Source organism: Polypterus senegalus, chromosome 3 (assembly GCF_016835505.1).
Source record: "Polypterus senegalus isolate Bchr_013 chromosome 3, ASM1683550v1, whole genome shotgun sequence".
NCBI lineage: Eukaryota > Metazoa > Chordata > Cladistia > Polypteriformes > Polypteridae > Polypterus > Polypterus senegalus.
The window spans coordinates 112447944-112520032 of NC_053156.1; positions in this window are offsets into that span (position 1 = coordinate 112447944).

The window sequence follows — 72089 nt, forward strand, 5'->3', positions numbered from 1 at the left end:
ACATACCCAGAGACAGAGCACGTCCAAAGCAAAACAAGCCCCAATGCAGCGCTTTAGGGTTAAAAGATAGAGATATCTGTTACCAATATAGTCTTTAAAAAGAAAAAAGAATTTTGCACTTAAAATATATATATAGTCTTCAGCAATTTTAGTGCATTAAGATGATACACCCAGATAATAAACCCGGGTGATGGTGTTAAAGATGTGTCCAAAATAAGCATAACAAGTCTTAATGCAGTAATAGCAATAACAATAAACCAAGGGTATGATATTGAACAGTCTCGTTTAGGGTAGAGATGAAGTAATTAGAAAAAAAAAAAAGGAAAGAAAAAGTAATTAAGCACAATAAAACATAAACAGATAGCCCTAGTAATACTAAGTAATAATGAAATATATGAGAATATATGCTGATAAAACCCGTATTTTAAAACGAATAGATCAGACAGTAGATTATTAATCCTTGCTTTATCATTACCGCCATGACTCACTATTATGTATCAGAATAGTCCCGGGATCAGCTTTCTTAATTCCTTTTCTGCTTCTTCCTTGCTAGCGAAGACATAGAAATGACCTTGCCATTCCACTTTCAGTTTTGCTGGATACAAGAGGCTGTATTTGACGCTGGCTTGCCGTAACCGCTGTTTGATGTTGTAGAAGGCTGCGCGTTTAGTAGCTGTTGCTGGAGAGAAGTCAGGAAAGATACGAATGTGGTTATTTTCAAATGTAATATCTTCCTTGTTTCTGAGGAGTGCCATCACCTCTAGCTTAAATGATAATCGTTCAAAACGAACTATAAAAGACCTTGGTCTGGGTCTAACGGTGTTTGATCCGTGTACGCGGTAAGCTGCTGCTATCTCAGATTCTGCTTTAAAGTCGTCCCGATTATTTTAGAAAAAGTTCAGCAGCGAATTTCACAGGGTTTGAACTTTCTCGATTCTCAGGCAGACCTTCAATTCTGACGTTATACCTTCTACTTCCATCTTCCAAAGCAGCCAGTCTGTCTCCGAGTTTTTGCATTGGAGCTGACATTTTCTGCTTTTTCTTCAGCACTGGTAGCTAAATTTTGGCTAATTCAATCCTAGTCGTGAATGTCTCCTTGAGATCCTCCAATTGATCAGTAAGCGTTTCAATTTTACCCAGCACCTGTCGCATTTCCACTTGCATTTCTTGTCGCAGCCTTTCATTTGCCTGTTGCAGCATCAGCCGTTGCGTTTCGTTTGCTTGCTGCCATTCCTGTTTCAATTCCAGCAACTCTTGTTTCAGCCTCTCATGTGCCTTTGCCCTTGCTTTCTCATTTGCCTTCTCGGTTTTCTTTATATCTTGTATGATCTCAGCGAGCATCACCTCCAGTTTAGACATTTTAATTGTGCTTTCTTGTACCGTAGGTGAAGCGTCAGGCTCTACTGTAGCCGGTGCCCCCGCTATTCCCGGCTCGCGTGGAGTAATTGAGATTGCGGACTGTAAGGCCCTTTCCAGTTTCAGGTGTTCTCCGATCAGCGAGCTATCGAGATCTGCACTCCCGATCGTACATTCGCTCCCCTTTTCACTCTCAGCCGGCGACGATGTAGCGGACCTTGGTACTTTCGCCCAGCTGTTCCAGGTCTCTCTCTGAAAGGCCGTATCTTGAGCTAGGGCTTGCTGATCTTGGCTTGGGTGCAGCTTTAGTTTTCTTTTCTTTCGGACCCCCTTTCTTGCTGGCCATGTTTATATATGCTTACATATATACTGTAGCAGTCTCCTTGGGTTGAATAAATGCAGGATATCTCAGGATAATAAGCAAATAATATGAAAAATAATACCACTGCTAACGGAGCTCCACTTCAGATGTCCATCTCTTGCATCGGACGAGACCATGATCATGTAGTATTGATGGGGGATTTTAATGTACACATTGATGTGGAAACCGACACTTTTAGCAAATGTTTTGCTTATTTGTTAAATTCAGTACAATTTTGTCAGATTGTCAAAGGTCCAACTCATAATCATAACTACACATTAGACTTAATTATAATGTATAAAGTTGAAATTCAAAATTTAAATGTTACTCCATTAAATGAAATTATTTCTGATCACTACTTAATTACATTTCACTTGGTTCTGCCCTTAACAATACAGCATCACTGGAGGAACTATGTTAATTACTGGAGGGAATGACGCTGAGCGCAACAATATTTTGTCATCATTAAACTCGGTTGGAATCACCATTAATTTTACTGAATCAGCCCACAATGAAGGAGCTATATTTGAGTCTAGCATGTCATTTAAAGCGCACATTACAAAGTTGCCTAAATCATGTTTAATTAAGGCATTTTCTAAATAAACTGGATTCTGCATTTATTTCTAGTAGGACTGACTACTGCAATGTGGTGTTAGCTGAATGTTAAAACTTTTCTTTATATGGCTTCCAGTTAATCCAAAATGCTTCTGCAAGGACAAGAAAATACGAACACATAACTCCAGTTCTTAAATCCTTACACTGGCTCCCAGTTAAGTTTAGGTCATATTTCAAAATCCTCCATTTAACATATAAAGCCTTAAATGGCTAAAGTCCGGCTTGTTTGTCTGAACTTATCATGACTTACAAACCAGAACATACTGTATATTAAGATCTCAATATGCTGGTCTGCTTATGATTCTAAGGATTAATAAAATAACAGTGGGAGATCGTTTAGTTACAGAACCCCTAAAATATGGAATGGTCTACCTGATACTAATAGATAAAACATAAGTAATATGAGAGTTATAATTTGTTACTAACCCTCACCTATTCTGTTTCTCTTCTCGGTGCTCAATGTGGCACATGGTGCCATTGCCTTACTGCCAAGTTTCTTTTGCCTGCCTAAGGTAAAGTCCTCTCTGATGGAGGATCACAGGAATCATTGGGTAGAGGGGTTTTTTCATCAGATTGGCTGGCCCAGCACTGACTCAGCTGTGGAATGACCAATAGGGGAGGCAGCTTGATGGCCGAGGTCTCCAGGACCTTGAACAAATCCGAATCATATTATGTGATATCATCTACTGTTGAATTCTGCTCTGTACTTCTAATATTTCTATTACACTAATGTATTGTGATGAGGATTACTTGTGTTCTGTTCTTGTATTGTATTATATTTACTCCCTTTTTTTGACACCCACAAACTATCTGGAAAGAAGTCTCTCTTTGAACTGCCTTTCCCAAGGTTTCTTCCATTTTTTTCCCTAAAAGGTTTTTTTTGGGAGTTTTTCCTTGTCTTCTTAGTGGGGCTGTCAAGAGGGAGGGCCTGTTAAACCCCATTGGGGCACTCCTTGTGTGATTTTGGACTGTACAAAAATTTATTGTATCGTATTGTATTGTAGTTAAAGTAAGTTTAAAAACTGAAGGAATCTCAGCCCAAACTCAATTAACAAATTCACCATTAAAGGTTGAGTGATGTTTTTACTTCACCCTTTCCATGCCCAAATATCTGTACATGGTTACATTCTAGACCAGCAGTTTTGCCAATTACTCCAGACAACCTTGAGACTGTAAAAGATTGCAAAAAAGTTCTTCCATAACAAGGAAACCCCAGAGATGAACTGACACATGCAGTAGAACTCAATGGAATCTTTTCAAGACTGCTCTCCTGCAGCAGAACTAATAAACTCTGTTTATCTTTTGCAATACTCTGAAAACCCCAAAATGCATTAGTGAAAGTTGAACTTATATACGTATATAATGACAGGTGAAACTTGAGGTATAATCAGTAGCAGTACAGTTGAACTGACAAGGCCTGACAAGGATTGAGAAAACCATAGTTAAAGCTTGTATGCTTTCATAAAAAGTTGTCAATTGCTTTTAGACCCTCTGACCATCAACATACTGTAGCTTGTTCAGTTGCCAAAGGTGAAAGGTTACAGTATGGTCCAGGTGGAACAATGCCTGATCAGGTTAGCTGTAATTTAAAGCTTAGTTTACAGTAAGATAAAGCAAAAATTTTACTTCTCTGTGCATTCCATAATGCCATAAATATTGCCAGAAGCAAGGGAGAGGGCAGTCACAATGGATTAGGGGCTCTCCACTGAATTACAACTACATGTAAAGTTTGAAAAGACCAGCAGGGAAGGGGGCCATCTGTCACAATTCCTTCTGACTCATTCCTTACTTGTGTATTTCTGGCTTTGTATTCATTTTATCTTTATTTTACTTTATTTTGCTGCACCATTTGAAAGCATTCTAATTACAGCATGTTGTTTATCACTACAATGCTCATAGCTAGTCATGCACTCGCTGGCATCACAACTTATGGCTTCATGATTGGTAAATTTTTTTTCTAAATAACATTTTTCTGGCTTCTGAATTTCTATCCATATTTTTTTTATTTGGATATTTAACACTTGTTTTGCTGGTTCAGATGCCTGCTATTATTTGTCCTCATACCTTACAGATTTCCAGCTTTTGCTTTTGACAAAATTTCATTACTTAATCCAAGATCTGGTCATCCTTGAGTGACCACACCAGATCATGACTAACATATCAGACAGGTCCCTCTGAAATACCACATCAGATCTGCCCCTCTACTGCTGCTTAAACTGCAGACAGACAAAATTCCTATAATAGTGAGAGAGCTGCAAGGCATAGTCTCCAAGCTGTTAGCCTTAGAGCAGAGTCACCTATCAGCAAGCACCTCCTAGACATTTGATCCTACAGCATTATAATGCCAGGCCACACACAGATGCTGTGGCCATACCTGTAATGATGGCATGCTGGTACTGACTTGGCCTGCCTTCTCTCCAGACCTTAACCCTGCAGAGTGCCTTTAGGGTCCCCTAGATCACAACATCTGAAGATATATCCCTCTTTCTGCCAATGGCCAGCAACTTTGACAGGCATTTTTGCAGGAATGGAATATCAGACCACTACATATTCAAAGGAAAACTGGCTCCATTTGCCAGAAATATCAAGCAGTGGAGGCTACCATTGGATGTCACACAACATACCAAGGCACTAAAAGACAACTGTTGTTATGGTAATGTTTTATTGTTTGGTAATTGTCCTTTTTTGTTGTTGTTACACCAATTAAGTTAGAAATTTCATTTCCACAAAGGGTGCTGCATTCCTTATTCTATTGTCATTATACATGGCCTATAAATCGTTTTCACCCCCTTAGAAGTTAACACATTTTATTGCCATACAACATGACTTACAGTGCATTTAATTTGTATTTTTTTTTATACTGATAAAATGTCACGGGACCCTGGCATACATCAGTGCCCGCTGGCAGTTCAGAGCTGGATGTTGCTAAAGATGCCCCAAAACATAGATATACTGTAGCACATAAAAACCACAGTCATAAATGTTTAGTGTAGGAAGAGTCATAATCAAGTATTTGTTGGTGAGAATAAGAAAAAAAAAAACAATAAAAATTTGCCATAAACAGGTAACATTCCATTAAAAATATGCAGCAATCAAGCAACAACAAATTTGTTGTATCCAAAAAAAGAACAAAATTCAATTAATAATTAGACTTTCATTCTCTGTAGTTACAGTGAAGGGCTCTGAAAATGCAGATAACCCAAAGCTGACAAAAAAAGTAATAATAGAAATAAAAAAAGATCTAAAAATTGATCTAATGGCCCTGTAGCAGCCAAAATCTCTTCACCTCATTACTGAAGCTCTCCCAAAATATAGGAGTCATCTGGCTTAAAAGATTGAAACATATCTTTGAAACAGTCAACAGCACGGAGAAAAATTTTGCAATATGCACAGTAGCAACATCTATCCTCATCACTGACCACCAAACTAATGGCACAGGGGCTTTTTAACCATTTCATTCATACTCACCTCAAAGCAATGAAAAAACGGGGGGTCCATCCTCTTATAATCACTTTACTCTTACACATAAACTAACTTACATACATTTCACACATCCTTGGGGAATACTTCTACATCCTTAAACAACAAAAAACACAAAATCCATGAACAACTACATTAAAAGCCCAGCACAGCTCTCCTCCTTTCCATTTTCGCTGATCTTGTCTTTTAGGAAACCAGCTGCTTGCTGGCTTTTAGCAGGGTAAAGGAAGTAAGTGGAAACTCAACTGCTTCTCAACTGACCACAACAGCAGCAAGTCCGATAAAGAAGAAGACTACGCCAAGGTGGTAAGCAAAGGTATTTTATGAAGTCTAAGCACCTGTTAATACCCTGCCATATTATATTTAGTTAAATAATGGCCACTACTGGTTCTTCCATTTCACCATGGCCCGCAAAGGATGGTTCTATTACCGTCACAATCAACAGAAGAAAACTCTTTTAATGTTAAAGTGAAAAAAGATCTCTACAAAGTTGTCTAAATTAATTACAAATATAAAATACTATATTTAATAATTATTTAATTAATAATTGATTGAGTACTGAACCCCCCATTTAGTTTGACACACCTAAATCATTACTGGAGCCACCAGTTGGTTTTACAAGTCACATGATTAGTTAAATGGAAATCGCCTCTCTGTAGTCAAGGGGTTTTGGTTATTTGTAGTTTAAATGTCCTTGTGTCTATAAGGTCCAACTTGTGGTGAGTCAATATCATGACCTAACTCACACAATGAAGACAAATGAACACTCAAAGCAACTTCATTAAAAGGTAACTTAAAAGCTCAAGTAAGGCGATGGAGACAAGAAAATGTTCAAGTCATTGAATACCCAAAAAAAATGTTTCAAAAGCAATCATTTCTATTGACTTTCATGCTTGGAGGTAGAGGTGGATTCATGGAGGTATATAGTTGGCAAGATGACTGTGTGGACTACTGTAGATCCAAATTTTTATGCAATACAGTTCAGAAAAAGTCCATTCTTCCAAGCTACCAAGCTTTACACCATTTCCCAAGTGTGCTTTCTTTTATGAACTGTCAGTATTTGTTTTCCCTGTCTCCATCACATGTAGACTGAAACAGGTTGCATTAAGAAAGCTTAAACAACTACATTGATGGAGTAAATGATTTGCAAGGTATGTACAATTTACATAGGCAAGACCTTAGAAATTTCAGCCCAATTTTCATTCCGGGTTTGTATTAGAGCAAAGTTTCTGGATTATTCGAATAAAGAAGTGTAAACCATTTGAAGATCACAGTAGCAGAGAAAACCTGCAACATACAAAAAATGTAACATTCAGATCAGAAATCTTGGTTCTCTTTGTTTTATTTCTTATAAAATAACAAACTAAATATATTGATTTAGAATGTTGGAAAGGGATAGCCTAGGGGAATGAATTTGCTTTAAAATGGCACAACACTGGAAAGTACCTTAATACATTGATCTAAAAAAGAGACAGAATTCAAGCTAATAAGTGGCGAGACCCATCACACATTAGTGTATTCAGAGAGGAGCCTTTTGGATGCGGCAACTCTTATAATAGTCAAAGTGTCTCCTGGAGCAAGAGACAGATGGAGTGATCATGGAAGTTTTCTAAATGGTAGAAAAGGCAACTGACTTTAGTTTTTGAGGAGACCAGGACAAAGCTGTTAAGCCAAATCTTAAATCCAAGCCCAAAATTAATCCTATCTTTCACCAAAGCCCAAACGCTGAACAAAAACTGAGGTCTGAAGAATGAAGCTCAGAGGTCTGTTATTCTAGTTCAAACATGAAAGCAGAGCACACAACAACAAGTTAAGTTTGTATCACATATCTCAGATAACCAGGAAGTGAATAGGGCTAACTGTAATTAAAATTAGGTTGAAACTAACAAATACACATCGGAAATTGATTAATTAATTCATTCATTTTCCACCACTTATTTGAAACTATGTCACAGGGACAACAGTCTTAGCAGTGAGGGTGAATAGTCCCTTTCCCCAGCCACACTTGCCAATTCATACTGTGGGATTCCAAAGTGTTCCCAGACCATCTGGGAGATATAAACCTTATTATATAACTACTATAGAAAGACAATGACAAAACATAAAGATTTGGGCTGGATCCGCCCTGTATATTGTAATTTTCACTTGTCACACACGTGCGCTTAGTAGGCTCCAGAGGTGAGCGAGATATCATCAGAGGGGGGGAATGTATTGTGGTAATAACGCCTCTCTCTCTAATCCTATAGAACCAAAGAAGAAAAATAATCATCTACCATCATCAACAAATCATGGAAAACAACTCCACAACAGAATCCACCTCTGGTCCATTATTGATGACGTCACCTCCAGTCCATTATTGATGATGCCACTCCCGGTCCATCTGTGACGATGTCACTTCTGGTCCCTCTGTGATGACGTCACTTCCGACCCCTCTGTGATGACGTCACCTCCTGCCACATCACCTTCAGTTGCCATTTTAACTACTGTATAAATACCAGCCATACTGTAACCATTTTGTCGAATGTCTGATTTTCATTTGAAGACCTTATTTGACCATACCATTGCATGCAAAGCAATATACGGGGCAAATCCCCAACTCTTTATATTTTGTTTGTTGAATAATTTCATCACACACTGCAATAAAAAAGTGAATGTTAGAGGAGTAACCTCATAGCACTGAGTCCAATAGACTCCCACTGGGAAGAATAGGTGGTTCTTTTATAGTCGAGGGAAAGGAAGAGGCAGACCATCTAGACGAGGAGGGAGGAAATTATCTCATCAGGGGTGTGTTCTGTAGCCGGAAGGAAGTGGGTTAGATCTTATTTGTTCCTGCAAGTAAGGAGAGAACGTATTAGTGCACATGATTAGCCCAGCATATCGGCACTTTGGAATTAACCAAACCCTGCTGCTGCCTCTCATGCGTGTGTGTGTGACACTACACTATACATGTTATTCTTAATTCTCAATGCATTGTCAGTTTAAAATTTGCAAATGTCATAGATCTGCCTCAACACTCTCTAATACTTGATGCAAGAATATACTGGAATTCTATCTACTTGATTCTGGAGCATTTTTGGAACAGCATCCTGCAATTCAAGCAGCTATAACCATATTAGAATCGGAACCGAGACTTGATAAGAACCAGAATCAATAAGCAGAATTGGAATCAGATTTGGAATCGATAAAATCTAAACAATACCCAACCTTAGACATGAGCAAATGACTTCATCTGCCTGTGCTCCAATTTAAACCACAAAAGAAATGCAACCAAATGTATCTCAAATGTCTTAAGTCACCTTGGATAAAGGTGTTAGCCAAATAAGAAATAATGATAATTATTCCAGTAGGACACTTGGTAATATTAGTTAAGTGTGTTACTTTAAGGACCACTACTCATCACAACCTTTTTTCGTCTCGAGGTGTTAAGTAAATTGGGGTGAAAGCTCATTTTTCGGGTTCGTCATAACCCAACACTTTTGCAATGATCACACTGTTCAAGATGCAACTTTGATGGTAGTGATTGGAAACCTCTCAATCAAGAAGTAATAAAGAAAAAGTGATGTCACACCCTAGGTCTATATGTGAAAAACAGTTTTTGCCCACAGCATGTAGATGTACTCAGGAGAGCTTGCTTCATCTAACCTACCTTATGGAAGGTGTAATTAGGCACCTACTTATGATATCTGCCTACTCTAAGCTGAAGTCAAAAGTGATACCAGAAATAGAAAAACAAACAGTGAAATTGAAGCATAAAAAGAAACCCTGGCCACTTGCTAAATCAAAGGGCTAGCAAAGACCTGTAGGCAATAAATAAATTCTTTCTTTACACAATCAATTTTATTACACAATTACAGAGTTTTGACAGCTTACCTTGTGGCAATATTTCTTTAGATATCTTGCTACTTCCTAACAGGCGTACACTCTGGGGCCACATGGAGGCTTGTACAGCAACAGGTGATAAGAAAAGGGTAACCAACTGTGATCATACAAATTGAGGAATCGCTTCACAAATTACATTTATGGCTTTCTTTTGTTGCTGCATTTGAGGAAACCTTTTGTGCAGGGGATGCTTTACTGTTTGTTTAAGTCAAATCACCGAGCTATAGTGTTTCTGAGAAGTTCCAGCATAACAATGTGAAGAACAAGAATAACAAGAAAATTAAGAATTCTGAAAATGTTTCCATTATTTAAATAAAAAAAATCTAAACCATTACAGTATTAATTCAAAATTGAAGCAATATCAAAATAATTCAGAAAACGCAAAAGGCTGTGCATTGGCAGAATCATCGGGCCATGTAAGCTATGAAAGTATGCAAATTGTGCAATGCAGCACAATGCTGGTGGTATGCCCAGATCATATAGGCATGGACCTCAGTCATTTTCCATAATGGAAAAAGATCTGTAAAACAGAAAATATGTAAATAGGTACAATGCCAATGATAATAACAGAGAATTTCATCCGTAGCACTTTCTGCATGTTACCTGAACAGATGACTCATGGATTGCTGCAAAAACACTGAATACCTACATTCTTAAACTCGCTTACTCCACTTTGGAGATGTGGGGGGTCAGTGCCTATCTCTGCAAGGTGGGAAGCAGCCTCACACAGGGTGTCCATCACACCCATGTGGATTTGCCAGTTAACCTTAGATAGACATCTTTGAAGATGTGGGAGGAAAGCACAAGCAGACATGGGGAGAATGTGCTGACTCTCCACAGACAATGGCTGGATCAGGGATTTAAACTGGATCTGTGGCACTAGCCATGTAAGCTTCCATGGGGAGGAATGGAGATCTTGAACTTAACTGTTCCGATGCTTGGGTTTTGCTTACTAAACTAGCACCCAAAATTTGTTGTGCTTTTTCAGCCTTCAGATTACCACACTAACCTCTAATCCTGAACTCACATAAAATGTAACACCCCAGTGCAATTTAAGCACTCATCCATCACACTGACAGTAAGTGTTACAAGCAGGAATAAAAACAGCATTTTACATCGGTTGTTGTACAATCTTTTGGTGTCTTTTCTTAACGTGCGAATATACAGTACATTATGTTATGGAGTATGGTGCATTACTAGCAATTTTATTTTTGTTCTGAATCAGATATGTTGGTTTAGTAAGTGAACTGAGCTTTCTCAGAGGACATTTCTTATACAGTGTGATTACTTTGTATTAATATTTATAAATAAGGTACCTTAAACATTTATGAATCTGCTAAGGTAGGTAAATATTGGAACAAGTTAAAAATCCAACCATATTATGTTTTGTGCAAGCATAGGTTATTAAAAAAAGTAATTATTATCAATCAATTACATAGAGTATGACTTGCTTTATGATACCACACCTTTATGTAAAGTATTTTTTGTAACTTCGCTCTTTATCTATACTAATAAAAGGCAAAGCCCTCACTCACTCACTGACTGACTGACTCACTCATCACTAATTCTCCAACTTCCTGTGTGGGTGGAAGGCTGAAATTTGGCAGGCTCATTCCTTACAGCTCACTTATAAAAGTTGGGCAGGTTTTATTTCGAAATTCTACATGTAATGGTCATAACTGGAATCTATTTTTCTCCATATACTGTAATGGAGTTGAGCTCGATGGCCGTGGGGGATGGAGTTTCGTGTGACATCATCACGCCTCCCATGTAATCACGTGAACTGACTGTCAACGCAGTACATAGAAAACAAGGAAGAGCTCCAAAAAGCGCTGAAGAAAACATGCATTATATAATTGAGAAGGCAGCAAAACAATAAGAAGTGAGCGAGTGACACACACAAGCATATTCATGAGTGCAGCTACTTTGGAAACAAAGCACGGTGTAAACCTAAAGTTTAAATTAAGTTCATAGACAGGCTGCCGCTGGCGTTTGTAATGCTCACGGCTAATGCGGGATACAAGTTTAATGAGAGCATGCAGGGTATAAACAAGAGTTTTGATCACTTTGTAACTAAGTTAAAATTGCTGGTGAAGGGCTGTGCTTATGCAAATTCCGAGAGACTGTCTTTGTGGGGGGATTGACAGTTAAGGCGGGTGGGGGAGTCACGTCATCATCTCCTCTCCCATTCACCTCATTTCGCTCTGAGCTGAGCCCCGCGGCTAACGCAGTCTTGCAAAGCAACTTCGTCACGCTGCCACCAAATACTCACAGAAACATCCACAAGTTAATACACATGCTGTCTCTAGAGTTTCTCCACACTCAATGTATTCCTCGCATCCCCTTTTTACCCTCTGATCTCCCATTTCAATTCAGATGCCTCCAATTTCCAGTAAGGCACTGCTGCGCGATGACAAGTAATAAGTCTCAGGGACAGACCCTACAAAACGATGCCATTGATTTCAGGCAAGATTGCTTTTCTCCTGGACAACTATACTTGCATTCTCAAGAGTAAGCTCGCGCAGCTTCGTCATATTACAACCGAAGTGCAGCCAGAAACTTTTAAGTGCCGGGTCTTAGCTAACTTTAAATTAAGCCGGGGACATCGCAACATCACATAAGACAGGAGCTCACGTGAACTTACTGAACGCAGTACGAGTGATCACTTCCATGCATCAAACCTGTTCAAAAAGCGTATTACACAATTGACAAGGTGAGGGCTTTATATGTCGTTCGTTTATAAAAGAGCGGAGAAGCTGTGTAAAGGCTGTTTCACAAAAAACCAACGGAGCGTCTTATATGAGTAGGCAGTCAGCTAAAGAAGGGAATCAATAAATATCTATATAATCGTAATAAACAGGCAAAAAATAACGTACAAACCGCGGATTAAATAAAGGAAATGGGTACCTGAACAGTAAAGTAAGTCTCGAATAGCTACACAATAACTATAAGAATCGTAATAAATGAACAATAAAACAGTACAGAACCACGAGGCAAGGAGAAACGATGGCCTTATATGGCATTCGTTTATAAAGCAGTGGATAAGCTGTGTGAAGGCAGCTAAACAAAAAAAACAGCAGAGCGCCACACCGTTATACCCTCTGATCTCCCATTTCAAATGAAATGCCTCAAATTTCCAGTAAGGCTCTGCTTCACGATGACAATTAATAAGTCTCAGGGACAGACCCTACAAAAGGTTGCCATTGATTTGAGGCAACATTGCTTTCCTCCTGGAAAAAACTATATGTTGCATTGTCAAAAGTAATATATATATATATATATACATATACACACCCCACCCTGGTGCTGACGTCCGAGGTTCGATTCCCGAGTGGGGGTGCAGTGAGTGTGTACTGCCTGATGAGCCCAGAATTAGGGCGAAACACGTGCCGTGTACTGTTTGCATTATTTGACAGTAAAACTATTTCAATATATTCAATATATATATATCAGCGCTTCATGATTCATTTTACCCTCGCACCCCCTTGGTTTGAGAAGAAGTATGAAAAAATATGAGGTTAACGCAGAAAAACAGATCACCAATTGAAGCTTTATGAATAATGGGTACTTTATTCACCATCAGTAATTGTTTTGTTAAAGCCATACTCAGTGTAATCCTCCTTCCATGTTATAATTTTTACGCGACTAGCCATGATTAAATGAACGGTAAAAAAGTAAGAGCGAAGCGAGGATGACTTATTCAAGCAGGCAGGCGACAGCTCAATAGCTCGATTTGGATATAGGTTCTGTTTAGTCGCCAGAAATATCTATGTTAGGAATGGAAGTTGAATTTAGTCTTTAAATTTCTATGGTGAAGAAAAATTTATGCAATGATGACTAAATTTAACTTACATTCTTACTAAACATATTTCTGTCGACCAAATAAAAATTACTTATATTTAAAATTTAAATAGAACTTGAACAGATACGATAGTTCATAATACCCACGCAGCACTAAGTGCACGTAAGAGCAGGAGTCATCCGTTTTAACAAGCAGCGTATTGCACTGATACGAAATAGCCTGCCCATTTAATTATTTAGGAATGGATAGATAAATTAACATTTTGTACAAATAATGTTTTTAATTTTTCTTCCTCGATGGATTCTGGCACCCCCAGCAACAGTTGCTCGCACCCCAAAGGAAATATATATATATATAAATATATATATATAGATATAGATATACATATATAGATAGATAGATATAGATATATAGCTTATATAGATAGATATATATATATTGTATATATATATAGATAGAGATATATATATATATATATATATATATGTGTGTGTATATATGTATATATATATATATATATATATATATATATATGCCAGCAACACTCATGACAATAATAAAACAATTACATTGTCAATCATGTTACGTTATTATTAAAATGTTTCCTTTTCTTTTTCATTACTTCTTTATCACACTACTTCTCCGCTGCAAAGCACGGGTATTTTGCTAGTTGGACATAAAAGTGAAAGCAAACTTTCACTTGGGTTGTTTCAATGGCTCCGATGTCACCGCAAATCTCATGGCGTCCCCAAAACATTTACATTGGTGCTGGTCCTGTGTATAACCCATTTCAACAGCTTTTAATTTATGATTTGTATGATATCATTGTTGCGGTGGGCTGGCGCCCTGCCCGAGGTTTGTTTCCTGCCTTGTGCCCTGTGTTGGCTGGGATTGGCTCCAGCAGACCTCCGTGACCCTGTAGTTAAGATATAGTGGGTTGGATAATGGATGGATGATATCATTGTGTATAATTAAACCTTTCTGATGATTTTTTTAAGCCAAAGGTCCTCTATATAGTGAAGAAATATAACATGAAGAAAAGCAAATAAATAATAAAATAATAGCAATCTGCAAAATGTGTTTTAATGTATACCATTAACTGGCAGTATAACTGGACTTTAAAGCAAAATTAGACAGATAGATAAACACTGCCCATGAGGTGAAAGAAAACTAGTTGACCTAGATAATGAAAACTACAACTTTTCTGAATGATATTACTACAGTTTTGTTTTCATCTACTTTGTGATCAATCAACCATATCTCAATTTAAAAATTTGGCTTTTTACAGAAGCTCTTTAAATAGGTTCTTACTGTGCATCCCTGATCAATCTACTTTTACCTTTCCTTGCACCCACAAGACAAATATAACTAGTTAGACTGAACTGGAAATCTGAAGTATTTTGTGATGATGTTCATCATGAAGAGTACTGTGTACTCTTTGAATGATATGTGGGATGCTTGATGTGGTATACATTTATTCACATTTTCAAAACATTTTATGCTTTTGTAACTCAACTTTTCTTTTTAATCTGAAACTCAACACATCATAGCATGAGATAACCAAATTTATAAATATTTTTTTTGACTCCTCACTGCATGCATAAAATTAAGTCAGCTTTTCCAGGATAGTAAAGATGACACAGGCTATTCTGCAGTCTGAGATGTGGAGAGGATTAAACCAGAGTAGACTAAACAGTAAAACAGTGTGATAATCCCTTTGGCAAAAATATTGTATACTTCCAAGAAAACAGTGGCAAAGCATGATTTTCAACTCTTTAATTTAATGGTTTCAATAGTGGTGTTTTACAGTATGCTCATTTAATCTATGACATTGTTCAGTCTGTTCTATATTAACCACTTACTGCACATGCTTGTTATAGGTTACTTATTACTAGAAAGAGGTTTTTTGTGAAATTGTCATGAAATGTCTTCATAAAAACTAACAGTCACTTTGTTTTTTTGAGGTACAATTGACTACTTACTTTGATCATGCTGCTGTTAATAAACCCTGCCATTCTCTGTGCTTGATTTCTTACAGACTTTTATTAAACTTCAAGTAGATTGGAGATTAAGGTAGGTAAATATTGGAGCTAATGTTAAAAATACAACCGTATTATGTTTTGTGCAAGCATAGGTTATTAAAAAGATCATTACCATCAATCAATTACATAAAGAGTCTAACTGATTTTATGATACCACACCTTTATGTGAAGTATTTCTTGTAACTTTGCTCTTTATTGGAACTAAAAGTGAAAGCAAATTTTGACTTGGGTTGTTTCAATGGCTCCGATGTCACGGCAAATCTCACGGCATCCCCACCATATTTATATTGGTGCTTGTCCTGTGCATAACCCTTCTTAATAGTATGGCAAATACCCTTTACAAAACCAAATACATTTGAAGTATATTCATCCATCATCCAACCCGCTATATCCAAACTACAGGGTCACGGGGGTCTGCAGGAGCCAGTCCCAGCCAACACAGGGCACAAGGCAGGAAACAAACCCTGGGCAGGGCACCAGCACAATGCAGGGTGCACGCATACACACACCAAGCACAATTTAGAATCACCAATGCACCTAACCTGCATGTCTTTGGACTGTGGGAGACAACCCATGCAGACATGGGGAGAACATGCAAACTCCACGCAGGGAGGACCCGGCAAGTGAACCCAGGTCTCCTAACTGCGAGGCAGCAGTGCTACCCATTGCGCCACCATGCCGCCCCATTTGAAGTATATATTTTTTAAAAAACACATTACTAACAACATGAATATATTTTAAAACATGTTACAAAATACTTCAAGGGTAAGAATATTACAAAACCTTGCAATACAATGAAATATATTGTAAAACAGGTAACGTATTGCAATTTTTTGCATATTGCAATATATTTTCCAAAATATAAAAATGTACTTCTTATGTATATTTTAAAATAGTAGAAATAATACATTGTAAATCATACTGTATATATCACAACATATTTCTTAAAAATGCTGAAAATTCTAGTTTTACTAGACTATACAATATGTTTAAGATTATATAGATATTTCAATATATTTGTCTTTGTTGCATAATACTATATAAAATTTGCTTTAGAACAGATGCCTAATATGCCAGATATATTGATGACTTAACTCTTTCAGGGCTGATGTTGACTTTTGTCGAAGTTCTGCAGCAGAGGACAGTACTTGGCTGTAAACTGTGACAAAACTCACCCTTATGTTTTAGGTCAACTCTCTTGCTTGAAGGAAAGTTACGTAGCTTTGTTGATTTGACCTCAATTTCCTGCACGTGCATGAGTAGTGAAGAGCAAACAGCCTCTAAAATGGCAGCGACATCTGGTGAGAGACTAAAGCAAATGTGCAAAGCAAAATACTCCATGGACGTCTTACGTATTATTTCTGAATTGGACTTTGACTTTTCGGAGTCCGAGTTTGATGCAAGTGATTTGGAGATGGAAAATGAAAATACGATACCTGCATCAGTCTATCAGTCCCCAGCTAATTGTGGTGCTGAACACATTCGTGTAGCGGATAAGCCTACAGCAGCATTCGCCTAGGAGGACCACCACTTATGATGACAAGAGGTACAAATCATATTGCATCACACTGCAACTGCCACCGTCACCCACCTGCTTTCCTAAAACAGATTGGTAGCCGGCCTGCCATGTATTCCTGCTGGCCATTGAGCAACCCCTGCTCAGCCACTGCTGCCAGAGATGCTGAACAGGCACCAAGAGCAACCACAGCACGTACCAACAGATGTTTTATGTTGATATCTTTGTGTGTTTTTCGGAAAACTGAGTTTTTTGGAAAAAATATTCAGCCCTCAAAGAGTTAAATTGTTTGCCTGACTGTAGATTTATAGTTTCTAGGAACTACAATAATAATATTGAAGAGATGTACATTTAACAAATAGGTAGCACTGCAACTTTGTTAACATTTTTTGTTGACATGTCAAGACCCATCAAACTCACAATACATGTTTTAGCATGGACTACCTCACATCCTACATGTGCCGACACCAATTAATTGGGAAGCCAGTGTTAAAATTTTTTCCATGGAAAAACATAAGCCATAAGCGATCTTTCAAGAATATAGAACAAAACACTCAGTATTTATGCACATCATATACACAATGTATTTACAAATATGTTCATTACAATATACTGTATTAATAGAAGTGTATATTTGATTATATTTAAAATATAATCTTAAAATTATATTTGAACTACATATATTTTACATTATATTGCAAGATATGTCCATATATTTTTTGGGTTTATTGCAATTGTAAGAGAATCAAGGGACAGCGATAAAGAGTTTGGGGTACTAGCCTGACAACCCCGTGTAACTGGAATGCAAAGAAGAAACAAAAACACACAATAATTGCAGAGACACCTTTCCAGACACGAGTTCAAGACTGAACTGGCAAAGATGGCAGAGCTTCTGGTTTTCAGTCCTCCCAATATGAAGGGGCAGGTCCAAGAGGACGGACACTGGAGGTGATCTCAGTGGTGTTATCGCTGTCAATCATCTGGTCTGCAGAAGAAGGGGGAGAGAAAACCTTTAGGACATAGCATCGTCCCCTGGTACAATGGTAGAAATAACAGTCACAAGAGCCCCCAATGTGCACGTGTGTGACACACTATATTTCGTTTTCATAAGGGACAGTAACTGTTAGTTCAGAAGTGTATGTAGATATCTATTGAATTTTAGGAAATGCCACTGATTTATCTATTCATCAATCCAGGAGCTCATTTTTTAAAGAATAATCCAGTGTAGAGTCAGAGAACTGCAGATTGTCCAAAATGCAATGGACAGGATCTAAAATGATCCGCACATTTCCACTTTGACTCAATGGACTAATTTAGATTTTTATAATTGCATAAATGTGTATCTTAATCAGTTATAAGAGGATATCCACACTGGCTTAGCAGAGCATCAAAACTCTACATAAAATGCATTCTAATAGCTGGAAATGTCAAAGTCATCTCTTTTGCAAAACTTCATTTTTTAAGATTTGTAAAGTGCATGGATCCGGTCTTGTGAGTTCAAACACTGTGTTGAGTTCTTGTGGCATTTACACATTCTCTTTGTGTCTAGGTGAATGTCCTCAAGGAAGTGCTAGTTAGGTTAATTATAAATTCTCACTTGGCCTCGTGTGGGTGTGTGTATGACTGGGCCCAGCAGTGAACTGATGGCCTGTCCAGTGTTTTATTCATTCCTTATTTCTAGTGCTCCTAAGAAAGGCTTGAGCCCCAGACACCCTGCAATGAATTAAGTGGTTTTTAGAATGTTACATAATTTATTTAAAAACATGACCATGGTTTGTTTGTTTTGTTTTTTTTTTTTTGTTTATATTGATTTTTGCTTAAATTATAGGCCTTTGCATTAGAATACATGGTCCAAAACGTGAGTGAGATGGCCGATGAATTCTGTCTACGGCTGTCCCAGTAGTGTATCAATAGGGATCCTGATTTACTACTTTTAGACTGATTCCAATATTCTTTTAATATTGGACTAGTAACTTTAAAGTTCACAAAAAGATCTGAAAAGCTACTACAATTTAGAACAAACACTATTAGTAGCAGTATTTTATTGTCACATATATAGAGTACACTGAAATTCTTATTTGTATGTCCGACCAACATGCAACAGTTTACCATTTCATTAAGCCATGAAAGCAAACATGTATTCAAATACATACATTAATTACCATGTTACAGTCTGCTAACCAAGTAAAGAAATCACAATTTACATAATACTGCATCCTTAAACAAAGTTACTTTTTTTGTTATCACCACAGCATAGGAAGCGTTAATGTTTAGATTGTCATTTGTTTCACATACATACTTAAGTAAATACTTCAAAACCTCACTCTATCAGTAAAATATGCAAACATAAACAAACATAAAGATAAGGCACCAGTCATAGCAGAAAATGTTAGCCATACTGGTTGTGTTTATTTCACAAATCTTTTTGTAAACTCAAAAGTTAGCAAGTGGGTTTCAGCAATCATGCTCCAGCGGGAGCACCCAGAGAATCCTCTCAGGCAGACTTCAGGTCCCTTTTGAGATGCAGATGATGGCAGGTAGCAAGAGGATACAACTGGATAGGAATTTGACTTCATAAGATCTTAATACTATTGTCATGTTTTAGCTGGGGTCTCAACCCTGTTTTAAATGTAGTTCCATGTGTTATAATCTTTTAGTTAGCCCTTATATATCATTCTTGTGTGTGCTATATTTTTGCTATCAATTGTTATGTCTATTAATTTGTTATGTAAGTATTTTTATGTTAATATTCAGTTATGCACTCTGTTCCCTTAAGATTGGGGCCACAATGACGGTAAGGCAAAGGACCGCTCTTTTACCATTTATTCATGGCAGAGGGACAGGCCAAGTTGTGAAGTCTAAGTAGATGTGAGTACCCAAGTGAATATTCTTGCTTTTTCATTATTATGACTGTGTTTTGTACATAGGATTTGGATTCTGATCTGGCATTATTATCTCTGGATTACCTTTTTAGGCAAGCCATTTTATCATTGTTTTGGTTCTTGTTTTTCCCTGTTTTGTGATTAATTTATTTGATTTATTGAATCCATGAAATTCAACATTGTTTCATTTTTTTTGTCCAGAAGACATGGGGTTCATAGTTATCCTTTCTTGTAAAAGACACTTTTGTGACATTTTTGAACTTTAAAAGCCTCGGTCCCTATTTCTGGCCTGTTCAGGTGAAGCCTGTCTTTTTAGTTTGGGGTCTGTCATCCTGGAGTGAGGCCTTCTATGGGTTTCCCCCTGCTATAGGTATTTCGAGATCTGTAACCTTTACACTGCATATTGTTTGACTATTCCATAACAAGTGAAAAGGGAGTAAGGGTAACAAATAACAGTGAGTAACAGCTGCCTAATTCAAGGTAGTGTCCCAATCGGTTATAATGTAGCACAAGAGTACTTTATATTATTTATGGGCATGTTCTGCACGGTGAGAAGAACAGGCTACCTGGGCAGCACCTGTCCCTTTAAATGTTACATGGAGCTGAGAAATGCAGAACAACCTGCAGCCAGCCAAAGGAAGCTCTATTCAGACAACTTCAGGGCATCGACCTGTACACAGCATTCATTAATTCAGATGGAACTCCTGAAAATAAGCCATAGGCTTAGGATATAATGCTACCCCAGCTTCACTACTAAAGGACTCAAGAATATAATCAGAGGCAAGGGCTCAGCTTGTGGAAGGAAGAGAGGCCAGCAAAGGAGTGTTGTTGCTACAGAAAGGTAAGCAGGGTGTGTTGTACTAAATGTTTGGATCTACCTTGTATATATTTACTACTTTCTGTTTTATACTTTTATGTGATTTTCTTTGTGCATTATTGCCCTTTAAACAGCTGTTTATCTTTTTGCCTTATTTTTGCTTATTTGGGCTTGGATTGAAGAAGGCCCTTGTGTTCTCACTAGAGTTCAAAAAAGCAATTCTCTTCTCATTTTGACCTTTCTTAAAAACTTAGATCAGATTATATGTGGAAGGAGTAGTGGGTTGAGGGTTTGAGGCTTCTGGTAGCCTCTGTAGTACATATTCTAGCCTCCTGCTTTCTTGTCCATTTCTGTGGAAAGAGAAAATGAGAGAGGTGAAAAGCTTATGGGGCGTCATATCTAGAGTATCTTATGTTCCTCTTTAGTGGTTTTCCCCGTAGTCCCAGCAGGACCTGTAGAAAGAGCAGGCAGAACAAACTATTAAACTGTGCTCAATGCTACCACGATAGGCTCCAGCCACTTGTCATAAAGATAGTGGCAGTAACTGCCAGGAGGAGCTAAGCAGAGAGGTACATGGTAGCAATTCTGATTGAACAGCTTCCACTAATACATTTATCTTCCTTATGTGAAGCAGAAGCTACCAGAAAAAAAAAAAAAAAACTTCACAGAGAAATAGCCGGAAAATAATGATTACAAAATCTTTAGTCTAATGAAAGAAATAAAACCTTTAAAAGATGCTCCCTCTATTATAAAATTTTCCCTTAAATTGTGCTTTGAAAGAGGACCCATTTGTTTGGCCTTTTGTCTCTCTGTCTTTCAGGACTCTGCAGCTTGTGCAGAAAGCCAGCTGCTGTGAGGACATTGCCTCCGACTTTGAAGAACATGTGAATGAATTTTATTAAGTTCTGCTTGCCTAAGTGAGTGTGCATTCTGTGAGGTCCTGCTTCAGGTTTTGCTGTGTTGTCATGCTGTCTAGTTTTCTGAGCACTGAAGATTTCCCTGCTTATTAACCTGGCTGAGATTCTTGAGTCTGATATAAATGTGAGATTTCAAGCATTTCAAAGTAGAGCAGTTTAACGTCCTTTTAGGACCACAAAACTTGCAAGAGTTACAACAGACACATAGATAGCGGAATATAAAAATGTAGCCCTGTGCACAATGAGAAAACCCTTTCCTTTTTTACCAGTAAAAAAAACATAGTCAGGTGAAGTTAGTAGGAAGTCACCATTATATTTTGTTTCGTTTTGTTAATTCTGTCATCCATGCCCGTACTGAAGAGAAGACATGCTATATTCTTTGGAACAATGTATTTTGATTGTGGAGCTGTATATTCGTACAGGCTCCTACAAATTGAACTTTCTGGAACAAAATTCTGTTGTCAGTTCTCCTGCAAAATTAACAATTCAGCAAATAGTGATATAGTGACCTGTTATGGGTTGGGTGAGCCATGCATCGAAATTAATGAGCCCTACCATCCATAGCCTGGAGGTCCTCATATGTTGACACAGTAATTTTCACAACAGACATGTGTGTCATAAAGTTCATATCGGCATGTACTTCCTGATTTGTCATCTGCTTTTTTGTGCAAAACCTGGTAGACAAGTGAATATTGCACTAATATTTTGTTTTTTAAGAATGTACAGTAAATGTATTAGTAAATTTATCTCTAGTAAAAAAATCTTTACAGTTAACATTAAAAGTTTATTTCAGACCACAGAATTGCTTATTTATAGTACTTTACTCCAAACAGTAAGTTGCACATTAATGAAGGGTATATGCAGGATAATGCTCTTTGTACTATTACTATATTCAAATATTTGGGTTCCTCTTTCATTCCCACAACCCTGTATGGAATTTTCTTATTCTTCTTATGTTGATCTAAGTTTCCTCTGAAGGCTCTGGATTTATTTAACAGTTCACATTTGCTAACTGTTAGGCTTACAGGCAAAGTAATGTAAGTCTTAGATAGCCTATATATATATATATATATATATATATATATATATATATATATATATATATATATATATATATATATATATATAAACACTTTGTAAAATAATAATATGAAAATAAATATCAAGTAATAAAAACATTCCAAGATAAGTAGATTCTAATTCATTACTGAATATACCGTACTTGTTAAAATAAAAGGCAGCAGATAGGTTTTCAAGATAAAAAGCTATGCTTCATAAAATTCTGCCACAGGCTACTGCCACCAACATTTTCCTGGTATGAAATGCCCTGTCAGGTGAATGAGTGTGTATTATTAGGTGTCAGTTGCTGCTGGAAATACCAAATATTACATTACATTTTCCATAATTGCACTCAAATGTTCCATAATAACTGTAAAGGAAATAACTCCTCATGTCCTTATGGTCTAATTGAAATCTACCAAATGGAAACATTCCAGGAACGGAAAACTTCATAAACACTGTATATGTGCCTGATTGAAAGAGTTATCCTGTGCCTGCCAATTGTAGGCTCATTAGGCCCGTTGCAGGTTTGGTCAGCTCTAAAGTTAAACTTCTTGTGCCCCTGAGTCTCACTGTACCTAATGATTCTCACTCACCACAACACCTTTCCACTTATCTCATTTAAAGGGGCAGACCCCAGGATTGCACTTGACCTGCTTACTATTCCACATGCAGAGTAAGATTCCAATATTGTCCCTAGCAAGCCAAACAGGAATAAATAGAAAGCTGGTTCCCTGAACAGGTGAAGAAAATTGATTTATTCTATTAAGAGGCTCCAACTACTTGAAATCGCATTCTGACCTTGACTGACAGATGTTTGAAACAACTGTAGAAAACTGAAATAGTTCAGTGTCTTTAGTAAAGCTAGTTACTGGTGATGTGTAAGGTGACATAAAGCCCAATGTTGCCACTTCACATTAGGCTCAATGCTGTGTTGATTGACAATTGCTATTTTGGATGTGTGCTGTGATGTAAAATTGGCTGCACACAAGAAGAACCATCAACACAGCATCAACATAGTAAGTATTTAATAGACATTGACAAATAAATTTATTAGCTAATCAAATTGAGGAAAACAACTTATATTAACCATAATTACCGTATATACTTGTGTTTAAGTCGGATGTTGAAACCCAAAAAATCTATCATAAAATCAGACCCTGACTTATACGTTCAAAACTACAACAATTAATTATTATTTTTTTTTTACATCTTGCATCCTCCAATCTTGTTTCTCAAACACATCGAATTATGTTGCAGCTGCGCAGTTACCAATTTCTTTCGCCACTTCAATGACTTTTAATTTAAAACCAGCTTCATATTTTCTTCTGATCGAATGCTCCATTGTAGATAAGGGATGCTCTTACAATAAAGGTTTATGAGGGTGTGAGACACAAAAAACACGAAACAGTGCAAACATCACTAGTTCCAGTATTACCGTGTGGTCACGTAGGCACTATACATAGAAAAAAAAGGCAGTGTGCTCTCAGCGTGGTTAGCCTCTCAGGTGAGCTTCAGCATATCATAATCTCTTGGACCAACAGCGTGAGTTTTCCGCATTCAACTTATACAGCTGACATTAAAAAATACCGGAAATTATACGGCAAAATCAAGTGGTAGAACTTAAACGTGAGTATATACGGTAGTTGGTAGTTTTTGTACAAGGCAGGGTGAGAGATCTGAGGCAAGTGGATCTTTTCCACGACAACTAGAGGAACTCTCTTCCCCTGTAAATGTCATGCCTGAGACTAGACCATCTGCATCCCTGGTTGAGTATATACTATAGCTTCAAAGGCGAATGCAGCCACAACTGTTGACCCATGGACTTCCTTTAGCTGCTGATAATTGAAACTACTGCCTACCCAGTATACATTTGTGTCATATCCTTTACTGTGGGAAAGCTGGGCTAAGGTGCTCGGGGAAAGAATATCTATCAGGGTTACTGCAAGATTAGGGCAAGAACTCACCCAGCACTATACAAGGGGGTACCCAAAATTAACCAGAATTGAAAAAAAAATTTTTTTTAATCATAATCCCTGGCTCTGAGGCTAGGGAACTGCACTGGCAATTGAAAGGTTTGAATCCCATAAATGCCAAAAGGGACTCTGCTCTGTTGGACCCTTGAGCAAGGCCCTTAACCTGCAATTGCTGATCGCTTTGAGTAGTGAGAAAAGCGCTATATAAACGCAAAAAATTATTAGAATACTGTAAGTATGCTACACCTAGCGATGAAATTCACAACTAAATCTAGATTGCACGCCAGGTACAAATTCTGGTTATTTTTGGATACCCCCTTGTACATCTTCCTTAGACTAATACATCTCTACTTAAATTTTTATTGACCAGAGGTTAGCATAAGCCAGTATACTAGATTTATATTTAACATAACACGTTAAGCCTTAGGAATAACAGATTGTACCTATTTACCGACCCAGTTGCACACATTTTTCTCCTGTCTGTTTTGCAACCTTTACATATATCTTTGATTATTTTTCATTCCTAAGATGTAAGTTTTTAAATTGTAGTTCGTATACACATTTTGTGAACCGACCTTATTTGTTACAAGTGGTCAAGTCAGACACAGCCAAATCTGTCATTTCAAGGAGCAAGGAATGAAGTGATCCTGTGTGGGATGCCAGTCAATTACATAGTACAATTAACACATATTCACTTATATTGAGTTGATTTAAAATTGACATATAAACTAACATACAGTGACAATCCTAAAGCTTAAATAAAATCAAATATCCATCTATCCTGTTGCCAAACCAATTAGTCCAAGTTTTCCTTGTGTTACAAAATGCCAGAGCTCATTCCAACAGCACTGGGTACAAGATAGGAAGCAACCAAAATGGGGTACCAGTCCAAGAAAGAGTAAACTCAAACACCTAGCCTCGATTACGCTGGGTGAATTTGGAGTCACCAGTCATTATAAAGTGTACTTCTTTAGAATATGGGCATATAGCTAATTATCCAAAAAAAAAACATTTTCACAGTAAAAAAAACTCCACAATCCACACAAACATTGTGATCTGGAGATGTGAGGGAGCAGCACAATTTTTCCACCCTAAATTCCACCCTCCATTCTTTGCCACCCTAAATTATTTGCACAAGTGTTTGCAAGATTTGTATGCAGTTTTGATTTATATGATGGACTTTGATTTCTTGTGACCCTGTATTACAAATATCTGCATATTAATGAGTAGCAAAACAATTCAGAAAAAAATCCAGAAAACAATGAAATTCATGCCATTGACATGAGAAGAAGGGCATTTAGTTCAAGTCTGGAGTCATTTACATGCATTAATTCTACATTATTAAATAAAGGTCAGTGAAAAAAAAATTACTAGACTCATTTCCTATCACATGTAGACTAGCCAGCAGAGGTGTTTCACTAGTACAATCCCCACTTTGATAATTATTAATCCTAAATATGCATCAAGGACTAGAAAAAAACTTGAAGATCCACGGTGCTTGAACAATGCAGATCCTCAAGCTCTTCTGCAGGAATAAAGAAACAGGGACGGCTAGAGGCAATGGTTTGCTTTCCATTAAGTGAGTTTTTACATGGGAGAAAACAAAGTAATGTGCACAATAGGGTATAAAATATACAAAATGTCACATTTTAAAAAATAGTGCACTGCACTTGAGTGGTTTCCTGAATGAGACGCCTAATTAAAATTGATTTTACAGGTTTGTGACAGATTACATGCATTATTTAGCTACAGAAAAGAGCACTGGTAAACACTAAACTGTGAACAGAACTTTGGGGAGCAATTTTGTTTGCTTTCCACTCTAAAAAACCTCAGAAAACTCTATTGAGTGAGTTTTGCAAAATTGCTCCTAAAAGTTTAGTGCAACTATTTGAAAATTGAAACTTACCTGTTTCACTCATCACTAATACACAAACACATATGCATACACTTATGTCACTACACTGGTTGCCTGTGTCATTCAGGATTGACTTTAAAATACTGCTTATGGTTTATAAAGCCTTAAATAATCTCGCTCCATCTTATATATCGGAATGTCTGACACCTTATATTCCAAATCGTAACCTCAGATCTTCAAATGATTCTCTCCTTATAATTCCAAAAGCTAAACTTAAAAGAAGTGGTGAGGCGGCCTTCTGCTGTTATGCACCTAAAATCTGGAATAGCCTGCCAATAGGAATTCGCCAGGCAAATACAGTAGAGCACTTTAAAACACTGCTGAAAACACATTACTTTAACATGGCCTTCTCATAACTTCACTTTAACTTAATCCTGATACTCTATGTTCAATTCATCACAATAACTATTCATAGTGGCTCTAAAATCCGTACTGACCCCTACTCTCTTTTCTGTTTCTTTTTCCGGTTTCTTTGTGGTGGCGGCCTGCGCCACCACCACCTACTCAAAGCATCATGATGCACCAACATTGATGGACTGAAAACCAGAAGTCTACGTGACCATCATCATCAGGTCCTTCCATGAAAACCCTAAATACAAAGAGGACTGTTTGACTTATGTTAGGTAGATTGCCCAGAGGGGACAGGGCGGTCTCTTGGTCTGGAACCCCTACAGATTTTATTTTTTTCTCCAGCCTTTGGAGTTTTTTTTTGTTTTTTCTGTCCACCCTGGCCATCAGACCTTACTCTTATTCTATGTTAATTAATGTTGACTTATGTTTATTTTTTATTGTGTCTTCTATTTTTCTATTCATTTTGTAAAGCACTTTGAGCTACATTTTTTTGTATGAATATGTGCTATATAAATAAATGTTGATTGATTGATTGATTGATATGTTGTGTCCACGTGCTATAATGACAGCTCAGGACTTGCAGCCAAAAAGTTTTGTCATCCCTTTTATAGGTCCAAAGAAACAAAACAAAAGAAAAGAACTGAAACGACAGTGCATCCCTCTTATGGTTATTCAACAAGAGGATTGGAAGTTGTCTGCTTTAGTGGAGCTCTGTCTCATGGTTTGATCTAGCCAAAATGTGACACCTCCTTCTGGGACTACCAGGATCTAATGGCAGTGGGACCGGTAGGGGTGAGACAAAATGCCTTCACTGGGTGGGGATAGAAGGAGAAGACAGTGATAGTGGCAGCGCATACAGTATGTAACTATATACAGTATATATACTAGCCGTCCCCTGTGGCTCTGCTCTCGTAGAAGTGAAACAGCACAGTGAGGAGGGCCCAGCCTGGCTCCCTACGCCTGACGTCACACTCACCCCAAACCCCCAAAAACCCACAGCCTTTGTCATCGATTACCGCAAATATATCGCTCCTGCAAGCAAACTATGATTTTTAGCACGATGAGAGTCGGAAAATCAATTAGAATGTTCAAGCAAATTCGAGAAAAAAACCTGATCTAAATCCATTTAGTTCTCTTGTGAAAAGCAGACAGACATACAGACAGACATGATTTATATATATATATACATATATTTTACACAACACAGTCTTCTACCTCGTAATGAGTACAATGCATTTCTGAACATTTCTCTTTAGATGAATGCTCATAATTTGAAAGCATAATCACCATTAATTTCAATGATTAAAATAATAGTGCACTCCAAAGTACAAACATTGATACCAGTTTTTTTATTTTTCAAAATAGGAAAATAAGCAGAGTATTCAAAATACATTGCTGGATTGTTGATGCCTCATTCCTCTTTCTCTTCTATTTTAATAGGAGGAGGAGGAGGGAGGGAAGAAGCTGAAAATGAAGGCCCAGATATTGAAGCAGTAGTAGTGATAGCGGCACAAGCATCAGTGTCCAGTGGATCAGCCGCAAGAAAGATGTTTTACAAAAGAAAGGTAAGAAAAGCCAAGCAGAACAACTCCCTCTAGCATTCTAGAGAAAATGACTGATTTATGAAACTGCAAAGCAGATACGTTGCAACTAGAAAGTAGCTATTAAAGTTTCTAGATACAAAACATATCTTTGTTTTTAACTACAAGCTTTGTTTACATTTTAGTACTTTTAGTTTCACTTTGGTCTTAGACTTTTTGAAGCATGTTAAAAAGAAAATGATTTTTTGTTTAACTTTCTGGTCCTATGCTGATTAGTATTATGTCCTGTCTTGTATCCCTACAGGGAGAATAATGCCTGTGTTGTTTATTCTGCATGTGTATTCACTTTCTTGCTTCGTTAGTGTTTTGTGTGAGTTTGTCACAAGTGACCCACTGGAGACAAAATCCGAATGCGACAGTCCACCTAAAAATATTGTTCCATTGACTATACTAGATAACACTCTTACTCCACGAAGAAGGCAGGATCTGTACTGGTGGCAGATTGGGGTAGAAACAGATTTTATAAAAGTAGCTTTTTTATAAGTTATAGAGTCAAAGTTCAATCTTAGAAACTCTTCACTTGCCCAGGTCAAGTTGGAAAAAAAATGAATGTATAAAATATTGCTATAAAAATAAAAGTGTGCTCATCTGAGGCCATTAGACTTGTTTAGAATATATAGTGCAAGGTTAACATTTTAGAGTTGTATCTATAATCCAGCAGCAAAATTTTGTAAACATGTCTGCAAAATTCAGAGAAAATAACATTCTCAAATTCTATTAATCTAATTTAGGGGTCAGAGCCTACTGAGAAGTATGAACACACACTGTGTCAATTTTAAACTGAAATATAACCTAACAAGTATGTTTCAGAGAAAGCAGGAGAAAAGCCAAAGTATCTGGTGAAAAAGCGACAGGCACATAGAGAGAACATGTAAGCTCCACTATGACAGGAACTGGGAATGAAACTTAACATCAGAACACCATAGACGATGGAAACTGTTAGGCAGCAGTGTTAAGCATTGTTCTAAGATGTGCAGACCACCAGGGGCTGTACCAGCCACCCCAAACCCGACACGGGCAGACATGGGACACAAGTGCAAGCACACGCTTTTATTTTTTTTTCTTTTCCCCGTGGGAAACGCCTTGCCCCATTTCCCACGTGTACAGCACAGTCACAAACACAACCAAAAGCACATTTCTCTTCTTTCTTTCTCCTTCTCTTCTCTTCTCTCTCTCTCTTTCTGCCTCCACTCCTCCTGGCAAGCTTTGTCTTCAATGTAACAGTGTCTATATATGCATTACTTAATTAATTGTATCAGTATTTTTTACGTCTTGTTATTGAAGGGTAAATACTGGTTTTAATATATCAGCTATGAATGAAAGCAACCCCTGGAAATGTTCTATACTTACAATAGATTTACTGTGACAGTAAGCACACTGAAGGTGTTTAAAAGTCATACAGACTCAGCTTAAAAGCAGCATGACAATTAGCTGGAATAACTGAGAACTAAATGCAGTGTGGATAAATGTGGCGATAAAGTGGTAAAGCTGATGAGATGGAGCGTTTGAAGTGGGCAAGGTTTTGACAGGCTGAGCGGGGAATATCATCAGAGGCTCTGTAGGAGCCCAATAGGAGCTGTAAAACATGTGGTCATTTAAAAAAGTACAAATCTGGTTTATTTTGAAAGTATTAAAAACAGACATTGGCTCTGGCAGGAGTTGGAAGAAATGTGTCTAGGCAAATTTCCTGATTGAAGGAAAGACGTGGTAGACATCATTTTCAAATCTAAAAGTAAGGTTCCAGATTCTAATTAGAATACTTGTTATTGGCACTTAGAGGTCCCTTTGTAGGAAGCAGTTGGACATGCATATGAAAATAATTTGAAAGAGTTTTCATATTTAAAATCCTGGGGCAAATGTTTTAGGATTTTCCATAATAATAATTACTACCATTATTATTACCAACCTGGATTTCAGCTGATGTATGGGTCATCTACTACTTGAATACAATCCTAAATATGAGGGGTACATTTGTTAAAGGTTAAATGTAAGCAAAGGAGCAAAAATAACACAAAGATAAACCTAAATATGTGTGGAATCCATAGGAAGTTGATGACTAGTGGCTGACTGCTAAGTCAATATGGTTAATTTTCTTTATAGCCAGCTTTAAGCAATTACAACAGTCAAATTGCTTCTGTAGTTCAGTGTAAACAGATGAAAAAATGTAATTTGGTAAGCCTCTTTAAGTGTAATGCATACAAAGCCAAGATTAGCTTAGTGCTTTATTAGGAGTCCTGCAATGGACTTGCACCCTGTCTGGGACTGTTGCCTGCATTGCGTACAGTGCTGCCAGGAGAGGAGTCGGACACCCCAAGGCTCTGAATTGAATTCCTGGGTATTGAGAATGTCAATTTTTTGTTATGTTTACTATGTGCCACAGTAATGTATCCTTCCCCCCGCTCTCCACTGGACTAAAATAGCCCATGGGCACGAATGATTTGCAGCCAACACAAAAAGGGAGATATTTTTTTCAAAGGATCTTGGAGCCAGCTGTGAAATTTCATGGCTCACTTGGTTCTTTCTTTATATGATGACGTAACAGTAGGGGAATAGTTATAGTCCATGTTGTCACGCACATGACACCACAGTAGTCAGGATTTTTGCTCTGGGGCTGTTTTCAATAATCACTTTGGTTATTTAAATTGGTTTCATTTAGTGGACTAACTCTCAGGTGGACAGCAACTTAGGCTAATGACTGTTCAACCTGACTTGGGCACTGTTTACATGACCACTCTGATGTGACATGATTCATTTTTTTTATACAATGTTTCATACAGATCTGATTTTAGTGTAAATATCCAAAAGCAAATGGTGTCTGATTTTTTTTTTTGAGATTAGACACAGGCCACTTGCATATGCGGTATTGCATTCCGATTCACATCCCATCACACATAACCAATCTGAGTTTAAACAGTCAGATATGATTTTCACTCAGAAATACGGCTTGATGTTTTGGGCCATTTTGATGTATGATGTGACCCATTGAAACAGTCAAGTGGATGAAACGAAAGGACAGTGATGTAGCGAGAAAAACACATTTTTACTAAATTTATGAGGTGATAAAGCTACTTGAGTTAAATTTCAGAGATCTTAAAGAAATTGCACAATATTTCAGGAAAGCAGAACAATTAAAAATGTCAACAGGAAAACCCATGCAGATATTAAATTTTATTTCTTAACTGCAGCACTAAGTCACAACTTATGCACTGCGAATACATTCAATGAGCAAATTATTAGAAACACCTGTATACCTTGCTTATTCACACAATTACCTAATCAGCCAATAATGCAGCAGCAGTGCAATGCATATAAAATCATGCAAATACAGATCAGAACCTTCAGTTAATGTTCACATCAAAAACCAGAATGAGGAAGACATGATCTCGGTTATATCGACTGTGACATAACTGTTGATTGCAGACGGGCTAGTTTAAGTATTTCTGTAACTGCTGATCTAGGATTTTCATACACAGCCATCTCTAGATTTTACTCAGAATTGTACAAAAAAAAAACATCCAATGAGTAGCTGTTCTGCAGATGAAAATGCCTTATTGATGAGCAAGGTCAGCCGAGGAAGGCCTGACTGGTTCAAGCTGATAGTAAAGCTACAGTTACTCAGATTATCACTCTCTACAACTGTGGTGAGCACAAAAGCGCCAACAGCATGAATCTAGGTATCCAACTTGTCTTGTGTCAGTCCAGGCTGGTGGATTGCGTGGTGTATTGGTGTGGGCAATGTTTTTGGCAAAATTTGGGCCCAATTATAGCAGTTGATCATCATTTGAATTTTACAGACTACTTAAGTTTTGTTGCTGGCCATCTGAATTCCTTCTTGGCCAGAATTTACCCATCTTCTTTTGTAATTGCTACTTCTGGATAGAAAGCACCATGTCACAAAGCAAAAGTTGTCTTAAACCGGGTTGATGTACATGACAATGAGTTCAGTGTTCTTCATTGGCTTTCCCAATCACCGGAATCTGATTCCAATAGAACACATTTGGGATAAGATAGAATGTGAGATTCATAGCATGAATTTGCAGCTGACACATCTGTACTAATTGTGTTATACAATCATGTCAACATAGACCAGAATCTTAAAGGAATGTTTCCAACACCTTGTGGAATCTATGCTACGAAGAACTGAAATTATTTTGAGAACAAGACCCTACCCTGTATTAGTATTATGTTCTTAATAATTTACTCAGTGATTTTTCCATCCATCCATTATCCAACCCGCTATATCCTAACTACAGGGTCATAGGGGTCTGCTGGAGCCAATCCCATCCAACACAGGGCGCAAGGCAGGAAACAAACCCCGGGCAGGGCGTCAGTCCACCGCAGCTCAGTGATTTTATTTTTCACATATATTTAAAGACTCAAGCCACTTTTTAGACCATGTAATGTAACATCACAGATGTTATATCAGATTTCTCCACCAATCCTGATTTGGGCATTGAGTCCTGGTATTGTAAACATGGCCTAGGAAATATAAGTTTATAACAAAGTAATACTCATAGGCAAATTTTAAAAGGCTAGAAGATATGGATATGAAGCAGCAAGAAGAACAATTAGCATTGTGGCAATTTCCTCCATGTCTTTCAAGTTTCACAATACACACATCTATCACTTATGTTTTGATATACAGTAGTCAGAATGAAAATAACATCCTAATTAGTTGTACTCTTGCTTATAACAGGAAAAAGTTTGGAACCAAACTCTGATATAGTCATGGTTCCTGATAGTTTTTAGTGTTAATGGAAAAGAAGCATTAGACTTTCTCATGAATGTCTGCAAAAGTCTACATTTTAATATCCTGTTTATGTCATGGTCAGTCTTTTGATTCCTCCTTGACCTCTGAAAACGTTTGAGGTTTTATCATAAGAGATTTAAAGGTGAAGGAATCTTCAGGTCACATTTGTTTTTGAACTCAATCCATTTTGAAGTTAAAATAAATATCATTCTCCAGTGATGCCATATCGTTTTTCTTATTTAGGCTGCCATTTTGAGAGTTATGTTTTGACCGTTGCTATCCTGTTACTAGGTAAGGACAACCAGAAGTGTGCCGCTTGTCACATCACTTTGTTGAAGGTATAAAGGTTACTCCATGCATGTATTGGTTGTCCAGGATTCTCTCAAAACACTTTTGTGTTCGTTTTTGGTTGTTACTGAATCCTTGGCAACAATTTACAAGTTATGATTTGGCTAGGATCATGCATTCCATTTTGTTTTGCATTATCAAACTTTGCTGCATCATTTCCTATGATTTTTGATACATGTCCTAACTATTGCTTGCTTAAGTTTTTGGCTTTTTAGCTTCTTACCCTTGGCTGGAGATTTTTGACTTATAGACATCTCCTGATTGCAGTTTCATTCAAAGATGCTGCCACCAGTGCCCTACCCGATCTCACTCGGAAAAATGCAATTCTATTAAGGCCACTCCAAAAGTAAATATTTTAAGCTTAAACTCATTGGTAGTTGCATGTAGGATCAATTCTAACTCCATTTGTCTCTTACTATCACACTTTCAGAACAGGCCAACAATGAAGTTTCAAAGTTCCAGAACCTGTGCAAATCGCTACAGCATATCATTATATCCCTAGCCCTCAAATGGATGCCATACAATGAGCCAAAACACATTCATCTCTCATCCATATATTAAGTCAGAAAACAAACAAATACATGCTACTGATATCCACATGGGCAGTTATAAGTTTAGGAGTCATTGTTCTCCAGAAGACACAGAATGCATTAAATATTAGTTCAATAAAAAGGCAACACTAATTAAGCCATGCAGAAAATGTGAACTATGCTGCTCTTCGGTCTGTAAAGCACCCGTCTCCCGTGCATGCAAACATTTACAGTATATTTAAATGGGAACTACAAACACAATAAAATATACAATCAATTGTGACAAATTAAATTTAAATGGTGATGCAGTGGTTATCTTACCTGGCTCACAACCCCTGCTTCAGCAGTTTGTAAAGACTTTGCACATTTTCCCCCTGTCCACATGGACTTTTTTTCCTTTCTGGTTTTCTTCCCATCCCCAAAGAATTGCACTTTAATGTAACTGGCAAAGCTAAATTGGTTTTAGGTTCTCTGGGTGTCTGCATGAGTCTGTCATATGATTCATTACTATCCAATCTAGGGTTCTTCTTTGCGTTGCAGGCAGTGGTGTTAGGATAATTCGAGCTCTCTGTGACTGTGGTAGAAAAATAAGTTGAGGAATGGATAATCCTTTCCTACAAATCTTTAGTGCTAGGGTGTTGTGCTGTGTTAGCCATTATGAATGCAGAGAAAAGCCAAGCAAAATGACACCTTTTATTGGCTAACTAAAAAGATTACAATATGCAAGCTTTCGATGCAACTCGGGCCCCTTCTTCAGGCAAGATGTAAAGATTACATCTTGCCTGAAGAAGGGGCCTGAGTTGCCTTGAAAGCCTACAAATCTTTGTAACTAGAATGAAACAAGGATATTTAGACCAAGTGCAAGCAAGTGCAAGGAGATCTAGACATGGATGAGTGGAAGGCACTAGCACTAACAAATGTTCCAAAGGCAAAGTAACTCAGAGTTATGGTGTTTTATGTTAAAATTATCATTTTAGGATAGCCTAAATTTTGAGACTGAATAAACTGTGCTCAGCTATGTAATATACGCATATATATACATTTAGTAAAGTAAAGTGAGTATAGTGATTTCCAGTTTAAGAAGTTGGGAGGAGGATTTTAAATATCAATTGTAAAATTAAGGGAAATTGAAAAAGGAAGAAGTAGTGAAGGAGAGAATTAAAACAAAAGTGAGTGCCATTATGAACAATGCTACACATCCTCTCTCTGACACACTAACACTGAGGACTTCCAGCCAACATATTATTCAGCAGAAGTGTGTCAAGAAATGCTGCTGGGGCACCTTTATACTAATAGCAGTACGACTGTATAATGCTTCATTGGGAATGGGACTGCCAAGTCAGACGTTTTCTTCTTTTTAACCTTCCTTCCTTTTTAGTGTGTGTCTATATACTTACTTATCTATCTATTTGTTTATTTATTTATTTAAAGAACGTCTGTAAAAGCCCACATTTCCTCCCTATCTATCTATCTATCTATCTATCTATCTATCTATCTATCTATCTATCTATCTATCTATCTAAATCACATTATATTATACTACAAGTAGTTCACATTTTTGTCATGTTTATACTAAATTCTTTTAAAGCATACAAATGGAAGAAATCACAATGGTAATTAAGTGAAAATTTCTGGGAGAAAAAGTGATTGTGTGTGATGGAAAAAAATCAAGTTCTCTGGTTGTCAAAGAGCAAGTATAGACACTTCTGAAATATTAGCCAAGAACAACTCTCAGCCAAAAGGCTACAGAAAGGTTGATGCAGTGTGTTTAGTAGTTTTTTAAATGTAGAATCCGAGAAACTACGTATATACTTTATAAATGGTGTAAGAAATGCTTGAAAACGTTGTCTTGTAAAACCAGCAAAAAGGAAAAAGCTATGTCTGTAAATTCTAACTTTCCTAAGGCTAGTCTGAACAGAACCACAATCCTGTATCTTCCGCTGTCTAGTGTGACGCCCTGAGGGTGCAGCTAGATTAGAAATGTCACAGACAACATCCCAAACAGTGTTTACAAACTATCATTAAGCCTCCTAGACTTTGATCTTGCCTTGTTTTGGGTTTGTAACAAACACAACTCCCACTCCAAATGTGGTGATCAGTAGACTAAAGATTTACAGTTATACAGAAGAGTAGACTTGACAAAAGAAGAGGAAAACAAGATATACTAATTGCATACTTCTGGGTTAATTCTTTGGTAATGAAGTGAACCAATACGAATTGCATTTTAATCTCTTTTGATCTTATTCTAATACAGTATTAATTCTGAAGTTTTCTAGGATGAAACAATATTGTGACTTCTGTGATACTGTAAACAGTAAATACCACAAAGCTGAAGATCTCTAGTTATTCATTCATCAGTTTCCAGTAATATTTAGTTTAAAAACTACACAGGGGTTTTATATGATCCTAATAAAACATTCAAAGCATTTATTAATTTCTTATACAATATGTTATTTCATGAGTAGTTATGTGCTGCTAAATTAATTTGTCAAAGCAAGAGCTTTATTTAGTCTTACTAAGAATTAATTAAGAATTCACAGGCCGTACACTGCAGAATGAATTGTTGAGAGTCTTCTTTGAGCATTCCTGTTATGTTTCAGCCAGGGTTGTTGGCCAGGCCTTAAGTTAAATTTTTTTATTCTTTTTGTTGTTTTTTGTTTTTCAAATATTATTTTTCATGTTATACAGTGGAGCCTTGTAATTCAAACTTAATTTTATTTCAGGAGGGCATTTGAACTCTCAGTTGTTCAAAGTCTGAATTAGTTTTCCCCATTTTAGAAATAATGGAAAATGAATTCATCCATTCCCAGACACTAAACAATACCCATTTTGGTAAATGTAAACAGAAAATACGCAATTTAAGGTAAAAAATAACACAATTAAATTTTTATAATTAATTAATAAATTAAAACATGAAAATAATAAATAAAATATGTCATTTCTGTATAACAAAATGGAACGTATGGCAGTATGCATAGATGCAGCGACTTGTTGCTCCTCCTTTTGGTGCTCTGTTTGTCCTTTGTGTATGTGTTGCTGTTCACCATAATGACATTCTGCTGGGCAAATAACGTCTAGAGCCAGCACAATCTCCTAAACATAAGACTATGCAGCGAGTGGACTGTTACAGTTGAGTTTCTCTGCTTCCATGACATCCCAGTGGACATAGCTAGGCATCCAGGCTCCTTATGGGTTACCATTCCCACAGGTAGAACATGGAGGTGGCGCAGGGACAGGAGGCAGAAGCGGAACTGCAGGGCACACAAGCTGCCTCTTCCTAGCATTTTTCTCACCAAAGTAAGATCCCTCTCAAATAAGATGGACGAATTGAAGCTACAGGTTGTAGTGAATAAGATTCTTAAGGACAGTCGTGTTCTGCTAATTACAGAGACCTAGCTTCATTCACTCCTTCTGGATATAGCTATCGAGTTAGCAGGCCGCACAGTATACCGGCAGGACAGGACCGGAGACTTCAGTAAGAGAAAAGGGGTGGGGGGATTATGTCTGTGTGTCAACAATAGCTGGTGTACTAACAGTAAGACTGTACTCAACAGATGAGGATTACACTTGCTGCACCATCTCTTGCTTCATTTTTTTCACTGTGTGCACAGTTCGAACATAGACTCATTGTTCAAGCTCTGGATCTTATTTCTCTGGAACGTTCAAAGTTAGAATTGTTCAAAGTACAAGGCACCACTGTATTCTAAATTCTGTTTTGGTTTTGTCTTGACTTTGTTGTAGTTTTGTAATATTGCAGTATTTATTAATATTGTATTTGTTAAATTATTTTATAATTTTGTCTTTGAATCCTGATTTTGATTTGCACTTCTTGTTTTGCACTTCCACTGTTTTGGATTCCTTGTCTTCTGATCCTTGCATTCACTATATGATACTGTATAATGTATTCTGATTTGGCTTTGTTTATTTTAGAAACAAAATATTTTGGAACCTTTTCACCTTTTTATTAGGTTTCTTTAAAAAATAACATTATAAGGTCTTTTGTATTTGCTGTCCTTTTGGATCAGAGGTTTCATGGTTTCACTCTCATATTTATGTTAAATATCTTGGTGAATCTTTCATATTTAAAAAGCAGTTTGTGGTCTGTGCAGGCCAAAAGCCTGCCATATGAGTTTGGGCTTAGGCAACCTAGGAAGAAACTGGATCAAGCTCATATTTGGAGCTTTGTTGTCTCAGGAATCACAACCATTACTAAATAAAACTATCTTAATAAATGGCCTATAAGGTGTTTGGAACACTATTTGTTATAGATTATTCTGAAGAGGAAGCTCATATTTATTATTTATCAATTTATTAATGTATGTCATTAAAATATTTTTTTAAAACATGTAGACTATAAAGAAGTATTTCAATTTATAAATACTGTCTAATATGGTATATGCTGGGTACTTTACAGCTTTAATTCTAAATTGCAGGCTTGATGAAACTGATTTAGAATGAGTTAAGACTCCGTAAGCGATGAATGAATATCTTCAGTATAACAAGGAATAAATAGGTGTCATGATCTCCAGCTTTCTATTATTACTGTATTTTGAAAGAATTTCAGATTTTCTTCACAATGCGGGCATTTTGTTATTCATTTAATTTTATAATTCATGTATGTTCGGTCATCATTCAGGGCTGTTTTATGTTGATTACTATAGGTGTATCTCATATTCAAGGACCAAAAGGTTGTATGCGTCAATTTGAGATATAGTGAGTGTCATATTGCTAAAGAAGTTTGTGCATAACCTGAGCTTTACCTAAAATACATAATTTCTTTATGAAAGAGTAAAAACGTTTTTGTTTTGTTAAGATTTTAAAGTTTCCATGTAAAGCATTCTCTCATTCTTGTTATGTCCCATTAAAAAAATCAGTCTGTCAATCAACCCATACTTGCTTTTAGGACTCTGGTTTGTATATTCAATATCTGACAGCATACAATGAGAAAAGAGCAATAAAACACTGTTTTCTTTCAGTGAGATTTTCCTATTGTTCAGAGTAGGTTGTGAATTTAATACAATAGTAGTCTTTAAATTAACTAACCCTAACTCTATCCCTAACTCCTTTAAACCTAACCCAAACTCCTTTACTAGTAATACGGCTTATTATTCAAATCTAACCTAATGGTAAATTAAGCAATTTTTTTGTTCATTACGATGACATTTTTATGAAAAATGTCAACAGTTTAAAAGATTGTGTTCAAATTTGTTATTTGAACTTACTAACACTTGTATTCTGAGGACCGTACTGCATAAAAGGGGGGAATAAGTTGCTAAAAAAGTAGAGTACAGAGACCTTAGGTAATGCCCTAAATTAAAGCTTATCAGACAATGGACAATATGCAGTGATGTGCAGTCTCTTATTATATTAATAACATATAATATATAAAATATTATAAAAGCACTCTGCCATTGACTGTTATATTGCATTTTAACATTAGCTAAGAAGCTGCAAGCAAGCTTTGACTCTAAATAAAATGAAAACATTTATTAATACTCAACTTTTACCCTGTTTAATCCACTTCTGGGTCACAAGGTACCATAGTATATCTTGAAAATATGGAGTTCAAAGCAAGAAAGGACTTTGGAGAGGGTACTACTCCAACCCAGGGCACACACTCTCAGTGAAAAATTGATAATTGCAAAATGTCTTTGTGAGGTGGGAGAAAATTCAGTGTGCCTGGAGAAACACCTATACATGTGCTGAAAGACGATGACAACTCTACACAGACAGCGTCTGAACAAGGGTTACAATTCAAACCTCTTTTTGCAGTGAGGCTATACAAAGTAATTCTTTGTGTAAAAATACATTTACGTATAGAAATTATTTTTTTAAGTTCAATTGAAAACGAAATACCGTATTTATTGGTGGTGCAGTGGTAGCACTGGTCTCTTGCAATAGGGATAACAGAGTTGGTGTCCTGGGTACATAATTTCCCCGCGTCTGCATGTCCCAAATTTGAAAGACTTGCAGTTTAGGTGGGTTGGCATTGGTAAATTGGCCCATGCGTCTGTGTGTGTGTTCACCCTGTGATGTGCTTCTGCCCTGTGCCTGATGACTCCTACCTCACAAGCCTGCCCTGGATAAGTGAGTTAGGAAGATAAATGGATAGATAAAATATTAATTGATAACAAGCAAATTAATAACCTGTAAGATGCAAAACAATATTGTTATTAGCTATTATACAGCATATTTTGTGGTTTACCTAATTTCTTATTTGACTCTATATATAATAAAACACACTATTCAGGCAAATTAAATATTTTTAAAAATGTAAAAATTGGCCATATTCTTTTTGCTAATGAAATACTCATCTTAAATACCAAGATCTATATGTTATTTCACTTGGAATTATTTTGTGGATTAAGGTTATGACCAAGGTTTCCAAAGTTAAATTTTGTTTTTTTTTCTGAAATGACTCATTACATTGGGCCATTTATACTGATGTGGCTGATTTGTACTGACAGACACTTACTTACACCCATGAAAAAGATAAGGTAATAAGAAAAATATTTGCACTTGCCCTTTTCTGCTGAAGAGCCCTGTTGTCTTTTTACTTACATATGGAACCCATTTGCAGCAGTCACCATTTGTTTGGTAGGTCTGAATATTTTGCTATCCTTCACTTCCATTTTCACAGTCAACATCGTATCCAGTGTTTCTGCCGAAAGATGAACTCTGACGTCAGTTTTTTATCAAGTACATTTCTCAGAAAATTGTGCCCAGCCTCTGCAGTCCTGTAAATCTAACTTGATAATGTAGAGAGAGGATAGGCTCAGAGTTTCTGGGTGTTATTTGTCTTGGTTGGTTGACACAATATGATTTGGCATTCACAAACATCTTTGTTTAATGAGTATACTTTCTTTTACTCAGACGTTTGATACAAAACTTTGTTAAGTTAAACAATGTCAATTAATATTGCCAGATGTTTATGCCTTGACTGAAGGAGGCTTGCTATCTTAAGTAATTCTTTGTTTTCAAATTGATTACTGAAATGGTGAAGAACTGGTTAGCCATTTCCAGTAAGTCTTCACTCAACCTCAATTAAAGCCTTTTTTGTCCAAGTTTGACAAAAATATTGATTTGTGCATGGTGTTTAAATCTTTAAAAAAGCTGGACAAGGTCCAGGGCATTTGCAGTAACCGAGGGCATATGAAATGAGGGTCTTTAATGATAAAGTATAATACAATCATCTAACAACATTATGATATTAGGAGAGTTCAGCTGGCAAAGCTTTTTCAAGATTAAAAAAAATGAGATGCCATTGAGGTTAAAGAAATGTTAATGGATCCATTATGTTTTAACAGTAGCACAATGACTTCTTCAAAGTATGTCAGCCACAATGAAACAGCAGTAATAAGTCACTTTTCCTTGTTCATAAATAAAGAAAAAAAATAACATTGTAAGTTTCTATACTGCCTGTTGTTATAGAATTATCTAGTTGTATCTTTGTTTAACTGCGGTGGGTTGGCACCCTGCCCAGGATTGGTTCCTGCCTTGTGCCCTGTGTTGGCTGGGATTGGCTCCAGCAGACCCCCGTGACCCTGTATTCAGATTCAGCGGGTTAGAAAATGGATGGATGGATAGATCTTTGTTTAAGAATATTTTATCAGAAGGTTTTTTTCACTTGCCTCAAAAACTTTTAACCTATCTGGTAAATTTTGAGTCAGTGAATTAAAACTGTACTGTTAAAACTCATTCAAAGAGTACATTTACTATATGATAAAATGCTAAGGTCTGTGTGTGCAGTTTCTCTGAGCAATCTGATTGGTTAGTTTGGATTGGGTGGGATTGGTCAGTTCAGTTTTGGTGACGCAACGAAAGTTGAAGTGCGAGTGTGAGATGCTCATGGATGAGTAAAAGCGCATGCTGAGAGATTCACCTTCAAAGATGGCAATTATAAAACCAGACAGGAAGTAAGAAAGGTGCCTCACAAATAATGAACGAGTATGAGATGCAGGCTTTAGAGGAATGCACTCAAGAGATATAGCACCGGTGAAGAGGCATTCATATCCAAGTAATTGCAGAGGAAAGGTGATGAAGGTACATGTAGGGCAAGAGATAGCAATACACAATTACTGATCTGCATCAGGTACCATGGCTAGATGATAATATTATATTAAGTGTAGCAACCGTTTCACTGTTGAGGTGGGTTGGCAGGTACAGAGATAAGATTGAGAGCAGTGAGACATGGAAAAGGGAGTGCTGTTGGAGGAACCTTCAGGAAGTTGAAAGAAGGTAGGTGGAGTAGTCTGAGTGTGGCAGGAATTAAATAGGAGCCAATGCAAGGAAGGAGATTCTTTTTCTTCTGAAGGAGTAGTGAGCTGTCAGGAAGGACAAGATCAGTTAATACACTAAGGAGTTTATCAAGCGTTTCCTGTGGCCAGAAACAACTGGATGGTTTAGCTCCTATCTGGAATGGTTTTTTTGTTAGTTCGAAATAAAACGCCCAATTCAGGTTTCCTTAAGTTGGTGTGTGTGTGTGTCATTACTGTTGTCCTATTGGTCATCGCATTAAGTAAATTGTTCCAGCTTCATTGCTGTTTTTGCTTAAACACTTCATAGTTTTTGATGGCTCTTTAATAAATAAGCTGACTTCCAAATTGCAGGTACAGCAACTGCATCATGATTACTGCTTCTAGAAAGTCTTTATTTTCATTAAAACACAGTACACATTTTCGTCTTTATTTACCAATGCATTACCTCTACATAACTCTAGCTCCTTTTTACACGTTATGCATTTTTAATCTTCACCCGAAATGTGCTTGTACAGTACAGTACCTCTGGACATTGTCTCATCATACAACATACCACAATAACATCCCTTATTTTCTGATCGTACCAGGTGGTACACAAAAAAACAACTTGTAAGTTATGCTGACATAACCTTTGTAACACACTTGTCATTGCTTCAACTTAATATATGCAATCAACAATGTTAGTAACAATATTTGAAATTCAAAGGTGAAAAAGAGAGTGCAGGGAAGGTGGAATGGGTGGAGAAGAGTGTCAGGAGTGATTTGTGACAGATGGTTATCAGCAAGAGTGAAAGAGAAGGTCTATAGGATGGTAGTGAGACCAGCTATGTTATATGGGTTGGAGATGGTGGCACTGACCAGAAAGCAGGAGACAGAGCTGGAGGTGGCAGAGTTAAAGATGCTAAAATTTGCACTGGGTGTGACGAGGATGGACAGGATTAGAAATGAGTACATTAGAGGGTCAGCTCAAGTTGGACGGTTGGGTGGCAAAGTCAGAGAGGCGAGATTGTGTTGGTTTGGATATGTGAAGAGGAGGGATCCTGGCTATATTGGGAGAAGGATGTTAAAGATACAGCTGCCAGGCAAGAGAAAAAGAGAAAGGCCTAAGAGAAGGTTTATGGATGTGGTGAGAGAGGACATGCAAGTGATGGGTGTGACAGAGCAAGATGTAGAGGACAGGAAGAGATGGAAAAAAGATGATCTGCTATGGAAACCCCTAACGGGAACAGCCAAAAGAAGAAGAAGAAGCTCACAGAAGCAGCAGTACATTGCCCTTTTCACCACTTTGCTGAATTGTGTTTTGCTAGACCACTTAAAATAAGGTATTGTTCCACAAATCTCTAACATTTCCGAGCTGAAGGAACATACAACTCCATAACTGAAATGTCAACAAATATAACATGTCTTCTCTTCAGTCCAAAAACCAAACAAACAAAACAAAACAAAGTGAGCACGAGGACTTCCCAGTAGCTTCACCTGACTACATTTGCTGCTGCTAAAACCAGAGGAGGTCCATGAGAACTACCATGTACTATGGGGACTAATTTTTATGCATCACCCAGTACAAAGACAGTGAATATGAAATTCTCCTAAATTCACCAAGGGTGTGTTTGCATCCTTTTTTTGCCATAGACTGGATATCAAGCAACACAGTCACAAAATATACATGAGCATTAAATTCTTCAACTTTTAAATTTGTGTTTTACATAGCTTTGCTTTGTGGCACAGGTCCACATCTAAAAGAAGATAAATAGTTGGTAACATACAGTATGTTGACCAAATAAGTCTGCAAATAATGCTGTCAAATGAAAAGCAGTAATGAAGGAAAACCAAAGAAATCGGTCACATCTTAACTTGACATAGAAATAAGCAAGGAAAACACAGTCCACAAAGGATACCAAATTTGAACTACAGGGATGAAAAGAAAATGTCTTCAAGAAGAATCTATAATGGCAAAATTAACCCACGTCTTTGTTTTACCAGTGAAAACATTCCATGTTCCATAACATGGCTTTTCAAGGAACATGGAAAACATTATTGACCTAAATTTGTCATTCACTCACCAAATTGAAGAAACAAATAAGTGTGTATTGCAAAAGGAGACTGAACTGGCTAGGCCATTAATTTAAAAAGCAGAAAGATACGATTACCAAAATTGTCCTTTGATGGAAAACCATAAGCCAAAAATCAGCTGCATCCCAGCAACCGGAGAAGAAATTAAGACTATGAGTTTGTCTTGTCGTGGTGCAGAGAAATATTGTTGAAAATTGTCTGACACAGTGTAGGGTTAAGGCAGCTTTTGAGGATTGCAGGTAAATAAATATACAATATACTTGTAATGCTGCCCTTTCAAATATTAGTTGAAACTACCGTTTAGTTAATTGCAAGGATGAAACTAAGCTGATCTGAAACAACAAAACTTAACTTCTACTTAAGAAGTCTTTCTTTGGTTGTAATTTGTAAATAAATTCAGTTATCATTTGCATTAATTGCCTGCAGATCATTGCATATTACTCTAAAGTGGCAAATTACCACTTTCAAGGCTTAATTTTTACCACATGCTCCTACAGTACCAATATGAGGAACACATGTCCCTGTTTATTTGAAGAAAAAGTCTTCTCACACAAGCAGGAACATACACTTGTTTCTACAGATTGCCAACACCTTAATGCAAAGTAGACAGCCTCATTTAATCTTATTTAGAATAAACAGACTGGACATAGTCGACATGTTCCATTTGTGGCCTATTTTGTTTGGCCCAAATACAATTTGCCGATAATATTCACTAAACCTTTAAAAAAATCAAAGTAAAAATTCAGTATAAACTACTTTTTTTTCACATCACAATCAAATGTCTATTACAAAAGCAGAGGTAAAAAAACAGATTTGTTCCAAGATTATTGCTTTATCATTTTTGGCTGGAAAATCGTTGTTAAGGCACCAAACCCTGGAGCATAAAACAGGATACTGGCACAAGTTGCACTGGAATTTATTATACTGACAGACTTTTTTGCGATGCCAGTTTGCATCACTTAAAGTAAAGCGCTGAGCCCAAAAACAAAACAGAATGAGGTATTTGTAGAAAAATAGGATACTAGGTTGATAAATCTGAATTTGTCTCCACGATATTTCTTTGGAATGAAAAAAATCAACTTAGGGGACACAAATGTAATTCTTAACATTCGTGGTCACAATATAATTTCTTAAACCTTTTAATAGCAAGAATAAATATGCTTTTTTATCCCATTTGTCAATGATATTGAGTAATAAATTATGAAGACTTCATTATTGTTAAAAATTATTAGTGGTAATCAATAGTTATTAAAGATTAATTCTTATAAGAACATGGTAATCGTGTTTTGGATTATCCCAGTTTGTGAATGACATAATAATGATTATCTACAAAAGAGTGCCTTGACTTATTGTTAATCATAGTTATTTATTTTTGAATTGAAAAAGTATAAACATTAAATTTACCTTCTGTCAAAATCAAATACCAAAAGATTTGAACTGTTAACATTTAATTAAGCTGGTTTGATACATTAATGGATGGATGGAAGGAAGGATCTTAAGGAAATTGTGCTTACAAATTATTAAATTAGGCAAACCAGTCATGGTTAAATTATATTTACTATACTCAGGGGTGGGCAGTGTTGGTTCTGGTGGGCCGCAGGGGGTGTAGGTTTTTGTTCCAACCAATTTTCTTAATGAGAATTGAATTATTGCTGATGAAGCTCTTATTGCTCAAGTGACATTCTGATGCTTCATTTTAGTGGTCTCGCTTGTTAAGGTTCCCCACCCTTAATTGCAATTTTCAATCTTAAATAGTTGTATGCACTATTTTAATGGCTCCTTATTAACAATAAGTTGCAAATGACAAAGGAGCCAGCAGTTCTTCATCTAACTTATTTCCATTTTCATCTGTGTGGATTCATCATGGACTATTTGGATTAAAAACAAGAAAAAAATAAGATAGACTGAAAATTACCTGTTTTTGGATGATATCCATGGAAAGGAAAAAATCTATGATATAAGAACCTAACATTGCAGACTAACATTGTATTAAATTAAATAAGGGCTGACATTGAGAAAGATTGGATTCTAATTAAGCAATTGCATTGGAACAAAAACCTGCAGCCACTGCTGCCCCCCAGGCCTGACATTGCCCACCCCTGCTCTATGTGCTAGATGGGTTGAAATCTAAGTAATCAATGTAGGCCTGAGTGTTAACGTTTGCGATGTACCATCTGTTGGAATGTATATTGTAATTCATGTAGTAAAAAACTACATTGTGTTCTCCTTTTCAACAGATGGTGCATCACAAACCTTTGTAATAATAAAATGCATTATTACAAATGTTTGTAATGTGCGCTTTGTTGAAATGAAAAATGCAGTGCATTTTATCGCTACAAATGTTTGTGATACACAATCTGTTAGAATGACAGAGACATTGAAACACATAGACGGACACACAGATTAACATGAACACACAGACACTTGTCCTTTTATTAAGGTGGGAGCTGTTTTACATAAAAATCTGGGTTTAATCCTAACAGACAATAAAGCCATGAGATATCTGTGAGTAGAATTTAGCCTTTCTAGTCTTATTTGTAATTCAGGAAGAAATGACCTGTCCCTGCATACGTATTATTTATGTAAATGTAGTCCTTTTGCTTTATTCTGTCCTTCCAATGTCATTTAACAATATAAGATTGAAAGAATGTAATCAGATTGAAAGGCAACCAATCTGGAATATACTTAGAGTAAATATGTCAAATGGATTAATTAGTTTGTCTGTTAATTGATCTAGCAGTTATTGCAACATAATCTATTAACAACACCATCTGGGTAAGTCCTAATGGGCTAGCAGCATTGTAGATGAAAAAAAAAACTTACCATAAACTTTAACTTCTAATTTGCTTTATCTTTGTAATAATATGGAGGTCAAACTATTTTACAGGTGTATTATTTATATATTTTGCTTCAGAATAATGAAAATGTTTCATAATTCTTACTAAGCATATATCTCAGCTATTACTATATATTGTTTGTATTTTTAGCCTAAATTCTTTCATCAGAAAGACTCTTATCTTCTGTCATATTGTAAACTAATGTCAAATACTTAGTGAGTTATTGAGGAAAATGATAGACATTTACAAATACACTCAATGATAATCTGGATGATTGTTCAGAACTTGGTGAGAACACAAACCACAGAGGAGTTTTTTTCAAGGGGAGGTTGGCAGGGCTAGTTGTGCAAATATCTGACACTGAATAAAGTCATCATTATGTACTTAAAACGATGAAAGCAATGCTGTGAAGGAAGCTCTATAAAAAGTTGTAGTCATCCTGGAAAAAAAAACAAACATTTGTACTGGACACTAAATACATTCAAATTAATAAATATAATAAAAAAATCATGTCTCTTGTAAATGTTATTTAATTTATAATCATATATATTGTCAGGGATGCCAGGGGCCATGACCTGGCCGGGATGCCATGAGGGACCGGATGTGGGTCTGCGCCCACCCTGGATCACGTGGGGGGTCGCCTTCCTGGTTGCTTTGGGGGCCACGGGTACAGGGCATGGAAGCTCCACCCTGTAGGGGCCCATGGCCACCGCCAGGAGGCGCCCCAATGCCTTGGGGACCTGTTACCCCAGCACTTCTGCCACACCAGGAAGTGCTGGGTTGAAGAATTAGGACGGCGCCCGGAGAGCTGCCAGGAGGACAGCCGGCACTTCCACCACACTGGGGCGTGGCTAGAGGAGGAATGCCGGGAACACCTGGGGCTCATCCGGGTCCTGTATAAAAGGGGCCGTCTCCCTTCATTCGAGGCTGGAGTCGGGTGGAAGCAGGACGAGGCAAGAAGAGAGTGTGGAGGCGGCCCGAAGACAAGGCATTGTGTGGCCAGGACTGTGTTTGGGGTATTGTGCACGCGACTGGGTCTTAGTGACCATTGGACTGGGTCTGAGTGACCAATTATTGTAAATATTGTTCGTGAATAAACGTGTGGTGGTATTTTAACAACATGTCCGCCTGTCTGTGTCCGGGTCGGCTCCACAATATATATATATATACATATATATATATTGTGATGGAAACCTGGGCATGACACGAACATGCAAGCACAGTCCCGGATGTAAATAAATGTTAGTTTATTCACCATATTTCCTTCAAATATGTCACAACAAGCACAAAAACACTGTTTTCTCTATCTCTCTCTACAATAATTCTCTCACCACCGCACTGCCCTCCTCCAGTCAAGTGTTGCCTCTCTAACTCCCAGCTCCGACTCGCCTGGATAAGAGAGTGCAGTCGCTTTTATTACAGACCCGGGAGTACTTCCAGTGCCAGGGCAATTGTCTGATCAAAGTACTTCCGGGTCACACGGAAGTCCATCACAGTAGGGAGCTTGATTCCCTGCAGCGCCCTTTTGCAGCACCCCATGACCTTAACAGGGCTGCCCTGCTGGACTACATTTCCCGACATGCCCTGCTGACTTCCCAAAGGGTACCGTTAACCAAAGTTGCTGCCATCTAGCGTGCTGGGGGAATAAAAAACCCCCAGAGATATCTTCTCTTTATAATGGGCTCTCCATCCACCCCTTCCAGTCCTTCCTTCCGGGTTTTTTCTGGCCAGGATGTCAGTCCAGCCCATGTGGCATCTACAATATCTTCTTATATAATACGCTACCGTGGCTGTTCATTTGTTCAGGATTTTAAATCACCTGTAGCTTGCAAACCGTTTCATCAATTAACTTGAAATTTGGTACACGTATACTACGTGACGTCTGCTTCCACTTTCGGGGTGATGATTTTTATTACTCTTTTTATTTTTATTTTCAACTCTCTGCAGCAGGGCGGCAGTGCACGCATGCGTATGGGCGCCGTTCTCATTCCCTACCACCTTCGCTAATCATTCTTGAGGCAGATTGAAGACTTAAGTGCCAGCTTAAGTGAAAAATTAAAGAAAACATACTAAGTAATTGCAACGCAAAAACTAACTTGATCAGTTTTAAAGTGAAAAGAAATGAATGAATGATGAAAGAAGAGAAGCAGTGGGCCGCGAGGTTGGAGAAAAGAAGAGCTGCTCAGGAAGCAGCAAGCGATATCAACCTCTGAGGAAACGAATGCGAAACAGAGACAGAGAAAGAGGATGAAAACTAGGAATGTTCAAGTCAAGTGTATTCACTGCACGTTATCGTGCAGTACGCCGTTACTGGTATACATATATTTGTATTTTACAAATTCATATTGTGCTTCCCTTGTAGTAAGTTTGAGATGAGAAATGCTTTGATTTGATCTGTAGAAATCCGAGTCTTCCAAAAACTCGTCTATTTGTGTTTTACCCACCAGTAGTTATAATCTGCACTTTTAGTATTCAATTTTTATATTGCCTCTTTATGTTTTTACCATGCTGAACAAGATTATTGACCTCTTCTATTCTAGAGAGAACTGAATAAATTCTGAATGTGTTTCAAAACACAAGTCATACGATAAATAATTTACATGAAACGTTCCTGCAAAAAATATCCATAAACTTTTATAAGAAAAGCTCTAGAATATTTAATGTCATAAAATTTAATAATAATGCTAAAAAAATGAGTTGTGTAAAACAAAAAAATATATACTTCTATTCCAGAGACTGCAGAGGCCAGTCTATCAGCAATCGGAGACAATCGGAACAATCGGAGACCTTAAACCACAACCACTTCTGCATATGGTGTACTCTTTTGATTTTTGCAGAAATCCTACACCACTCTTCTGGTTACATTCTCTTACAAAGTGATAATTGTTTTGTGAACTTTGTTTTCCATCAATATTAAGTGAAGGCAGAGCAAGTATAGAAAAAGAGACAACAACCCTATATCCACAGGCTTTGAAAGAAAACATGAAAAGGAACCAATAAGCTATGGAGTCATTTTGATGGCAGAAACACAAAAATGGAAAATGTTAAATGGTAACTATAGTGTCTGTCCAACAGGATAACATTATGATTTGCAAAGTGTTACATAACAAAAAAGTAGCTGGCACTAGTTATGCTAGGGTTAGAGTTAATATGCAGAGCAACATAAGTGCATACCTGGAGGCAGACACTCTCACAGTGGCCGTCCACACCCAGAGTGATAATGGTAAAATGGCTACACAAATAGTGCATTGATTGAAATACCCTCAAAAAAACAGCATAAAGTACAAAAGTAAAACAAAACCCTGCTGCCACATGAGCTCAAACTATGAAGAACTTAAACATTTTTCTAACTAGAGGGGTGGTTTGCTCACTCCTGTCTCTCTGTCACGCTCCATCTCTTTTTCTGACAGTCTTTCTCTGCTACTGCTTCTTCATTCTTACAACATAATCAATGACTGTTTGGCTTTGAGGTGACTAAACACCAAGACTAAGCCCTCAGAATCACTTTTGGGGTAGGATTTGCCACTACTTCTATATAAATGCATTAGGTTAAAACCCCTTTAGCAGTTCCTGTCCCCGACCCTTTTGCCGTTAACCTGATTCCTGTATTTACAATAAGAAATTTGATAAAATCTCTTAAATTAAATTATTCTTAGAGCTGAAAAACACCTAAAATGAGTCAAACAAACAAAAACTTATGGCTAAGCAGTTCTCCCTGCCGATCCACTTTCGTATGCTGTACGCTTAAAACTATGATAAATTGTGTGACATAGTCATGAAATATAATAATAGGTTCAATTACTGACTTTTAGTGTTGTAATACAGACGCTCAAGTGTAGATTAACAAATACACATTCCTTACAAAATACATAAGGTGCCAGGTTACCCAAGAAGGTTTATTATTTGAAGTGATCAGTGCCAAGTGAATGTTTACCTAGCGTAACCAAAATCTCCAAGGCACTAAAATCGCAATCCTTTTTGGAACACAGTACTTGAGTATTGAAGTTAACATAAAAATCTCAAACTCATTTTCCTATTTATGCTCACAGGAACTGGGGCCTAGCCCAATAGCATTGATCACAGTCAGCCATATTCTCCACATATGCAAACTCAGACACGGAGTCACTTTGGAATTGGTATTTAATCTAACCAGCATATCTTTGGATAAGTGAAAGGAAAAGTGGAAAAGTACAATGTAATACATGGAGGACATGCTAATTCCACAGGATAACAACTAAGCATGGGATGCAAAACCAGTTTCCTGGATCCATGAAGCAGCAGAACTAACACATTTGCTACTGTGCCACCTAATTCTGAAATAGTAAGAGACATTGTGATGGGATGGGTGCATTATGGACAACAACAACAACAACAACATTTATTTATATAGCACATTTTCATACAAACAGTAGCTCAAAGTACTTTACATATTAAAGAATAGAAAAATGAAAGACATAATTATAAAACAAAATAAATCAACATTAATTAACATTGAATAAGAGTAAGGTTCAATGGCCAGGGGGGACAGAAAAACAAAAACTCCAGACGGCTGGAGAAAAAATAAAATCTGTAGGGATTCCAGACCATGAGACCGCCCAGTCCCCTCTGGGCATTCTATCTAACATAAATGAAACAGTCCTCTTTGGATTTAGGATTCTCACGGAAGGGCTTGATGATGATGATGGTCACGTAGACTTCTGCCTTTTAATCCGTCCATCATTGTTGGAGCATCATGAAGCTTTGAGTAGGTGGTGGTGGCGCCACCACCACCACAAAGAAACCGGAAAAAGAAACAGAAAAGAGAGTAGGGGTCAGTACCGATTTTAGAGCCACCATGAATAGTTATTTTTTATATTTTTTTATAGATACTTATTGAAAAAGAATTTACAATGGTAGGGAGCAGATGACAGATCATGAGCTGTCGTATACAGGAATAAATGGGTTTAGAGTATGAACAAATAAGAGATGAGCTTCTGATCTTAATTTACTGGGCTACTAAAAATAATATAATCATATTTTAGGGAACAATGTATATTATATGAATCATTTTAAATTAACTTTTGTTGTTTTAGGGGGCCCATGGATATTTTATGCGGTTTCGTTTCTTTGTTTTCTGTCATCTTAAAAATGATCTATTCATACCATTTGCAACCCATACTAAATTATGGATGCCATTGTATTTTAAAACAAATAGAAAACAAAATATGATATATAAATTGCAATTTCACAATCCATACTAACAAATCAGAGGAATCAAAGTGACAGACCTAAAGGAATGAGGGAGTCTGACTCACAGACACAGGATAAATGTTTATTCTGTGATAAAAAAAAGTTTCAAATAAACAGAAATCTCATCTACCCTTGGGTCTGAAGGCAGGAATTTCACTTTTGGTGCCTAAACCTTGTTTACAAGATTTATTTATCCTTTTTTTCCTCTAGCCAGAATTGTCTCATGAAATGCCAGACAAAAGATTACAGCAACACACAAGCCAGCTAGCAACCAATAACCCATTTGTCAGCTATTTCAAGCTTCAAATATGATTTTTTACATGATTATAGAGACAGCTAAAGTATAATCCATACATCTACAGTGGTGTGAAAAACTATTTGCCCCCTTCATGATTTCTTATTCTTTTGCATGTTTGTCACACAAAATGTTTCTGATCATCAAACACATTTAACCATTAGTCAAATATAACACAAGTAAACACAAAATGCAGTTTTTAAATGATGGTTTTTATTATTTAGTGAGAAAAAAATCCAAACCTACATGGCCCTGTGTGAAAAAGTAATTCCCCCCTTGTTAAAAAATAACCTAACTGTGGTGTATCACACCTGAGTTCAATTTCCGTAGCCACCCCCAGGCCTGATTACTGCCACACCTGTTTCAATCAAGAAATCACTTAAATAGGAGCTGCCTGACACAGAGAAGTAGACCAAAAGCACCTCAAAAGCTAGACATCATGCCAAGATCCAAAGAAATTCAGGAACAAATGAGAACAGAAGTAATTGAGATCTATCAGTCTGGTAAAGGTTATAAAGCCATTTCTAAAGCTTTGGGACTCCAGCGAACCACAGTGAGAGCCATTATCCACAAATGGCAAAAACATGGAACAGTGCTGAACCTTCCCAGGAGTGGCCGGCCGACCAAAATTACCCCAAGAGCGCAGAGACGACTCATCCGAGAGGTCACAAAAGACCCCAGGACAACGTCTAAAGAACTGCAGGCCTCACTTGCCTCAATTAAGGTCAGTGTTCACGACTCCACCATAAGAAAGAGACTGGGCAAAACGGCCTGCATGGCAGATTTCCAAGACGCAAACCACTGTTAAGCAAAAGAACATTAGGGCTCATCTCAATTTTGCTAAGAAACATCTCAATGATTGCCAAGACTTTTGGGAAAATACCTTGTGGACTGATGAGACAAAAGTTGAACTTTTTGGAATGCAAATGTCCCGTTACATCTGGCGTAAAAGGAACACAGCATTTCAGAAAAAGAACATCATGCCAACAGTAAAATATGGTGGTGGTATTGTGATGGTCTGGGGTTGTTTTGCTGCTTCAGGACCTGGAAGGCTTGCTGTGATAGATGGAACCATGAATTCTACTGTCTACCAAAAATCCTGAAGGAGAATGTCCGGCCATCTGTTCGTCAACTCAAGCTGAAGCGATCTTGGGTGCTGCAACAGGACAATGACCCAAAACACACCAGCAAATCCACCTCTGAATGGCTGAAGAAAAACAAAATGAAGACTTTGGAGTGGCCTAGTCAAAGTCCTGACCTGAATCCAATTGAGATGCTATGGCATGACCTTAAAAAGGCGGTTCATGCTAGAAAACCCTCAAATAAAGCTGAATTACAACAATTCTGCAAAGATGAGTGGGCCAAAATTCCTCCAGAGCGCTGTAAAAGACTCATTGCAAGTTATCGCAAACGCTTGATTGCAGTTATTGCTGCTAAGGGTGGCCCAACCTGTTATTAGGTTCAGGGGGCAATTACTTTTTCACACAGGGCCATGTAGGTTTGGATTTTTTCTCCCTAAATAATAAAAAGCATCATTTAAAAACTGCATTTTGTGTTTACTTGTGTTATATATGACTAATGGTTAAATGTGTTTGATGATCAGAAACATTTTGTGTGACAAAAATGCAAAAGAATAAGAAATCAGGAAGGGGGCAAATAGTTTTTCACACCACTGTATCTATCTGTCTATCTTTACAATACATAATGAAACATTTTCAAGCCCATTTAATCCAATTCCGGATCATGAAGGCAGGTGACTTTCCAAGAAGTATAAGGCAGGATGCAACCCTAGACAGTCCGTCAATGGGCCCACTCATGCACACAGGGTTAGTGTACAATCACCAAGATTTCAGGATGAGGAAAGAAAACCAGAGTACACAGAAAAAAACCTATGTGGACATGGGGTAACTGTTGAAATTCTACACTGAAAGCAGCCAGGCATGGCATTTGAATAAAGGACATTGGATTCATGAGCCATCTCCTGTGCAGACATTATATAAATAAAATTTATAAAATTGTGTAGCCCCTGTACAGTTTAATCTAATAGAAATAAAATAATCTTCAGAAGGCATAATACATCAATATGTAATACATAAAAAATATCAAGCAAAGACATTCAAGGTATTGTAGAAAAGGAACAGTACTGGATAACAATGTTCAGATAATCTCAGGTGTAGCAAAGGTGTGTCCAGGCTAAACAAGAATACTGTATAGAGTCTCTCGGTTTTTTACACCTTTCCAATTAAAAAGGTACTGCTTGAACAAAATGTACCATTTTGCATCATTCCGTTGAGACAACAATAAAGTTGCTGTATCAAAAGGCTGTCTGTGGAACCAGTGAAGTTTTAATGCAACCGAATAATGCATGCTACTCTATTTCCTTTCGAGCTTCCAAGAAACTGTAAATCTATGACTTTGTATAAAACATTACATTATAGATTTTAGCCCCCGTGACCAAATAAACACGTTTGACAATGGATGGATGAACAGATGGATAGTTTGTTGGTCAATAATCTTAGATGAGGCCTTTTTTAAGATTAGATGTTCATGGTGAAAATCATTATGTTCTAGCAAGGTCCATGAAGTAAACAATCATGATAGCCAATAATAAAGCATTAGCTTTCCCAATTGGTTGCACATGAGTTAGCACTGCTGCCCTAATCATTGGAGGCACCCCAGTTTAATACAGGGTGGGGCATAAAAATCTCCCACATTTCGAGGGAAAACTGTGTAGGCTGTAGTGGGGGTAGAGAGGTGGGGCATGTCTCGTTCGGTAGGTTAGATTCTACCATTTTCAGTACCCATCATCAGTTGGACTGGTGAACATTGGGGCTTTGTTTTTCGAGCATAATATGAGAATAACGGGTCTGTAATAGTGACACAGAGAGTGTTCTGTACTCATTTGGTCGAAATGCACCTGTACCAGACTGGAATACGATTTGGGGTCCACGCTAAAAAGAAAATCACCTGGCAGGCCTAGGACAGAACATGTGTGGTTTCAACAGGATGGGGCTACAGTTCACACAGCATGGAGTGTTAACGGAAGTGTTCCCTGGGCATTTGATCTCTTTAAGGAGAGACGTGGAGTGGCTGGCATGGTCACCAGGTTTAAGCCCATGTGACTTTTTCCTTTGGGGATATCTAAAGGAAAAGGTTTTCAAACATTGTCCCTAATCTCTTGAGGATTTGAAGGCAAGGATCAGACAGGAAATCAACTTTCTGTAATGTCACTGCTATTTTGTGTTTGCTTTGGGTAACATCCATTGCCACTGTGTTTCAATGGGAGCAATTCAGTAGCAGCAGAGCATTGAGGGTAGCAGTGACTTCAGACATGTGATGTCAGCAGTTTGTGGATTAATGACAAAAAAGCTTTCTTGAATTTAGCCGGTAAATATCCTTCTAGTAGTTAGGAATTTGTCAAACTGTTTAGATTTACTTTTTAGTTTACTTTATGGGCTCCTGGCTTTGACTCTGATCTATTTACTGTTTATTCATTTCTTTCTCTTATCTCATGGTCCTCCTTGCTGCTATTTTGGCCTGACAGTTCTCTTTTCCTAGAGGCAGCATGCCAGCCAAGAATTTGTCTGTGTGGAGTATTAAGGTGAATTGCATTGAGGGTCTGTGAAAGTGCAGGTTTTTGAAATAAGAACAGTGTGCTGAGGCTTGGTGAATGTGGGTGCGTGTGGTAGTGTAGTGTAGACTCTACCGCGATAAAATAATTTCAGTGAAGTAGGATTCTTTATTTATAAATCTAATATTATTGCAGTTAGAGCATAGAAAACCTATTTACAACCTTCTAAATACAGTTTTAACATTATTAGAGCCCTCTAGACATGAAATAACACCCTTTATTTAAAAGTTTAAACTGTGCTCCATGACAAGACAGAGTTCCGTCTCAATTAAAAGAATGCAAACATATCTTCCTCTTCAAAGGAGTGCGCGTCAGGAGCAGAGAATGTCAGAGAGAGAGAGAGACAGAGAGAGAGAAAATGCAAACAATCAAAAATCAATATGTGCTTTTGGGCTTTTAACTATGCGAAACACTGCGATAAAACGGCCGCAAGGAAGGGCGCAATGTGAAGGTAGTCTTTCAGCATTTATTAGAGGAGCGTCCGTATCCTCTAGGCCGTATCCTCTAGGCCAGGGGTCCTCAATCACGGTCCTGGAGAGCTGCAGTGGCTGCAGGTTTTTTGCTCCAACCCAGTTGCTTAATAAAAAGCACTTACTGCTAAAGTAACACTTCTGCTTCACTTTAGTGATTTTGAGCCCTTATTGCTTAATTTTGTCTTAAACAGCTATTTTAATTGCTCCTTATTATCAATAACATGCAAATGACAAGAGAGAGTAGCATTTCTCCATTTGGCTTATTTACATTTACACCTGTGTGTATTTATCTGCACTATTGGGTTTAATTAAATACTTGGAAGAAAAATGAAGAGAAAAAAGTGAAGGACTGAGAATTACTTGTCCATTTTAGCCTTCAAATCATTTGCATGATAGAAAGGGAAAGAAAATCTAGGATATGAGAATGACCTGACATAGCAGAGTTAATTTAATTTCATAGCTTGTTAGTGCTTTATTGGCAAGAATTGCTTTCTAATTAAGCAACCAGGTCAGAACAAAAACCTGCAGCCACTGCGGCTCTCCAGGACTGGGATTGAGGACCCCTGCTCTAGGCAAACAGCCTCTGTGCAAACAACCCCTCTGCTCACAACCCCTCCGTCAGGAGCAGAGAATGTCAGATAGAGTGAGAGAGACAGAGAAAAGCAAACAATCAAAAGTCAATAGGTGCTGTTAGAGCTTTTAAGTATGTGAAGCACCGCGCGGGAAGCATATCGTATATCATTGAGGAGTTTTAGTTAATATGTAATACGTACTCTGATTGGGTAGCTTCTCAGCCATCCGCCAATAGCGTCCCTTGTATGAAATCAACTGGGCAAACCAACTGAGGAAGCATGTACCATAAATTAAAAGACCCATTGTCCGCAGAAATCCGCGAACCAGCGAAAAATCTGTGATATATATTTAGATATGCTTACATTTAAAATCCGCGATAGAGTGAAGCTGTGAAAGCCGAAGCGTGATATAGCGAGGGATCACTGGAATTGATTTTGCATGTGAATATATGATTAGTTCAGGCAGTTTCCTCATTGATGCTTTGTGAGTTGTTAAGCAAAGCACTTATACCTACTAAGTATAAAGGAGCCTGGAAAAAGAACGAAGAGGGGAAGAAATATCGAGGAAGAGCAAGAAAAATAGAAGACAGAATCAGATAGGGAAGCAGTGTTGAAAGATGCTGGCAAAGTGGTTGGGAAACCCCAGGAAGGAGCAGAGTGAGAGGCGCTCCAGTGGCAAATCAGATCACTCCTGCTGAACAATGGGGAGCAGAAGTGATCAAAGGCTCCTTGGGTCCTGCAGACACTGAGGAAGGCATATGGGAAGATGGAGTTAGGCTCAGTACATCTTGGCAGCTGCAGTTGGATGGTGGACAGGACGAGGAGTCAGGTGTGGACTGTTTTCACCAGGATCTCCACTCCGCCGAGTACACCTGAGAGATAAATAAGTTATTTATTTTTTTTACTTTTAACTTATTCACAAACACTATTTTTAGGGATTATTTATTGATTGAATAAAAGCAGTTTTTTTTTATTTATTTTGTTGGACATTTTTTAAATAAAAAAGCACAGTACACTCGATGCACCAGCCTTTGCTGGTTTATGTGTTGTCATTGCCATGATTAAGATTGTCAATGTTTGCATTCAAGAAGGAGCCAGCTTATGGCAACCCGGGCATCCCAAGTACACATGTTCTCCCCATATCTTAATGGAGTTTCATCAAAGAACTTCGGTAAATCTCTTATCTCAAAACCATGATATGATAATTGGCATCTGTCAGTCAGTCCTATAAGATTATAAATATAATCATCTGGTTGCTTCTACTGTAAAAAGGTCTATCTTCCGATAACAAATGTAATAGAAAAAGTTGTTTTTAAAAAAGGAGCAAAAAATGTGAGTTTACTTCTCCTTTTCAGCTACTGAGAAACACAGCTAAAATAACTTGGGGCCATAAACAATGTGTGCAGCATTTAAATGGAACTTTTAGCTCAAGAGTTTATAACCTCTGTCTGAAATAAAGTTATCATTCCACCAGTTTATCTCATTCCAAGTGCAGCCTCTGAATCAACAGCCGTGACAACATTTAACTAAATGTCAAGTAAAAGTCTGCCTGGGGGAAGCCAGGATATGTAACATGTGTGAGAGAACATTTTTTTTATTTGATCAAAAAGTTGAAGTACTGAGCTGGGCTTTGAAGTAAAACTATAAAGCTACTGTATTATATTAATACAATTTAGTATGATAGTACCTTTATGTCAGTCACCAAAAATTCTGCCCGACATCACATATGTTTTACTGCATTCTGCCTCAAAATAAGAATGGTAGGCACACTATTCTTTACCAAACAGCATGCATTTCTAGATTGTGGGAGGAACATGAGCCCCTTTATAAAGGTAACATAAAAATGGGAGTATATGCACTCTAGACAGCTAAACATAAGCCTTGAAGTTGTTCGTAGTGATCATTACTTTTTAGTTACTTAAGCATTACCATGGAAATATTCTTAATCTCATTCAGAAGCCTTTTTAAGCAACATAGGAACAAGTCTTGCAGGGATATCCAACTATTACAAAGCCCATTCATACACACAGCCATACTTACAGTCTCAAGACTGAAAAACCTTATACTGTACAGTGATCCCTCGCTATATCGCGCTTCGACTTTCACGGCTTCACTCCATCGCGGATTTTAAATGTAAGCATATCTAAATATATATCACGGATTTTACGCTGGTTCGCGGATTTCTGCGGACAATGGGTCTTTTAATTTATAGTACATGCTTCCTCAGTTTGTTTGCCCAGTTGATTTCGTACAAGGGACGCTATTGGTGGATGGCTGAGAAGCTACCCAATCAGAGCACGTATTACGTATTAAATAAAACTCCTCAATGATATACGATATGCCTCCCGCCTGGTGCTTCGCACACTTAAAAGCTCTAACAGCACGTATTGATTTTTCATTGTTTGCTTTTCTCTGTCTCTCTCACTCTCTCTGACATTCTCTGTTCCTGACGGAGGGGGTGTGAGCAGAGGGGCTGTTTGCACAGAGGCTGTTTGCTTAGAAGATACGGACGCGCCTGTAAAAAATGCTGAAAGACTTCCTTCACATTGATCCCTTCCTTGCGGCTGCTTTATCGCGGTACTTCGCATATTTAAAAGCCCAAACAACCCTATTGATTTTTGATTGTTTACTTTTCTCTCTCTCGCTGACATTCTCTGCTCCTGATGCGCACTCCTTTTAAGAGGAAGATATGTTTGCATTCCTTTAATTGTGAGAAAGAACTGTCATCTCGGTCTTGTCATGGAGCACAGTTTAAACTTTTCACTAAAGGGTATTATTTCATGTCTATAGGGCTCTAATAAAGGGGGTTCTGGAACGCAACCCCTGCGATCAAGAAGGGATTACTGTACACACATCCTAGGGTACAGTCACACTGCTATGTTTTCATTTAAAAACAGTGTAATGAACTAGCCTTTTAACAACTTCTTCTTCTTTCGGCTGCTCCTGTTAGGGGTTGCCACACCGGATCATCTTCTTCCATATCTTTCTGTCCTTTGCATCTTGTTCTTTTACATCCATTACCTGCATGTCCTTTCTCAACACATCTATAAACCTTCTCTTAGGCCTTCCTCTTTTCCTCTTAACTGGCAGCTCTATCCTTAGCACCCTTCTCCCAATATACTCAGCATCTCTCCTCTGCACATGTCCAAACCAAACTAGCCTTTCAACAACATTTACAAAAATGTCTTTGCTTATACTAAAATAATTAAAAACACATATGATGTAGCCTTATGCCTACACTGGAGGAGTGTAGGTGTCCTGCTTGACGGAATGGTCACACCACTTGGCTCAGGATTTATCACAAAATTGTAAATTATTTGCCATGTGCTCATTTATGCAGCATTCAAACTGTACAAAATGCAATTTAGCATAAGATATGCAACACAACATATCTTGGAATGCATCTCCTCTATGTCCACTGTATTGGAATATCGTTTTCTTTTGTGAAAGGTGATCAATCAAGGGATAAGACAATGTAATGAGCTGGGTCCTATGGAAGGGCATGCAGTAAGCATGGACCAATAGGAGCATAATTAGTGTCAGCATTTTCAAAACTCTTTGTTTTCACTCATCCAATAAAGTTTTCAAAAGTCTTAGTATTTGGGAGATAAAAACACTGGGGTTGTGTGGACAAAAGGTGAAAATGGATACTAATGTCTGCATTTTTAAAATAAGATGTCATAGTGTGGACGTAGCATTAGAGGACAAGCTTTGGATAGACAGACAATCCATCACAGGACCCAATTCCACACAGACACACAATTTTGAATGGCCAATTCACTTAACATGCACACATTTGGGAAATGGGAGGAAAAATTGGAGTGGTCTATTAACTTTTCTCACCAATCTAAACATAAAAAATAACATGAAGAATCATCCCGAATGGCTAAAATGCACAGTTACAAACCTGAGCTCAAGCAGAATTGTAGTGTTATACAGATGAGTATAAAATAAACAAAAAAACTCTCCATTCAGAATGTGCGTCATACCAGTCAAACTCTAAAGCGAATAGAAATATTATCTTTAAAAAGAGTACTTGCGTCAAAAGCAAAAAAGCTGTGCGCATCAACATATGGGTTTTGCCATGAAAGGTGAACAAAGTATGCATGTTTAGAACCAGAAGCCAAGAAATGAACCTGCATTATTTAAAATCCATGAGAGCTTTTACTCCCTCCTTTGTTTACATCGATAAGGTGATTAAACAATGAATATTATTGTCTGCTTAACAGCTGCATGGTTAAAGCTGTATCTCGGAATGTCAAAGAGCTAGTCCGGAATGTACACAACTATTAAACTATGAAAACAAACACTTCTATGTGCGGTTTTATGCCATCACTTTCCCTTTTTAAATAAAAAACAACTTAAATGAATTAACCCTTTTGGTTGTACAGGAGAAGTGATTACAATTATAAGATTTATTCATAAACAGGTAGAGATCTGTCTGCTCCTGCTCCTTTTATACAATGTTGGCTTCTTTATGCAGCATACTCAGTAATAATAATGAGATCTAAGCCAAAGAAGAAGATGCTTTAGGCTGTTTTTGAATGGTCAGATGTTACTTCATACAATGTATCACACTCATCCTGGAGGTCCATCTGCTTAGATTTTTAATAAAGTAAAAATTTAAACTTTCAACGAAAAGTGTAAAACTACCCCATTCATAAGAGAGTGTAAGAAAGCATACTGGCATAGGCAGCAAGGTGATTTTTGTATTCCTCCATCTGTGTTTTATTTTTCATTAGAAAACGTACACAGCACATCTAGGCTTCCACCCCTAATCAAACCATTTTAATTCAGCTAAGGGTTGCAATGAGTGTTAACTGGTCGTGTTATATATAACTTGCCATTAATCACAAGGGATGATTTGACTGATTAGGATATACAGATTTCCCTTTCATTCCTCAGTGCCTTCTTGCAACCCTAGGTGGAAGAGGATAAAAATGATGTGGGCCATGGTTGTATAAATAGCAACTAAGAAGGCTCTAAACCAGACTTGGGCATTGTATGGCATGCATGCCAAATGCATAATTTGGTCTGTTTCATTTCTGGCCAGTGAAAGGTAAGACAAACCTCACACCGAGCTAAAAAATCAATTGAGGTTTTGTAAACTTTGTGCCTTTTTTCTGCTTACGTATAGTTATACTGATGGCGAGTACTTGTCTGGGAGTGTCAGTCTGCATCACAGTTAGATGTGACCATGCAGACACATATCAAAATGAGAGGTAAAGAAATGAAAAGTCGAATCAGAAAACAGATCACTCGGCAAATCTTGGACTTCTAAGTATTTATTCATGGAAGTTAGCATTACAGCAGTTGGTTTGGCATGCAAGGAGAATGTCGATGCATTCAGAGACTACATCTTGAACTGACTCTTTGAGACCAAACATGCTGCAACATATAGAAACATATCTGAAGAGGAAAAGGTGAGGACTGCAGGGGAATTGTTAGCAAAACTGCAAAAGCAGCAAAGTCTTTTTTCAAAGCTTCATACAGCACAGGAAGGAGCAGTACAAAAACAGCTATATTTTAGATTACATAATTGGCAAAAGAAGCAAACAGTTTTCTGATGGGGAAGTTGTGAAATAGTGCTTATTGGAGGCAAATTGTGACAAGAAAAATTGAGGAAATTGTTTGGAATCTGGAAATACAGCTGAAGAACATGGAGGAAAACGTTGGAAAATCTCGACTTCTTCTTCTTGGCCTTGGTTGAGAGCTGTGATGTTCATGACATTGCGCAGCTGCTGATTTTCATTAAAGGAATAACAAAAAACTTTGAAATGACAGAAGAATTGGCTTCTATGAAGTCAATGAAAGGGACAACAACCCACAATGGCTTATTTACTGAAGTCAGTACGTGCTTGAAAAAGTTGGGACTACTGTTAGTTGGTTTGACAACTGACGGTTCTCCTAATTTGACAGGTAAAAGTATTAAACTTTTAAAAAGGATGCAGGAAAAAGTGACTGACATTAATCGAGCCCAGAAACTCATATTCCTACATTCTACTATGCACCAAAAAGTGCTATGTAAATCAGTGCTACCAATTAATGACATGGTTGATGTTGTAATAAATGCTGTAAATTACATCAGGGCATTAAATAGCAGACAGTTTGTTACATGGATTTGTCAAATGATAGGAACCCCATCCCTGAAATAAGCAGCATTGACTGGATTATCATATTTAGCATTTGCTGTTGATATGACTACAGTTATGAATGAACAGAACACAAAATTGCAAGGCAAAAGTCTTTTTGGACATGATATGCACAGCCTAGACAAGGCCTTCATGAGGAAGCAATTGCAACTAGTAGAGAGGAACACATCGACACACCTTTCCACACTGAGAGGGAGGAATCTATCAGCTGATCAGCTTAACAGATATACAGCCATGTTTTGGGCACTGCATGATGAGTTTTCTAGGCAATCTGAAGACTTAAAACCAGTGAAAACTGAAATCTTCACCTTCTCCTCTTCTTTCACATGTGATGTGGACAGTGACTCCAGTGAGGTACAACTAGAACTTATAGATTTACTGTCTGATTCATTGCTGGCAGAAAACTTCAAGACTTTACTTACATTCTTCAATTATCTCAAAAAGTAGAATTTCCCAAACTTGAGGAGACTAGCTCAGAGAATGTTTGTCCTCATTGGATCAACATACAGTGGTGTGAAAAACTATTTGCCCCCTTCCTGATTTCTTATTCTTTTGCATGTTTGTCACACAAAATGTTTCTGATCATCAAACACATTTAACCATTAGTCAAATATAACAGAAGTAAACACAAAATGCAGTTTTTAAATTATGGTTTTTATTATTTAGGGAGAAAAAAAATCCAAACCTACATGGCCCTGTGTGAAAAAGTAACTGCCCCCTTGTTAAAAAATAACCTAACTGTGGTGTATCACACCTGAGTTCAATTTCCGTAGCCACCCCAGGCCTGATTACTGCCACACCTGTTTCAATCAAGAAATCACTTAAATAGGAGCTGCCTGACACAGAGAAGTAGACCAAAAGCACCTCAAAAGCTAGACATCATGCCAAGATCCAAAGAAATTCAGGAACAAATGAGAACAGAAGTAATTGAGATCTATCAGTCTGGTAAAGGTTATAAAGCCATTTCTAAAGCTTTGGGACTCCAGCGAACCACAGTGAGAGCCATTATCCACAAATGGCAAAAACATGGAACAGTGGTGAACCTTCCCAGGAGTGGCTGGCCGACCAAAATTACCCCAAGAGCACAGAGACGACTCATCCGAGAGGTCACAAAAGACCCCAGGACAACGTCTAAAGAACTGCAGGCCTCACTTGCCTCAATTAAGGTCAGTGTTCACGACTCCACCATAAGAAAGAGACTGGGCAAAAATGGCCTGCATGGCAGATTTCCAAGACGCAAACCACTGTTAAGCAAAAGAACATTAGGGCTTGTCTCAATTTTGCTAAGAAACATCTCAATGATTGCCAAGACTTTTGGGAAAATACCTTGTGGACTGATGAGACAAAAGTTGAACTTTTGGAAGGCAAATGTCCCGTTACATCTGGCGTAAAAGGAACACAGCATTTCAGAAAAAGAACATCATACCAACAGTAAAATATGGTGGTGGTAGTGTGATGGTCTGAGGTTGTTTTGCTGCTTCAGGACCTGGAAGGCTTGCTGTGATAGATGGAACCATGAATTCTACTGTCTACCAAAAAATCCTGAAGGAGAATGTCCGGCCATCTGTTCGTCAACTCAAGCTGAAGCGATCTTGGGTGCTGCAACAGGACAATGACCCAAAACACACCAGCAAATCTACCTCTGAATGGCTGAAGAAAAACAAAATGAAGACTTTGGAGTGGCCTAGTCAAAGTCCTGACCTGAATCCAATTGAGATGCTATAGCATGACCTTAAAAAGGCGGTTCATGCTAGAAAACCCTCAAACAAAGCTGAATTACAACAATTCTGCAAAGATGAGTGGGCCAAAATTCCTCCAGAGCGCTGTAAAAGACTCATTGCAAGTTATCGCAAACGCTTGATTGCAGTTATTGCTGCTAAGGGTGGCCCAACCAGTTATTAGGTTCAGGGGGCAATTACTTTTTTACACAGGGCTATTGGATTATTTTTCTCCCTAAATAATAAAAACCATCAATTAAAAACTGCATTTTGTGTTTACTTGTGTTATATTTGACTAATGGTTAAATGTGTTTGATGATCAGAAACATTTTGTGTGACAAACATGCAAAAGAATAAGAAATCAGGAAGGGAGCAAATAGTTTTTCACACCACTGTATATATATGAAAAAAATATTCTCAGTAATGAAATTCAACAAAACTAGGTATAGATCTTCTCTCCATGATGACCATCTGTCTGCTGTGCTGTGAATAGCAACATTAGGAATTACACCTGACTTCAGTGCACCAGTTGAAGCTCAACAAAGACATAATTCTTCCCTCTAAGATGTCAAAGGTACAGATGCCTTAAAATATTGTACCAGTGATTAATAAAGTAAAATGTATCGTATATATTTGCGTTTTAAGTTCTCCCGCGGATAAGTCAGGCTTGATTTAACTGTGTAATTTCCAGTAGTATATAATGTTGGTCATATAAGTTGAATGCAAAAAACTCACACTATTGGTCCAAGAGATTATGAAATGCTAACGGCCACCTGAGAGAGTAACCACGGAGCACACTGCCTTTTTTTGCTATGTATTGTGCCTACATGACCACACGGTAATACCCGAACTATTCCGATGCAACGTTTGCACTGTTTTCTGTTTTTTACATACACCTTTATTGTACAAGCATTCCTTTTCTATAATGGAGTGCTCAATCAGAAGATAATATGAAGCTGGTTTTAAATTAAAAGTCATTGAAGTAGCAAAAGAAATTGGTAAGTGCGCTGCTGCGACAAATGGGTCTGAGAAACTGAGAAAAAGTTTGGAGGAGACAAGAAGATGTGAAAACAAATAAGTAAATTTAAGTGTCATATTTGTGAATGGGCGTATGAGTCATGGTCTGATTTTTTGATTGATTTTTTCGGGTTTCAAGGCCCGACTTGTACGTTAGTATATGCGGTATTTCTTATTTTGTTTTTTGTTTTACACAATCAGCAATTCTAGATTGTATTTGAAAGCTTACTATAGTGTGGATACGTTCCAAAGTTTAATACATCAAACAGAATCTGTGAATATGTGGTCTATATTAATATTATTATGGTGAAAAAAGTATAACATGTTTACTGTAATGTAACAGTTGAATTAAGTTGAAAGAATCTATTAGGCTCTCCTTAGCAATATGGTTTTCTCATTTGGTCCCCCATAAAAAATAGTTGCCCATCAGTACACTAAACTCAGTAAATGTAATATTGGAAAAAGATCTATAAAATAACATGTTCAAAGCCATATTATTAAGACTAAGGCGTAACTAAATTGCCTCCTTTTGTGTTCTACATAAGTTTGATGTTACTCTGATGAGACCAGAGGCATTTCAAAAAGGTGAGTCACACAGCAATGCAAAAATCATGCATGGTGAAAAAGAAAAAAAATCAACAAAATCCCTTTCCTAAGGACCAGAGGCAAGCAGTTACCATGAATCATATGCGACTCAAAGGACTTATGCCTATAATTTTAGGGTTGAATATTACAACAAATGGAATGAGATATGTATTTTTAAAACCTGTGACAAGGGGAATTCAGCTTGATAAATGATCTTGATTATCATTGAAGTATAGGTCACAAGATTATAAAATGTACAACTGAAACAAATTACAACTTTATTTGTCACAGTCTATATAAATGCTTTCACCTCTTTATAAAAGATGGGGTACCTTCTAGACTTTCCCACCAAAACACAATACAAACCTGTCCTTTAGTACATTTTCTGTACCTCCTAGCATTACTTCTCATCTGGCCTCATTCTACCAGTAAGATTCATCCTTTATACTTCAACCTCATTAATGAAGTAACCAGATGGAAATTGTAAGCCCCAGATTGAGACTACACTGCACCCTGGAGACAACTTCCCGGGTCAGGGGTAGCTTTTGAAACTAATGGGGTTGTTCTCCTAGTGCTTCCTCTACTAGCTGCAGTTGTTCCTGCTGTTTCCGAAAGGCAATTCATAGGAAACCTGTCCATGATGCTCCATGTAAACCACAACTTTTGCATCAACCTTCCAACTACCAAGATAAGTGCTACTTAACTATATAAACAAAATGAAAAGCTGATCCATAAATAGTTGTACATGCATCAAAACAAACCTATTCCATGATGTAACATTTCACATACTCCACCCCATAATATCCCAGGTTGCATGGTCAGGATAAAATATCAGCCTACAGACTTTTCTTCCTTGATCCATGCCAACCTGAAAAAATATTGGCCTCAAGAACTCCACACTTATTTATTAATCTGCTCCTATATCTTAATATCACCTCTTCCCTTTTAATTGTGACAGTTACATGTTTATTTTCCTCTGCAGACCCCAGCTGATTTCTAGCACCCAAACATCCCCAGGGAAATAAAAAGAGCTAAATTTAATAGACACTTCAATACACTATTGCATCAACCTGTATCCCCTGACAAATTTTACACTTCTTCAGACTGAAAAACCCAGTCCAAAGCTCCACATCACATGACATTGCCGAGAAAGTCCTAACCAAAACAAATAGTATAGATTATATGATTGAACTATTTTTTCCTACCAGTGAATGTCTCCCACAGTCCTTCTGGCCCAGAACGCTGAACTTCTGTCAGTTCCTCTTCATCCCGAATGCTGCAAAGTAAAAATCAGAAAAATTAATGTATATTCTTTCCACTCTTGTATTACCAATGAAGAATGTTTGTTTTAATTTCATAAAATGGTCCGGCACATAAATCTCAAATCTTGCTATGTGATCACCTTCTGAAGCCCCAGCCACTTTGCAAACAAGCCTCACCTAGAGGTGGGTATCCATATCAATTTTGTCCAGTTTTTAGAGTATGCTGTCTGGTGGCTCTTTCACCTCAGGTCTTCTGTATGCCATATTTGTTATACTTGGATTAACTCCCTACAACCAAACTGGAGTTCCATTCCCTAGCTGTCTCGTGGGAGCCATACTGTAAAGAATCTGCATCTGTCCTCTACTAAAAGGATGTCCTTCTCTCACCACTGGCTTATCCCACCTCTGCCACCAAATGTGATGCCCAATGCAAACCAAATCCCTTGCACCAACCTTCTAATGCCCAAAGTACTAATACTAACTAATTAAACAAAATTAAAAATTAATATATAAACTTAAATCAAAACAAACTGACTCAACCTGTCACACTGTCCAGTTGTTACAACAACAACAACAACATTCATTTATATAGCGCAAAAGAAAAAAGACAGAATAAATAATTAAAATTAGGGAACACTATTTAACATAGAATAAAAGTAAGGTCCGATGGCCAGGTTATAAGACATACAGTCTCAGGAAATTATCATGAGGAGCAAGACTGCCTGGGAGATGAAAACATGCACAATGCATGCAGTCAAAAAAAGGTGTAACTGTAAAGTCAAACAACAGAGTCCCCGAAATCAAAGGGCAAAACTAAAATCAGATTCAAGGATCAGAAAGGATATAAGAAAACTAAACCTAAGGTCTACTTAAAAAGAAGTTAATTGTCGCTAAGAGTCCAGAGATTTGTTCAAATAGTATCCAGCAACAGGCAATGCATATTGCAATTTTAAATCATAAAGACTTTAATAAAAAACTAAATTTGCCAAAACTGGTTAATTTTAGAAAATAAACCATAAAAATGAAATCCTTAACCCCAAAAAAAGAATCAAAATATGAGTACACATTTTACACCACCCTAATACCAAGGTATGAACTCTGTGCACAACCATCTAGCTTAGATGGAAAATATCTATGAAACATAGCAAGGAGGCATGGTACATGAACTCAAGAATGCAACACCAGTTGCACTATAAATGTGGCAATGAATCAGTTAATTCACTCTGAGACGCAACACAAAAATCTAAAATCTGTTGTATTTTGAATTCATGATAATTTTAAGGGGAGGCTGGGGTACAGACTTAAAAACATCAAGCATGAAAGGAAGCATGAATCCTGAAATGACTCAGCAGAGTCAGTCTTCATGTAATCAGAATAGTGTAAGAACCAACATATCGAGGAACACTCACAGACGAATGTGTTGCATTGCACACAACATCTTCTACCCAACCTTAAAGGAAGTGTAAAACATCTCTTCCTATCAGCATATTTCTTAGCAGAGGCTCCAGTCCTCAGTAATTGATACTACACCTTAGTGTGGCAAAGATAAGAAAAAATCAGAGAGGGATGGGATTTTGAACTGCACTGTAGGAGGCATAAATCCATATTGACACTGAAAGATGACATTTTAAGTTTTACAAATTGTTCCTCAAAACATTCTGTGAGAAGCAATACATCCACACATTTCCACTGAAAAGAATCAATAATACAACATAAAAATGTTTCCTTTTATGATAAACTATTATCTCCAGGGTGATATCTCGATGTCAACTTAAGATTAATGTCATTGTTATCACAGAATCTCTTCCATAATCATAAAATAATTGAGGACCCTGATCTGACAAGATAGATTTTCGGAAAACCCTGTCATTTGGAATGATGATGTATAAAGACTTCAACAAGTTGCCTTGCCGAGGGGTGGGATTTCAGTGAGATAAAATGTGCACTCATTGTAAAGCAATCCATGATGACCAACATAGTAGTATGACCTTTCAATACCAGTATGTTTATAATAATATGTACTGTTATGTACTCTCAAGGACATGTAGAAGGATAAACAGACTGCAGTAGACCCAGTCATAACCCAGTGTGAGACTTAGAGCAACAACAAGTCTTGCAAGCCTTTACAAAATCTTTAACATTCTTTGACATATTAGGTCACCAAAAGTTTCTTTGTAAAAATTCTAAAGTTTTGCCAGTACCAGGATGGCCCAAAAAAGGGTTGCCACTTCATATCTTACCATTTCTTCCAGAACATAGTCTAATTTTTAAGTGAGGGAAGAGGAGATTGTAAGATTGACCAATGAATCAGTGCAGGGGTGGAAGTTTTGTGGAGATTGTAATTATGAAGCAGGAGTTAAGTTCTTGGGCAAAGATTTAGACTTAACAACATTCTCCTTCTCTCCTAAGATCATGAACTCTGGGTAGTGACTGAAGAAGGTAGCGAGTACATGTGCCCGGAATCATGTTCTTATATGCCATCTCTGGAATAAGTCTGTGTGACAGGATGAGGAGTTCACCAATATGGATGGATCTTGAAGAAGAATTTCTGCTCCTCCTGATTAGAAGGAACCAGGAGAGGAAGTCTGAATATTTAGTTAGAATGTATATTGTGGTGCCTATTAAATGAAGTATAAAAGAGCCCACTTGGAGAACACATAGAGGGAGTATAAGAACACATTGGAAGAATGATATCTCTCGGTTCCCCTGGGAACATTTGCTGTGGAGGATACAGTGAAGCAGTGGAAGACAGGGTAGTCTTGTCAGCCCAGCACAGCATGTTGCTACTGTGATCCTCATCAGAATATGTGGGATCAAAATGATACTTTCAGTCAATAAATTATAAGTTATAAGTAGCTCATTTCAACACCATACAATGCAAACTGCAAACAAAAGGACACCTCAATAGCAATTTTACACTCTTATCAGTACAAAAGAAATTAAAACATTAAATCTAAATTGTTCTGATCAGCAGTCAGTGGAAAGGAGATGATTGTGGATAACCCAAAATATCAGACTTAAGTTAAGGATATACACTGTAATTTAGATAGACGAAATATCAAAAATAACTGTAAAAATGTAAAATCAGATAAAAGAAGAATTTTCCAAAGGGAATTAAATGTTAAATAAACAAGAAAGTAGAGAACAAAACTAGAAACAAATGAGTAATACCTGACTGATAAAATACATCTAATAGCATAAGTGGCCAAGATGATTACCGTATATACTCACATATAAGTCGGGTCTTGAAATCTGAAAAATCGATCATAAAATCAGAACCCAACTTATACACCCATTCAAAACTGCAACACTTCATTATTTTTTTTTACATCTTCACATCGAATTTTGTTGCAGCAGCGCAATTTCCTTTGCTACTTCAACGACGTTTAATTTAAAACTAGCTTCATATTTTCTTCTGATCAAACGCTCCATCGTAAATAAGTGATGCTCTTACGATAAAGAGTCAAATCAGTAAAAAACATTGCTTCGGAATAGTTTTGGTATTATCATGTGGTCATGTAGGCACAATAGAGAGAGAGAAAGAGAGAGGTTAGGAGCATTGCCGCACCCACATAGAAAAAAAAGGCAGTGTGCTCTGTGGTTACTCTCTCAAGTGGGCGTCAGCATATCATAATCCCTTGTACCAATAGAGTGAGCTTTCCACATTCGGCTTTTACAACCGACATCACAAAACACCAGAAATTATACTGTAAAATCAAGTCCCGACTTATCCGCGGAAGAACTTATCCGCGAGTATATGCAGTAGTCATTAGGGCAAGACTGAACACAC